The sequence below is a fragment of the Scyliorhinus canicula genome, chromosome 1 (assembly GCF_902713615.1).
Source record: "Scyliorhinus canicula chromosome 1, sScyCan1.1, whole genome shotgun sequence".
NCBI lineage: Eukaryota > Metazoa > Chordata > Chondrichthyes > Carcharhiniformes > Scyliorhinidae > Scyliorhinus > Scyliorhinus canicula.
In genome coordinates, this window is record NC_052146.1 from 187,424,000 (window position 1) to 187,496,088 (window position 72,089).

General features: G+C 45.7%; 2 protein-coding genes across 4 annotated transcripts in view; one reads left to right on the forward strand and one right to left on the reverse strand.

Moving 5' to 3' along the window:
* Positions 1-15,912, forward strand: part of LOC119970371 (adipocyte plasma membrane associated protein) — a 64,051-nt gene extending 48,139 nt beyond the window's left edge. The window contains exons 8-9 of the mRNA XM_038804884.1: positions 3,766-3,958; positions 14,054-15,912. Coding sequence (XP_038660812.1) covers positions 3,766-3,958; positions 14,054-14,263 — 403 coding nt within the window. The 3' untranslated portion in view covers positions 14,264-15,912. The remainder of the gene's footprint in view (positions 1-3,765; positions 3,959-14,053) is intronic.
* Positions 15,913-24,086: 8,174 nt separating this feature from the next.
* LOC119970376 (cystatin-F-like) lies at positions 24,087-53,000 on the reverse strand. Of its 3 annotated transcripts, none has more exons than XM_038804915.1 (4): positions 52,868-53,000; positions 40,988-41,157; positions 36,408-36,519; positions 24,087-24,486 (listed from the first exon to the last, which is right to left on the reverse strand). In XM_038804915.1, the coding sequence occupies exons 1-4, from the start codon at positions 52,929-52,931 to the stop codon at positions 24,467-24,469; spliced, it is 366 nt and encodes a 121-aa protein (XP_038660843.1). In that variant the 5' UTR covers positions 52,932-53,000; the 3' UTR covers positions 24,087-24,466. The 3 variants fall into 3 exon arrangements, with proteins under 3 accessions (XP_038660843.1, XP_038660825.1, XP_038660833.1); XM_038804897.1 differs by having other exon boundaries at positions 36,403-36,519; XM_038804905.1 differs by having other exon boundaries at positions 36,403-36,519; positions 52,928-52,972.
* Between the last annotated feature and the right edge of the window lie 19,089 nt (positions 53,001-72,089).

The following is a 72,089-nucleotide window of genomic DNA, read 5'->3' on the forward strand; positions in this document are numbered from 1 at the left end:
ACAGGTCTGTGATGTGTTTATGCTCCACACAACATTAACTTAATTTTTGAATGCGTTTTTCCATCTGCTCCAGAGTAATCCCAGGTCAAGTATAGCACAAAACCGTATCTTTGAAGCTTCCTTAATGATGTCTTCTCTTCTTTTTGAGAATTTTTATGCAGTGCTTTTTTTAAATATATGACTCCAGCAGTTCTTTCATACTTACAAAGGCTCACTATTAACAATCTTGTCAGGGCTCACTCCAGATACTTGAGCGCATTAATTTAGGCAAAATGCTGCAGTTCTTCCTGTGTCCCAGCCAATATTTATCCCACATAATCCAGCATTACTGAAGCAGCATATCTGGTCATTATCATGTTACTGTATGTGGGACCTTGCTTTCATGCAAATTTAGTTGTTACATTTTGCTATGTTACAGTAGTGGGTACAATTCAAAAAATATGTCATTGGCTATAAAGTGCTTTGGATTTGTTTAAAAAAGGTTGGAAGGACAGCCCAAGCAATTACAGGCCAGTCAGTTTAACGTCCATGGTGGGCAAGCTTTTAGAAACAAATTTTTGGGATAGAATTAGTAGTCATGTCTAAAAATGTGAGTTGATTAGAAAGAGCCAGCATGGATTTCTAAAGGGGAAGTAATGTTTAACTAACCTGCTGGAGTTTTTTTTAAAAAGATAACAGACGATCGATGACGGCAATGTTGTTACTGTGATGTACATGGACGTTCAGAAGGCATTCGATACAGTGCCACAAAGCAGACTTGTGAGAAATGTTATAGCCCGGGCAGCACGGTGGCGCAGTGGGTTAGCCCTGCTGCCTCACGGCGCCGAGGTCCCAGGTTCGATCCCGGCTCTGGGTCACTGTCTGTGTGGAGTTTGCACATTCTCCCCGTGTTTGCGTGGGTTTCGCCCCACACCCCAAATACGTGCAGGGTAGGTGGATTGGCCATGCTAAATTGCCCCTTAATTGGAAAAATGAATTGGGTACTCTAAATTATAAAAAAAAAGAAATCTTATAGCCCACGGAATAAAAGGACGTTACAAATATGATGGAAAATTGGCTGAATAATAGGAAGCACATGATAATAGTCAATGAATATTTTTCAGGCCGAGGAATGTTTGTACAGTAGTGGTGTTCCCTAGGGGTCAGTATTGAGACTCTTGCTTTTCCTGATCAATGCGAACGATTTAGATCTTGGCATGCAGGGGACAATTTCAAAGTTTGTGAGCGATCGAAATTGGAAGTATTGTAAACTGTGAAAAGAACCGTATAGGACTTCAACAGGACATCGATAAGTTGGAGTGGGCAGATATGTGGTAGATGAAGTTCAAAGCTGAAGTGTGAGGTGATACATTTTGATAGAAAAGAACATGGAAAGCCAATATAAAATGAGGAGTATAATTCCTAAAGGGATGCAGGAGCAGAGGGACCTGGATGTATATGTGCATTGATCATTGAAGGTGGCAGGACAATGAAGAGAGCAATTAATAAAACGTACAGTATTCTGGGATTTATTACTAGCCAAATCGATATAAGAGCAAGGAGGTTATGCTGAACTTATAGAAGACACTAATTAGGAATATTGTGTACAGTTCTGGGCAGTACACTGTAACACTGATGTAAACGCAATAGAGGGTACTGAAGAGGTTTACCACAATGGTTCTGGGATGAGAAACTTCGGTTCTGAGGATAGATTGGAGATGTTGGGACTATTCCCCTTGGAGAGAAGAAGGCTAAGAGGAGATTTGATATAGGTGATCAAAATTATGAGGGGGGTGTTCCCACTCGTAAAATGATTAAGAACGAGAGGGCACACATTTAAAATGATTTGCTACAGAAGCAAATGAGATGTGAGAAAAAACATTTTTACACAGTGAGTGGTTCAGGTCTGGAATGAATTGGTTGGATGTGAGGTGGAGGAAGGTTTAATTGAGTAATTAAAGAGGGTATTAGGTTATTACTTGAATAGAATGTGCAGGGTTACGGAGAGAAGGCGGGGGAAGGGCATTAAGTTATGATGCTCATTTGGAGAGCCAGTGCAGACAAGATGAGCCAAATGGCCTCCTTCTGCACCGCAATAATTCTGTGATTGTGAAAGATGGTTTAGAACTGCAAAAGCAAACTACTGTGGAGGTTGGAAATCTGAAATGAAAATTGCTTATTGTCACAAGTAGGCTTCAAATGAAGTTACTGTGAAAAGCTCCTCGTCGCCACATTCCGGCTCCTGTTTGGGGAGGCTGGTACAGGAAAATCTGACATGAAAACAAAAAGGATGGAAACAACAGATCAGGCAGCACATGTGGAGATAAGTTTACATGTCAGGTCAATGTAAACTTTGACCTGACAGAACAGGGAAAAATTAGAAATGCCACAAGTTTTATGCAAGTATAGAGGAGTAAAAAAGGGGGAGGGAGGAGTTGAGGAAAGAACAAAAGGCAAGGCTTGTGAGTGAAGGACAGAAGAGGTTAAATGGCAAAAAGGATGATGGTACCAGGCAAAAGGAGATGGTAAGGGACAAGTAAAGAAACAAAAGAGGTGCTTTGAGGAGATATAAATGGGAAAGCAGGACCAGAACTCCGTGCTTGTTTGCAGTAAAGTGTCTGACTGAAAGATGAGTTGCTGTTTCTCTGGCTTGTGTTGGATTTCATCGAAACAGTGTAGAAGGTTGAGGACAGAACGTTAAAGTAGGAGTGATGCGGAGAATTAGAATGGAATGCTTCTGGGAGATTTGCTAGTTGCAATCTTTGGCCCCTTTGAGTACAGACTCAGTCACCTTTCTCGAATGTATGATAGTTGTACATCGTGAGCTGTTACACCTCACTCTAGTCTAGAAGAAGTAAATGTCCACCTGACTCTCGTGGAGAGGTTAGGGTGACAGACAACAATGGGACAATGTAGATTGCAGGCCGTTATTGGGAATACTGAACTGGTCTCCGAACAGCCAGTGAATACTATTAATCTCCGAAAAGAAACTGGGATTTGTTTGTATAAAAGCAAATTATTGCGGATGCTGAAATCTGAGACAAAAGAGAAAATGCTGGAAAATCTCAGCAGGTCTGGCAGCATCTGAAGGGAGAGAAAAGAGCGAACGCTTCGAGTCCAGATGACCCTTTGTCAAAGCTGTTTGGGATTTGGAATTGGAATTTGTTTGTGTTGGGGCAAGAATTATTATTTTGATTTAATGGGCAATTAATATTAAATCGTAAATGGAGAATAAGAATGGCTGTAGGCAGAAGGCAACAGATTGATTTAATCAGATGAAAAGATCCTTTAGAAAGGATTGAGATACATTAAAGAGAGAATGGCATTTATATAACGCCTATTGCGACCTCCGTGTATCCCAAAGAAAGTTGCAGCAAATGAAGTGCATTTTAAATGCAGCCACTGTTCTAATATAAAAAATGCGGCAAACACGGTACACTGCAGCCATCTATTTTAGTAATGTTGGTTGAGAGTAGAGTATTGGTAGGAAAATAATCTTACTTTTCTTTGATATAATGCTACGGGTTCTTTTACACCCACCCGAGATAGCAGAGAACGCCTTGGTTTGACATCTCATTCGAAAGACACCACCGCCATCAGTGCAGAACGTCCTTCGCATTGCACTGGAGAGCCAGCCGAGATTGGGCTCTAGTTTCAGGATTGCCTTGATCCATGAACTTACTCTGTTGATATGATAATGCTACCAACTCAGTTGGAGCTGATACAAGGTGGGGTATACTGTGAGCTGGGGTACTGCTTTATCATTTCCATGCTGTATCCTTTCAGGTATCACATCTCTGGATTAAGAAAAGGAGGGCATGATATATTCTTTGACAATCTTCCTGGTTTACCTGACAATATCCGACCAAGTAGTTCAGGAGGCTATTGGGTAGGCATGGCAGTGCTCCGTCCAAATCCTGGCTTTTCTATGATGGATTTCCTCGCTCCAAGGCCTTGGCTTAAGAATTTGATTTTCAAGGTAGGAAATGCTTCAGCTTAACTTGTGTATTGCAAATTAACAATGGACCCCAGGGCTTCCAGATGTTACTAACTGGTTCAGATGTGTTTGTCAGATCAGTGCAGCGCAATGGGGCATTTTAGCTGCCTTGTTCAACATAACATCTATAAGTTTCTATAATGCTCTAGCATTAATTTTCAATGCTCAATTATCTGTATGTCATCAGATTTCTGTTCTATGCTACACTGCACATGTCTGTGAAATGTAGTTAATCCAAATTAATTTGATTTTATTGAGACTACAACAGTTTAATGCACACTTTGAAAGACTACACATGATTTTTTAAAATTCACTGGCTAGGCCAGCATTTATTGCCCATATGTTGTTACCCTTGAGAAGATGGTGGTGAGCTCCCTTCTTGAACCACTGCAGCCTATGTGGTGTAGGTACATCCACTATGCTATTAAGGAGGGAGTTCCAGGATTTTGGTGCAACATCTGAAGGAATGGCGATATATTTCCAAGTGAGGATGGTCTGTGGCTTGGAGGGAAACTTCGGATGGTGTTGTTCCCATGCCTCTGCTGCTCTTGTCCTTTGTCTTAGAGGTAGAGGCTTTAGAAGCTGTCTGAGGAGCCTTGGTGAGGTATTGGAATGCACCTTGTAGATGGTACCCACTGCTGCCTCTGTGTGTCGGAGGTTGAGGAAAATGGATGTCTGTGGATTGGGTGCTTATAAATTTTTTTTAAAAATGTTTTAAAGTTTATCTTGGTGTCATCGGAAAATTTAGTTGCCATACATTCCGACTCTTCATCCAAGTTATTGATATTGATTGTAAAACGTTGAGGACTGAACACTGATCCATGTGGCACTTGTAGTTAATCTGAAAAAGACCCATTTACTTCTATATTCCCTACTTCCTGTTATCTCTTTTATCCACCTTTAGCCACTTCTTTAAAACCCTGGGATGCAGGTTGTCTGGTCCTGTAGCCTTTAGGTTTAATAGTATTCCTAGTATCTTTTCCCAGACAATTGAGATAGTTTCCAGTTCATTCCACTCTACAAATTAGCAAGCTGCTGCTAGGATGAGGTAAATCATAGACAGCAGCTGAGAGGACACTTGAAAGGACCCCATGGTTAATACTTTTAAAGAATTAATATTCCAAGACCATCAAGTTCTAATAAGGTTTTATTTTGATTTTAAGTGTCGCAAATCCATTTTGATGAATTCTATACTTAATTGTCATTGATTTTTGTCTAAGCACTGCACAGGGACAGATTTGAATTTGACAGTTGTGTTCACAGATCCAAGTGTTTAATTTGCAGGTCACAATTATTGGGTTGTTGTAAAGGTTTAAACTTCTGCAGTTCACACGTATGGGTATTTTAGGGACAATTCACTTTAATTTTAGAACTATTTGAAATAGGTTCTCACCTTGACTCTCGATACGATGCCTTGATCATCCATTATGTCAATTATATAAGCAGAGTTCTACACGGGGATGGAGGCTGGCTCCCTGGCCTTCGCCTCACTGATCGTCAGGGAGTCTGGCAAGGTTGGAAATTGGCAGCGCCATCCAGGGCCTCGGAGTGGCTCTCAGACCTGGCTGAGTTCCTGAGACTAGAGAAGCTAAAAGTCTCGACCAGAGGGTCTGAGGAGAGGTTCCACGATACATGGAAGAAGTTCAGTTCGCGACCAGTAACTATTTGGGGGAGGGAAACTGGAGTAACGCTGGGTTGAAGGGGAACTCTCATACAGCAGATGAGAGACTGGGAGGATGGGCACTCACTGGAGGGGACACAGACCCCACCCCGCCATATGTGGAAAACCGAGGAGGCAGACCATCCGAACCTCCTTCAAACTCATTGGGGGAACAGGATGTTCTCTCTCTCCCCCCCCCCCCCCCCCCCCCCCTCTCTTCCACCCCCCATCCCCCAATCTAAACAAGTGTAAATATAAATAAAGTAAAGAGTTAAGGCATGGATTGTAAATATAAATGTAAATAAGAGAATTCGAGCATGGGTACCTGGGTCACCAGGAAAGTGACCTGTTGTACAGATGTTTATGAAGTTGCTTCTTTTGTGTTCTTACCAACGGCTTGGCTCTTGTGTTTAAATATCATTACAAAATGTGAAAAATCACAATAAAAATATTTTTCAAAAAAAATTATATAACACTGGCTTTGATAAAGCTGTCTGAAAAATTATCTTTATTCTGAAGCGTTGGCCATTTATGCTGAATTTATTGCAGAGTGATTGTTGCATGAAGCCTACTGATTGACATTGTTTATTGTGCCCCGTCCTCTCCACTTTTCCTCCACATTTCTGTGTTTCCTTTGTGCCTGAAATGATCCTGGATAAACCTTCCACTTCTGTCCTAATTCGAAAACCACGTTGCTGTTTGTAGTCTGCTTGAACACCAAATCTTTGGAGACTTTATTCAAAATATGTATTCCGTTAGAACACATATTTTAATCCTGTGTCTGGCTACCAAAGGACTAACTTTTGAAGCAAAATAATTGTGAAAAATAAATAGTTTGATATCATGCCACTTTAAAACAAATCTTTTGATGTAAGCTTTTTTTTGGGAAGTTTTCGTTTGTAAATGTAGCTTTTTTTCCCTTCAGTAAATGTATTCCTTCTCATTAATAAATGTTTAGCTATAATAGAAACAGAAAATGCTAAAAATAGAGAGCAGTTCTGGATGCATCTGTGGAGAGAAACTAGAGAACTAGTGATAAAAGCAAATTACTGTGGATGCTGGAATCTGAAACGAAAGGGAAAATGCTGGAAAATCTCAGCAAGTCTGGCAACATCTGTAGGGAGAGAAAAGAGCTAACGGTTCAAGTCCGATGACTCTTTGTCAAAGTGAACTAGTTTCAGGTTGGTGACAAATGTCAGAACTGGACAACTGTACATCCTCAAATGGTGCAGAGCCATAACAAAGAAAGCAAACTTGCATTTATATAATGCCCATTGCAGCTTCAATGGTTCAGATTTTCAATGAAATTTCTTTTTTTAAATAGTGTCTTGTAATAAGACATAGGAGCACAATTTGGCCATTCAGCCTGTCGAGCCTGCTCCGCCATTCAATCATGGCTGATATGTTTCTCATCCCATGCTCCTGCCTTCTCCCCCCCCATTGTCCTGCCTTCTCCCCATAACCCCATGTCCCTTTATTAATCAAGAACCTACCCATCTCTGTCTTAAAGACACTGTGATTTGGCCTCCACAGATTCACCACCCTCTGCCCTAATCATGTAGGAAGTAACACATTTGCACCAAGCAAGGCCTGACAAATAACAAATTGATGACCTGACAATCTTTCGGTGATATTGGTTCGTGCTAAATGTTGACCAAGGTCTCCCTTACTCATTACCCACCTGAGAGGCCATATGTTGGGGGGCAGGGGGGCTCAGTTTAACATTTTATCCAAGATGTAGCACTCACATCCTGTCAATACTGCAATGAGAATACCAGCCTGAATTATGGTTGAAGTCTCTGGAGTAGTGAATCCAAATCCTTCTTCAATTAGTACAGCTTGGGCTGATTCCAGCTCTGATCCATTCTATGTTCTGAGTTGGCTATCTGTTGGTGCTACATTGGGAATGTTAGATTTATCTTGATCTCGGGGTTTTTTTCAGGATTGCATCTTCCGATTGATGTCTGGGGCACTCGGTGGTACACGTGAGGCTCTCATGGGCCTCGAGGGCCCTGGAACTGTACCCCAGAATAAGCTCTAACCGTTGGCAGTAAAGTGGGAGGTGTTGTTCTTTTGAGGAAGGAGTTTTAGGTGTAGAAAGTGAATATAATTGGTCAATTTCAGATGGGTTTTAATTGGGTGGTTATGTCTGTTTTTTAACAAAATGTATGTTCCAAACGTGTATGAAAAGTTAAAATCCATAAACCGTTCGGGAAACAAATCTCCCAACACAACTGTAGTTTGTACAATTTTTTCCCCTCTTTTCTCCCCACCCTTTCGATGGCGAACATCTCAAACACGATCATGGAAGGTCTCCCACCTCGCCTTGAAACCCTCCGCTGAACCACTTAACTCGTATTTAATCTTTTTCAGTTGAAGAGAGTCTTAAAAGTCACCCAGCCAGGCCGCTATCTCGGTGGCATTGCTGACTGTCACTCCAATAAAATTAGTCGCCGGGCAATCAGAGAGGTGAAGGCCACAACATCGGCCTTCCTCCCTCCATCAGCTCCAGCTTCTCCGATAGCCCAAATATCGCCACCAAAGGGTCCAGCTCAACTTCTTTCCCCCACTATCCTTTCTAGTGCTGCGAACACTCCCGAACAGAACCTCTCCAACTTTCCGCAGCCCCAGAACATATGTGCGTGATTCGCTGGTCCCCACCCACACTTCTCATACTTGTCTGCCACCCACTGAAAGAACCTACTCATTCTTGCCCATGTCATATGTACCCTGTGTACCACCTTGAACTGTATCAGGCTCATCCTTGTGCATGAGGAGGTCACATTTACCCTTTGCAGCGTCTTACTCCATGCTTCCGTTTATCTCCCCTCCGATCTCGCCTTCCCACTTCTCCTTAATCTTCACCCGCTCACCTCCATTTTCTCTCAGCCACCTGTATATGTGTCCAATCCTGCCCTCCTCTTCCACATCCAGAAGCAACAGTTGCTCCAGCAGGGTGTACCTCAGCAACCTGGCGAACTCTTTCCAAACTTTCCCTTTGAAGTCCCTTACCTGCAGGTACCTAAACTCACTTCCTCTCGGCACCTTTACCGTCTCCTTCAATTCATCTATGCTGACAAACCCTTCTTCCAGGTACAAATCCCTCACCTTAACCAGCCCCACTTCTCTCCATTTCCTATACATGCCATCTATTCCCCCCACCCCCATCCCGGCACAAACACGTGGTTTTCACGCAAGGGTGTTAACACCGACATCCCCTCTATCTTTAAATGCCTCCTCAACTGGTTCCAGATCTTCACCGTGGACTGCAGCACTGGGCACCCTGAGTATTTGCTTGGCGCCATTGGCAACGCTGCCATCACCATAGCCCCCCACAGGATTCCTCCTCCATCCTAACCCATTCACGGGAGTATGGAGTGAGACACTACGAAGGGTAATTAGCCCGTGGCACCTACCCTGCCCATACAAGGTCCGAAATAATTGTATCCAATTTCTGAAAGAAGGCCTTCGGTATAAAGATCAGGAGAGTCTGGAATATGAACAGGAACCTCAGCAGAATGTTCAACTTCACCACTTGGACCCTCCCTGCCAAAGTCAAGTGCAGTGTGTCCCACCTCTTGAGATCCTCCTGAGCCTTCTCCTCCAGTTTTGTTAAATTCCATTTGTGGAGCATCGCCTATTCCCTCGCTACCTGAATCCCCAGGTATCTAAATCGATTTCTAGCCACCTTAAATAGCATCCTCCCTAAATTGGCTCGCCGACCCAACTCATTCACCGGGAACACTTCGCTTTTCCCTACATTTAACTTGTATCCCGAGAACGCCCCAAACTTCCCCAACAGGCCCATGATCCTCTCCATGCTGTCCAACGGGTCTGAAACATACAACAGTAGATCGACAGCATAGGGCGACACCCGTTTGTCCCCTCAGTCCCTTGCCACTCTGCCGACCCCTAAGAGCTATTGCCAGATGATCTATAGCCAACATAAACAGCAGTGGCGACAGCGGTCACCCCTGCCTTGTTCCCCTGTTCAAAGTTCCATGAACTCTCGTCATTGGTCTGCGCACACACCCTCAGTGCTACATATAACAGGTGCACCCATGTCACAAACTTCTACCCAATCCTTCCCAGGACCTCAAACGGGTACCGCCAATCCACCTGTGCGAAAGCCTTCTCCACTTCCATGGACACCAACTCCGGTACCTGAGCTCCCGATGGAGTCGTAATCGCATTTAACATCCTCCGTATATTACTAGAAACTTGCCTGCCCTTGATGAAGACTGTTTGGGCCTCTGCTACCATCCCCGGGACACAACCTTCCACCCTTCCCGTCACTAACTTAGCCAGCGCTTTCACATCTGTATTCAACAGCGATTTGGGCCTATGCGACCCACATTGCAACGGATCCTTCCCCATTTTTGGTACTATCGTAATTGTTGCCTGTGTCGTCATCTCTGGCACTTCCCCCTTCTCCACTGCCTAATTAAATGCCCCCAATAGATGTGGTGCCAGGTCCATCGCAAACTTCTTATAAAATTCCACCGGGTAGCCATCAGGCCTTTTCCAACTTCATACCCCTTATATTGTCCAATAGCTCTCTCAGCCCGAGGGGCTCCTCTACTAGCGCCTGCGTCTTTTCCTCCAACTGTGGGAACTCCAGTTCCTCTAAGAACCCTTCCATGTCCCCCTCTTCACAACCCGGGTCCGCCCCATACAGCTCCTTGTAATAATCTCTTCACACCTCGTTTATCTTCCCCGGCTCTGACACCACATCCCCTGCCCCAGTCCATATCTTCAATATTTCCTCGGACATGGCCTGCCTCCACAGTTGATGTGCTAACATCTGTCTTTCCTTCTCTCCATATTCATAATGCACCCCCCTTTCCCTACGCAGCTGTCCTACCACCCTCCCCATTGTCAGCTTATCAAATTGCCCCTGTAATTTTTTCCTCCTCGCCAATCCCTCTGTGGTAGGCATCTTTGAGTAATCCCTGTCTACCTCCACTATCTTGTTCTTTAACCGTTCATAGTCCTCCTCCTTTTCCTATCTGCATGTGCCTTGAACGAGATAATCTCCCCTCTGACCTTTTAGCGCTGCCCAAAATTTTGCCGCTGACACCTCCCCGTTTTGTTCAATTCTACATGATCTTTAATCACAGCCTGCACTTCAAAACAAAACCCTCTATCTGCCAACAACCCCGAATCGAGCCTCCACCCCAGCCTCTGTTCCATTCCTGATCTAAATTGAATCTCCAACCAATGAGGCACATGGTCCGAGATTGCTATCCCCGTGTACTCTGTCCTCTCCACCCCGACCAAAATCTCCAGGCTCACCACAAAAAAAGTCAATTCTGGAATATACCCTGTACACGTGCAAAAGAAAAGGAACACTTCCTTCCCCCTGGGTTCTTGAAGCGCCACAGATCCACTATACCCATCTTTTCCATAAACCCACGCAGCTCCTTTGCCATTTGTATCCTACCCGTTGACTGGCGCTCTCTTATCTACCCTCTACTCTAGGACACAATTAAAATCTCTCATAATCAACTGGTGCGTGGCCAAGTCGGGGGTTGCTGCCAACAATCCCCTCATAAAATCTACATCATCCCAATTTGGTGCATACACATTCATCAACACCACCGGCGTACTTTCTAATGCCCCACTCACAATCACATATCTCTCACCCGGGTCTCTCACTTCCTTTGTGCTCACAAACCCCATTTTCTTACTCATCAAAATTGCCATTCCCCGCAACTTTGAGTCAAACGCCGAGGGGAAAACCTGACCCACCCACCCCTTCCATAGCTTAACCTGGTCCTTCACGTGGAGCTGCGTCTCCTGCAGAAAGACCACCTCCGCTTTCAAGTTCCTAAAGTGTGCAAAAACCCAAGATCTTTTGACCGGTCCATTGAGCCCTCGCACATCACACGTTATTCGCCTTACCAGTGACTTCCACCTCCATTCCCCTCTAACGTCCGCCATCCTCCCTTTTGGCTCTACCCCCCACTAATTTTACCCTATACCTGGCCCATCCAAGATGGCCCTTTCTCCGCCCCTGACAGCGATTCTTCTCCAACCTCGCCTCATTGCGTCACCCTCCCTTTCCCCCTCACCCGGCCCTTCCTCCCTTACGGCCACCTCTCTCGGCATTCTCTCCCACCTCACTTCTGTTCACCAGCATTACCTGCCCTGCCCAAAGGCTTCTTCCTGACCCCCCACCCTTCCCCGCCCTCGCACCTGTCCTGTGAAGAAGGCTCCCACTGACCTCGCCCCATAAATCACCGACACCACCCCTTCTCCATTCCCCATGTCGTCAGCACCTCCTCCAACAGTGTGGAGGCCGGCGCCACCGGAAAGTTCTGTATCTCCTTCTTAGCGAAATCCCAGACCTGCATATACCTAAACAGTTCCCACTGGCCCAACCCATATTTCGCCTCCAACCCCTTCAGTCCCACAAACTGGCCCCACAGAAACAAATCCTTTAGTGCCCTAACTCCCTTCTCTGCCCATCTCCGAAAGCTCCCATCCCACCTTCCCTGGTTCAAACTGTGATTTCCCCCACATCGGCATTTCCCTTGACCCCACCCCAAGCTAAAGTGCTGGCGCAACGGACTCCAGATTTTCAACGTCGCCACTACTACCGGACTACCTGAGTATTCCCTTGGGGCCATTGGGAGCGGCGCTGTTGCCATCGCCCTCAGTCCTGACCGCCTGCACAGACTCTCCTCCATGCTGACCCACTGGGAGCCCCCCCCCCCCCCCCCCCCCCCCCCCAAACACAGCTCCTCACCACCTCTGCATTCACCGCCCAGTAATAATATAATAAATTCAGGAGACCCAACCCCCCCCCCCCCCCCCCCCCCCAACTGCCGTTCTCTTTGCAACAACACCTTCCTAATCCTAGCCATCTCTCTCTCTCTCTCTTCCCCCCCCCCCCCCCCCCCCCCCAATATAAACAACGCAATCAACTTTTCAACCTCCTTGAAAAATGCCTTTGGCAGGAAGATCGGCAGACACTGAAAAATAAACAAAAATCATGGCAACACGTTCATTTTAATTGCCTGTACCCGACTTGCCAGCGACCAGAGGGAGTCTATGTCACCTTGTCAGATCTGCTTTCACCATCCCCACCAAACTAGCAATGTTATACCCACGGTGCCCCCCCCCCCCCCCCAATCCCATGCCACCTGCACCCCCAGATATCTAAAGTGAGCCCCCGTCCTACGGAATCGTAGCCCCCTCCACCCCTAGCCAAGACACCACAAATTTTTCACTTTTCTCTAAATTAAGTTTATATCCCGAAAAAGACCCAAATACTCGAAGCAACTCCACTATGCCCCCATCGACCCACTCGGTTCCAATACATACAACAAGTCGTCCGCATACCAAGATACCCTATGCTCTACCCCCCCCTATACTATCCCTTTCCACACCTCTGAACTCCTCAACGCAATGGCCAATGGCTTAATCGCAAGCGCGAACAACAGCGGGGGACATAGGACATCCCTGCCTTGTCCCACGGTGCAGAGCAAAATATACCAAATTCATGTTATTCATGCGGGCACTCGCCCGTGGCTCCCTATACAGTAGCTTTACCCAATCTACAAATCGTGGCCCAATCCCAAACCGCTCCAGAACTGCCATCAAATACCCCTACTCTACACGCTCCGCCTCCAGTGCCACCACCCGATCGCTGTGGTCCGACATCACCCTCTATACTCTCGGATCTGCGACCCCTCTGCCTCCAAACATTTCTCCATCCTCTCCATTGTGCCCTTCAGGGTTGCCACTGCCCCTTCTATGGCATTCAAGCGATCCTCCCGCATCTCCTTCCTCTCCTGGCGAAACTCTTCCTTCTCGAAGGCCCATCAATTGTTCCATCTGGGGCTTTGCTACCTGCACTAGCCCTTCCCCCTCTGCCATCCTTCCACTGGCTGCTGCACCACAGATCTCCTCAAACTCCTTGGCCAGGTCTTTCACATTCTGCCGGGTTTGGTAACCAGCAGATATACCACTGCTGGGGGAACTTGCCCTCCGACCTTCTGCTACACTTTTCTGTCGAAGTTGCAACCAATTTTGGGTAAAAAGAGCTCTTTTCTATGCCTTCAAGCAGGAGCTGCCCTGTGTACGACCACTCACATCATGGCCGCCACCAGAAGTCGGGTGCTTATGTACTTAATCCTGAGGCTCACCGTAGAGCCTAATATGTTGGTATTCAACAAGGATGTAATTGTAGAAAAATGTTTGAATTATATTAAAACCATTTCCAAAGATATTTATTTTTGTTCTGCCCATGTTAATTAATCTAAATTATAGTCTCACCTACTACACAATTTTATTTACATGAAATCTATTTCTCCGAGGAAAGGCCATTCATTATCTTCTGTTTTATCTCTCTTGTATAATGCCTAACAGTGATTATAAAATGTCATCCTATGGTCTTTGTTCTTTTTTAGCTGTTCAGCCAGGAGATGACCATGAAGTTTGTGCCCAAGTATGGTCTTGTACTGGAGCTGAATGAGGATGGATCCATCAGGAGGAGCTTCCATGATCCCCATGGAGTGGTGGTGCCTTCAGTTAGTGAGGCAGATGAGCATGATGGGTACCTGTACCTTGGTTCCTACTACGCCCCTTTCCTCTGCCGGCTAAATCTCAACAAGGTTTAACATCCTGGTGTGGATTGAAGAGCTTTCTGCTGAAGGTCATTCTACAAAAGCTAATTTAGAATATTCCACCAACTGATATTTAAACAAAATGCATTTGGAAAGGTTGCCATGCTTTGAAGATCATAAACAATAATGTTCAAGATTTAATTTTTCTTGTGTTTGTCCTTCGAAGAAAAACAGGCTTCCTTGATGGATTGTTAAACCTGACAATGTGGAAGGATTTATTATTCTGTTAACAACCAGTTCATCGCTCTAAAGTTAGGTTAATAAAAATTGATAGAAGTAATACTTTGCACTAAGCTTATAATTGTATCTACATTTAAAAGTGTAGCAATCATAAAACCCAATTTGGTGAACTTACACAATGTGACGTAACAAACATTATGGACTTTGGAATTTACTGGTAATTTAAGCGCTGAATTGCACTGTTTGTGGTTTTAGTAATTCTTATGCTTAATAATGTGACAGGTTGAAGGCTCTTTTAAATTGAACATTTGATTTAATTCAGTTAAGGAGGTTACATGTGAGTCACACTTCATGTTTTAATTTTGGAAAGACACAGGAACTGGACTGTGGGAAAAGCTAGAATTAACAATTTACGTTCCAGATGGTGGCTACGGTGTTTGTGGGCAGATATTGATAGACAACATTCCTATTTGTTCACCGTCCAGTTCTTTTCTCCACCTTACAGTGTAGTTTCAGTGATTAGAGATTTGGAAATAAACTTTCCATCATTTTCCTACTTTTCCATTGCCACATGATTGTGAACGTGTGGAACAGATTCTCAATGAAGATAGATTATTCTTAGCCAGTTGGTGTCTTTAAACAGTTTTGAGATACAATCATACTAAATAGTTTTTTCCAGGGAGGTTTCATGTTTCCTAAAATGGGGATCAGCGGGTGATGGGTGAGACCGAATTTATATCATACTATGCCAATTTGATGGACTAAATGGGTTTTCTCACCAAAATTTGCCTCTATGTACTGCTGTTCTGATTGCAGCATTCAGGCTACCTCAGATTGATAAAGAAGTACAGGTTAACAGATGCTGTTATTTCAGGCTCCTACAAGTTTGATGTTCTAAGTTTTCAAGTGGTGGCAATTATCGCTGGTGAAGACCAGTGATTGGTCCGAACTGGCGGTCGCTTTCCATTCGGACACTGGGCTTGTCTTCTAGTTGCTTATTGTTTTGAAAAAGTTAAAAAAAAATTCTTGAAACTGTTGCAAACCTCTTGCCCCTCGGCGGTACTGCTGGTCAGGTGTGGACAAGAATGAATGAAAAGTGAACTTGCTGATAAAACTTTTCAATTGTATGACTGAGTATAAGCAAGTCACAGTAAGGTGTGTTGCTGCATTATAAATCTGATCTGAATGTCTTTTATTTGTCTACCAAAATATCTACTGAAGATGAATGGACTTGTAACTTTTAGCTGTCAATGTATAAATTACAGCCTGCGCTGTTTAGAAAATATCACTAACTGCATTCCCCAAATTATTTAAATTGAGTTCTCCAGCCAGTCTCTATAGGACTGTTGGAGGGGCATTGCAGGATTATATTTCTAGTCGTTAAGATGTTTCAGACATCTAGATTTATAAGACTGCAGCATGATTGTTTTACATTACTCATTAAAAGAATGACCATGCAGAAATGAGGAACTTTTTATCTTTCTTCAGTGTTTTAATTTTTTTGTTTAATGATGCAGCACCAGTTGCTGTTTGTGGAAATGCCAGGATGTAGAAACTAGTAATGTAATTACAGCCCCACAATTCTGGGTACCTGGGGATATAATTTCAGCAGAGAATCAGAACCAATTTTTGTTTGGTCTCTGTTCCTTTTGGCCTCACTCAAAATCTGACTATCAGAAGTGGTTGAGACATTTCTAAACCCTCCCACCTCCGGGCATGACATCAATGTTTCCTGCTGGGATACTGGGCTTCTTCACCAACCCCTGCATTCCTGTATGAAGCAAGTGTTTGCCTTAGCTCATTATGTTCTGAGTTAGAAGTTTGTGGGCTCGAGTCCCATTTCAGACAATTGAGTGCATAATCTCGGCTGACTCTCCAACACCATTACTGACTGAAGGATTGCAGTCCAAAACAGCTGGAAATACTTGCAACATCTGTGGCGATAAAAACAGAATGTGACCATTTGTCTGACGTTTCGGGTGTAAGTGGGCAGAGACTGAAAAGGGGAGAATAAGTAGTTGAGATAGGGAGAAATGAGTTCTCTGGGGCAGGAATAGGTGAAAAGAATGAGTTGGCCTGAGGTGTCCTGTTTGAGTATCTTGGGAATGAGCAAGAATGGAATATTCTACCTTGGAAGCTGTGTCGGGAAGACCTCCAGAGGAGATTAGTTCAGTGATAATCTAGGAAATGATGGATTCATATTTGATGGTAGAGTTGTGATTCATTGGGAAGGAGGTGGCAACCTTAGAGATGTCCTCAGCAACATCGGGGCTGGTTAACCAAACAACACTACCCTTGCCAGCAGGTTTATTGTTAATGTTGGACCTGAGAGAATGGAGTGCTGTAAATTTGAGGGGGATGAATGAGAGGTATCAGAAAAATGAAGACAGCAAATATCTCAGTGGAAAGATGTAGAAAAGAAATGAGGCCAGACAGACGTGGAAGGCAAATTTGGAAGACAAGAAAGACTTGCCAAAGAAGTAGTCATCAATGCAACAGAAGAAGAACTCACTTAAAGATTATATGCTCATTATCCCAGCCTTTGACCTGAGGAGATACGACAGCACTTTACAAATTAAGTGCTTTTGAACTATAGTTACCATTGTAGGAAATGCCACAATCAATTTTTGCACAATTGGTCAAAAAGCAATGAAATGATGTGTTTCTAGTCCCACATCATCGCGATTGACCCTTAATTGCTCTCACTTAGTTACTGTGCCAACTTTTTGGGGCAGTTAGGGCTGAGCAGTGATTCCCACATCCAATAATGAATAAAGTGGCAGATTACAAATGGGAAGTTAGAATGTTGGTAACATTGGCACAAGAATGATTCGGGGGTGGGGGTTTCTGCTCTGTGTTCGGGATCGCATGTAGGTCAGACCAGGTCAGGGCTACCCTGAAGGATGTGAATCAGCCAGAAGGGATTTTTGACTGTAATTATTGTTAATGAAACTAGCATTTTATTCCAGATTTATTAATTAATTGAATTTAAATTACCACAGCTACTGGAGGGGGATTTGAACAATTAAACAGGCTTGTGAATTATTATAACAGTAAAGCTAGCTGTACACAACCATCCCACTGTGTTACCTCCCTTTGAAGCTGAAGAGTAAGGAAGCCTATTGCAGGAAGAACGCCAAAGGGCCCTATTTGTGGGTGATATTAATTCTGTGGAGCCTTTCCTTAAAGCATGAGATGTAATCCAGTATTAGGGTACCCCAACCCTCCAGGAATTGAAGATCAATCTCCAGGGCATTACTGTGTGTAATCCTGGAGATAATTTATTGGGTCATTGAAAACATTTAAAAAAAAAAAATGTCTTTACCCACAGAACAGCAGGGGCTGTTTAGCTAGCAGGGGCTGTTTAGCTCACAGGGCTAATCGCTGGCTTTGAAAGCAGACCAAGGCAAGCCAGCAGCACGGTTCGATTCCCGTAACAGCCTCCCCGAACAGGCGCCGGAATGTGGCGACTAGGGGCTTTTCACAGTAACTTCATTTGAAGCCTACTCGTGACAATAAGCGATTTTCATTTTCATTTTTTTCATTTTCAGAATTATTGAAAACGGGGGAGGGGGGGGATACAATTTTGCTAACAGTCATGCATTAACCAATAGGGTAATGAGCCTTTTTGCTTTCCAATTGCTGCACGAAAGCAGTATGTCACAAGGATTGATGTGTTGGTTGACTAATGGCTAGAACATAGGGGCAGATTTTGTGGTGAAATCTCCAGGATTACATTTAATCACAGTTGGCAACCCTACCTGGGATTGTGGTTTTTTTTTGGCATAAGTCTCGATAGGGTTCCATAAAGTTCTGATGCAACCTCCTTTGAGGTTGTATATAGATTACTGCCCTGCACCTACATCTTAGGACACGTTCCGATTAGAGAAAAGCAACAAGAATGATCCTTGGTTCAATATGTTCAGTATTAACATAGACTTTATGCCTTAGGACTTGAATTCATTGACAAAGCGTAGACTTTGAGGAGATCTGAATCAAGTATTTGAAATTATGAAAGGTACGAGTGGCGTACCACAAGGATCTGTTCTGGGGCCGTTGCTGTTTGTCATTTTTATAAATGACCTAGAGGAGGGCACAGAAGGTTGGGTGAGTAAATTTGCAGACGACACTAAAGTCGGTGGAGTTGTAGACAGTGTGGAAGGATGTTGCAGGTTACAGAGGGACATAGATAAGCTGCAGAGCTGGGCTGAGAGGTGGCAAATGGAGTTTAATGTAGAGAAGTGTGAGGTGATTCACTTTGGAAAGAATAACAGGAATGCGGAATATTTGGCTAATGGTAAAATTCTTAGCAGTGTGGATGAGCAGAGGGATCTCGGTGTCCATGTACATAGATCCCTGAAAGTTGCCACCCAGGTTGATAGGGTTGTGAAGAAGGCCTATGGTGTGTTGGCCTTTATTGGTAGAGGGATTGAGTTCCGGAGCCATGAGGTCATGTTGCAGCTGTACAAAACTCTGGTACGGCCGCATTTGGAGTATTGCGTACAGTTCTGGTCGCCTCATTATAGGAAGGACGTGGAAGCTTTGGAACGGGTGCAGAGGAGATTTACCAGGATGTTGCCTGGTATGGAGGGAAAATCTAATGAGGAAAGGCTGATGGACTTGAGGTTGTTTTCGTTAGAGAGAAGAAGGTTAAGAGGTGACTTAATAGAGGCATACAAAATTATCAGAGGGTTAGATAGGGTGGACAGTGAGAGCCTTCTCCCGCGGATGGAGGTGGCTAGCACGAGGGGACATAGCCTTAAATTGAGGGGTAATAGATATAGGACAGACGTCAGAGGTAGGTTTTTTACGCAGAGTGGTGAGGCCGTGGAATGCTCTACCTGCAACAGTAGTGAACTCGCCAACATTGAGGGCATTTAAAAGTTTATTGGATAAGCATATGGATGATAATGGCATAGTGTAGGTTAGATGGCCTTTAGTTTTTGACTTCCCATGTCGGTGCAACATCGTGGGCCGAAGGGCCTGTACTGCGCTGTATCGTTCTATGTTCTATGTACTGGGAACTTGCAAGTAAATAGATTTCTAAAACATTTTTACATTGGCATTTTAGCAAAGTGGGTATTCATTACCCATCCCTAGTTGCTCTGAGAAGGTGGTAATGCAACTAAATGAGTAGTTAAAAGTCAATAACATTGATGTGGAATTGCAGTCACACATTGAGCACAAGTTAAGGATTCTGGGATGAAAAACAGAAAAATGCTGGAAAAGCTCAGCAGGTCAGGCAGCATTTGTGCAGACTCGAGTCACGTGGACTCAAAATGTTAACTGTTTCTCTCTCCACAAATGCTGTTTTTATTTCCGATTTCCAGCATCTGCAGTATTTTGGTTTTATTGTAAGGATTCTGGGTTTCCTTGCTGAAGGACATTAATGATAATCCTTAATCGGAAGATTTTGGCTATTATTTCACAAAGTAACAGGCGGGGCCTCACCGATTCATCATTGAAGACTCATATAAATTCCATATCATCCCAGTTCGGCACATACACTTTTACCAGGACTACCGGTGCCCCGTCTAGGAAACTGCTGACCATGACGTGCCCCCCCCCCCCGTAACCGCCTTTGTTGCCATAAACACTGTCCTCTTACTTATCGATATGGTTACCCCTCTAGCCCTTGTCACATTACAAGAATGGTAAGTCTGTCCCACCCAGCCCTTCCTTACCCGCCGTCTGTCTTTCTCCCTAAGGTGCATCTTTTGGAGGACGACTCGGCTTTCAAACTTCTCAGATGGGCAAAGATTCTGGATCTTTTCACGGGTTGTTAAGTTCCTAACTTTTCAGGTGACTAGCCTGGTGAGGGGTTTCTGCCCTCACCCCTCCTGTAGGATTAGCCACACTTATCTTCTGGATGCGTCCCTGCACTTCAGGATTTTCCTTTGATAGGGGGCCATCCATAATGGCTACAGTCACCGTTCTCACCATGAGGCTGGGCTCCTGCGCTGCGGGGTTTCCCTTTGTCCAGGGCACCCAACATGGCCACCAACCGCGTGTACACCATGTGGGTGAACCCTGCACTCCTGGGTTTCCCTTTGTTTAGGGACCTTCCAAAGTGGCTGCTAACGGTGCCATCTTGTTTCATCAATCTGAACCTGACCTGTTGAAGTCAGTCTAAAACCCTTCCCTTCCTTATCATTATGCTACCCCCATGTTTCCCAATTTGCTCCTCTACCCCCTTTTCTGCCCTTCCCTGCCGCCCCGTGCAACCCCCCATGTCCCCCCCCCTCCACCCCACCATCCCCCCCAAATGTCCTTGTGATGCACCCCCCTGCCAGACGCTCCCTCCCTGCTGGGAGATGCACCGCGGCCCCCCTCGCTTTCATACCTCCCTAGTGTTAGCATTTCCCGCTAATGTGGTGGCCCCCCCTCCAGGGGCTGATCAGTTGCGGTCCTCTCTGTCTCCTCTTCACCCTTTCCTGCGCTCCGCTGCCTTTGCCCCTCCCTCCCTCTGAGCTGGTCCTCCTGCTCAAAGTGAGACAGTACCATCCTCTGCAAAAATTGGTCTGTGATGATGTTCGTGGTGTTTATTTTTCTTTTCACTCCCTGCAGTTTCCTCACTGCGCCGGGGTGGTGAAGTAGTGTTCTTTATTCAGCAATGTCACCCAGAGCCTGGCTGGGAATAACATCCCAAATTTTAGATCATTCTTGTACAGAGCCGACTTTGCGTGGATAAACCCGGCCCTGCGCTTTGCTAGGTCTGCCCAAATGTCTTGGTATACCCGTATTCTGTGTCCTTCCCAACTGCTTGGTTTGGTCTGCAGAACCCAACGCAGGATCCCCTCCCAATCCTGGTACCTGTGTAACTTGGGTCACCACCAACCTTTTTAGCTCTGCTTCCAGAGCGTCAATCCGTCGCTCTTGTCGGTCAATGCCCTTTCAAGCTCCTGGATTGTCTTTCCCTGCACCTCCAACTTCTTCCTCATGCTGTCTGCATGGCGACCAGTGCCTCCTCCACTGCCACCTGGATCGCTTCCTTCATCACGGTCAACTCCTTGGTTAGGAATGTCTTCCATTCTTCTCCAGGTTGGGGGGTAGAGATGCCCGTTGTCCAGGTCAGCGATCTCCCTCTTTTTGAGGGTGGCTAGGGACCCCTCGCCTTGTGGGTCTGCCGACTCGCTCGCTAATCCTGCCATTTTCCACTGCTTCTGGCTTCTCTGCGGCCTCTTGAGCTACTGCTTGATGGCGTATTGCTCTTGTTCTCTGCCTTTTCTGTTGAATAAGTCTGACTTTTCGGGCTAAATTCAGCCAAAAGTGCCTATTTTACTGGAGTCTGGAGGAGAGCCATCTTAAGTGCGACTGCTCATCAAATTCCCATTACCGGAAGTTGACAAATGTATAACCAAGATAAGCAGCAGTATTGACCTGTGAATAACCCCACTGTATACCTACCAGCAGACTGTAAAACAGCCATTCACCATTACTGTTTTATGTCACTCAGCCAACACTATATCCATACTGTGGAGATGCCGGCGTTGGACTGGGGTGAGCACAGTAAGAAGTCTTACAACACCAGGTTAAAGTCCAACAGGTTTGTTTCAAACACGAGCTTTCGGAGCACGGCTCCTTCTTCAGGTGAATGTCATTCACCTGAAGAAGGAGCCGTGCTCCGAAAGCTCGTGTTTGAAACAAACCTGTTGGACTTTAACCTGGTGTTGTAAGACTTCTTACTATATCCATACTGGCACAGCTCTTTTTATTCCATAGACTTCAACTTCATCAAAGGCCTTTGGAAGTGCATATAGACCTCATCAACAACATTTACCCTCCCTGCTACTGATCAAAAACTCAATAAAGTTAGTTAAACACAATTTGCTTTTAATAATGAAAGTGTTTGCTAATTTTGTCCTGGATTATAATTTCTAAAAATGTTCTTGTTCATTGTGATTAAATTGACTGGTATGTAATTGCTGGGCACCTGGAATTCTCTAAACCACCGGCACCAACCCTGTATCCACCCGTACTTTCCTCAGTATCCTTAAATGGCATCCCATCTGATCCTGGTGACATATCAATTTTAACTATAGCCAAATTTTCCAATACCTCCATTTGATCAATTTTTAGCCCATCCAATGCCTCAACTACCTTGTCTTTCACCATGACTTTGGCAGCATAATCTTCTTTGGTAAAGAACGCATTTCTAACTTGAGCCATGCCTTCTGCCTCCTGGTGTTGGATTCAATGCAAATTGCTCATGGTAGGAAGAGGCTCCCCTCTTTCCTTTAAGAGCCTTTACCCATGTAGCCCACTGGACTAAAAAGAGTGATTAGTGCTTGCAGGGAATGGCTGTTCAAATGACACTGCAGTCAATCAGCCTTTAATTAAATTTATTCAATTATAGTGGTAAACATGTAATCAACTCATTGGATATTTGTGCACTTGTTCAGAAGAAACAACATTTCAGTTCTTGGAGGAAAATGAGAAAAGCTCTTGAAAGCCCTAAGCTGGCAGTTTTACAGGAGAAAAATGCTCAACTTGAAAAGCCAGTTCCAACTTTCATCATAAAGTAACAGTTTGAATTTATAGTGCGTGTTCCACATGCTCTGTGTCCCAAAGTGCTTTCCAGCTTTTGAAGTGGAGTTACTGTTACAATATATGAAACCCAATTTGGGCACAGCAAGGTTCTACAAACGGCAACATGAATAGATTATCTGTTTTTGTGATGTTGAATGAGGGATAAACACTTGCAGGATGGCAGGAAGAGCTCTGCTCCTCTTCCAGATGGTGTGACCAGATTTTTTCAATCCATCCAAATGGACTGACGCGCCTCAGTTAAATGTTTCACCCGAACCCTGGTCCCTCTGGCAATGCAACCCTCAACCCGCAACCAGAGGCAAGAGTTGAGTGCTACCACTGAGTCATGACTGACACTTTATGGATAACCTCATGAACCTTTATACCTTTAACCAGCTTTGAAAACTTGTGTACAAGTAAAAGACAGCATACCCGGCTTAGCTCTGTCAGCTGGTAAATGATGCAGAGCGAGGCCAACAGTGCGGGTTCAATTCCCGTACTGGCTAAGCTATTCATGATGGCCCTGCCTTCTCAACCTTGCCCCTCACCTGAGGTGTGGTGATCCTCGGGTTAAAACACTGAAAAGGGAAAGCAGCCAATGGTCATCTGGGACTATCAGCCAAGTTAGAGTATGGGGAAGGCAACTCAATGACCTGGGTGTTTCTGTCCCTTTAAAGATTTTGATTGAATTGTACATCTCTAACATTTTCTGGTGTAGAATTTCCTCTTGGTAGTAGCACAAAGCGTGCTACATTGATGTTCCTGCTGGATCATATAAATAGCCGCATTTACCTGCATTTTGTTGGCCGTTACTTGCGGTTTGATGGGGGGAGGCGAGCACCTGTCTCAGAGATAGATGGCTATGAGAACAATTCCCACTTCAGGGATTTGCAAACATAATCCAGGTTGACGCTCCCAGTGCAGTACTGAATGCTGCACTGTTGGAGGTGCTGTCTTATGGATGCAATGTTAAACTGTGGCCTTGTCTGCCTCTTAGCTTGATGTAGAACTTTGTCTATCATTATTTTGAAGAAAAAAAAACATTATTCAATTATTTTCATACTGCGGTCTTGGAGACCTTGCAAAAATTGATATTACAACAGTGGCCACATTGAAAAAAAGTATTTTGTTTCATGTAAAGCCCATTGGGATATTCTAAGCTTGTGAAATACATGCAATTACATTTTTATTTAGCACTGCGATTTAAAATAAGGTCTTGAAAGAAAGGAACTCTATTTGAAAAACAGCTGAGTGCACTGCTTGCAATACCAGCAGACATATTCTCCAGAGTCTGTGTTAGGAGGAGTTCTTCATGAATTGTGGAGGAAACCAGACCTTCTCTTCCAACACGTCAGATAAAAAGTGTGAAATAGGAGCAAAACTCTGCCACTCAATGGAAAGCTTTCAAGTAGTCGGGAAGGGAAGAGGCTTCACTGGCAATTCAGAGCAATCATTTTCCAACTCTGTTTCCAAGAAGCAACCCAGACTTTAAAATGACAAGTCAATCTCTAAAAAAAGGAAAAAAAGATTAGTGGGAGAGATGACAAGAACCATAATAACTGCCATGGATTGAAATTATAAAGCATCTATTTTATTGAATCTTGCAATGCATAGAATTGTACAACATGGAGGATTACAATTTGACCTATCATTTTGTTTTCAACATTTTGGAAGAGCTTTCCAATTAGTCCCACTCGCAGGTCCTCAGTATCAATTAAAATGGTGAAAGCTACCATAGTGGTGGTAGCTCCTACTGCCATATGGCACTGTGCAGGAGGGGCGACTTTGCACAGTGGACACCAGACATGGATAAATGTTCATACAGCCATATCAACAACAAAAAACGTCCACAGAGCAAGATGCAGCATGTCCTTCATCTATCGTGTTCAACCATAAGGGGTGGAAAAAAATCTGAGGAACTGGAGATATGAGGAAAGGAGTTCAAAATTAACAAAACAGAAAATACAAAGCTATCTATTTGAATTTCGGTTTTGTCTGTACCTGAAGTGGAGATATACCTTGATTGCAGTGTATAATTTCTGTGCAAGTACTGTGCAATAAACCTTTGAAACCCTCCAAATTACCGAGCAGATGACAAACCATGCTTGTTTATTTGTGCAGAATGCTAAGGAGGTAGTCTGTACTAATAGGGAAATGAAATCTACAATTACCGCTAATATAAAGCTTGTTGTCCCATCCTATTTAGTGGATTGAAAAAGAAGCATATGATTGCTGAGCTGATAATGCCATGTGCCCTCCAAATTGTAAGGCAAATGTTTGGAGAGCAGAAGGCAGACCAGGCAACTGGAAAATATAACTACCAATTGACCCTGTCAAATGACAGTTTTGTAGTGCATTGACTGCGTGACAATGACTTTGTTACACAACTTGTTAAATCCACATGCGGCATTTCTTTTTTTTTCTTTTTTTTAAACTTAGCATACCCAATTCATTTTTTACAATTATGGGGCAATTTATCGTGGCCAATCCACCTAACCTGCACACCTTTTTGGATTGTGGGGGCGAAACCCACGCAGACACGGGGAGAATGTGCAAATTCCACACGGGCAGTGACCTAGAGCCAGAACCTGGGACCTTGGCACCATGAGGCAGAAGTGCTACTTACTGTGCCACCGTGCTGCCCCCACATGAGGCATTTCTAAAATGTCTCACCTACATTTAATACTTGTGGATAAATAAATCAAACCAGGCTTTTTGTTTTGCAAAGAGCTCAATGAAGTCAAATGACATTTTAAAGTTGTTAGATGATTTCAAAACTTCAGTGACGCTCAACCACCCATGAATGCATAAAAACCCCTGCATAAATTGCTACCTCAGGGCAGAATGCTTATCTATATTTTTCACTTCAGTGAAGGGGATGTACTCTTTCTGAGCTGATAAGAAAACTGAACTTGCCCAAGTGATGAAAGAATGACCTGAGGTTGTCTAAACTGAGTTACCTCACAGATATGTTCAGTTAAATGACACTGCTGAATAAAACTACAAAATGGGAGGGCACCTTTTTTGCTCAGTGTGGAAAACAATGATGCATCCAAAAGGAAACTAAGCCTAGAAACTACTTTTTTAGGGGGAGGTGGGTGGTGGGGAATGAAATGAAATGAAAATCGCTTATTGTCACGAGTAGGCTTCAAATGAAGTTACTGTGAAAAGCCCCTAGTCGCCACATTCCGGCGCCTGTTCGGGGAGGCTGTTACGGGAATGGGGATAATGGATATGTTTGAGCCCTCATACTCTTCACTTAAAGAAAAAGCATTGACTTTGACAGCATCAAACCATAGTTGGCAGCACATCTTCCTAGTCCACTCCACAAATTTGAAGCTTATTTTCCAAAACTCATGACAGAACAACCTTGCCCACGTAGTGGGTTACTACGAAGAGCCAGGAGGCCGCTCTTAAGTATACAAACGCAAGTTTAGTTTATTCATAGAGAACTGCCTCTACTCTGGCGTACCAGCATGCCAGTCCCTGTCTGGACCGGCTTTTACATAGTACAGTAACGAACCCCAGTTGTGCAGGCCTCTGCCCACTAGTGGGGAAGCTTGTATTTCACCAGTCCCACCAGGAGATGATTGGGGTATCCCGGTGGGCCTTGTGAGGGTTATTGAAGATAGTGAAGGTAAATTGTCAACCTCTGTCTCATCAAAGATTTCACTGGTAGTTCATCAGTCAGCTCTCTCAGGAATTCAGTGAAATAATGCTGGTGACATTTTTATGAGGAGGCAGTGGTGTGGTTGAATTCTCACTGGACTAGTAGTTCCTATCATGTCTGGCCCACAAGACTGTTAAATCTCTCTGAAATGGTCTAGCAAGCCAATCAGTTTTTTCAAACTAGTTATATCACACCGCTACAAATCTATAAAATTGGATGCGCCCCCCCCCCCCCCCCCCCCCCCCCCCAACATCAACCCCAGGCACTGGAAACTGCAATGACAAACTGAGCTCTGTTGACCCTGCAAAGTCCTCCTTACGAAATAAAAGTAACCATAATCCCAGATGACCATAGGCTGCTTTTCCCTTTGAGGGGGAGAGGTGACTGGTGGTGATTAACCTGACGATCACCACACCATAGGTGAGGGGCAAGGTTGAGAAGGCTGGGCCTTCATGAATAACCTCAGCTGGTATGGGAATTGAACAGTTGGGGGTTTGTGCCAAAATTAGGAGAGCTATCTCACAGACGATCAAGCAACAGCCTGGCGCAGTTATACTTACAGAATCATACCATACAGATAATGTTCCAGACACCACCATCATCATCCCTGCGTATGCCCTGTCCCACTGGCAGGTACAGTGTTAGACAGTCAAGAGGGAGTTGCCCTGGGGAGTCCTTAACATCGACTCTGGACCCTGTGAAATCTCCAGCTGATTCAACGTTCCACATACGACTCAACATTGACCCCCCCATCTTAGCTGATGAATCAGTACTCCTCCATGTTGGACAAGGGCTGGCAAGAGCACAAGGTGACTTAAATGTCCATCACAAAGAGTGGCTGAGTAACACAATTACAGATCGAACTGGTTTAGTCCTAAAGTACTAAGCTCGTATGCTGGGTCTGCTGCAGCTAGTGAGGAAACCAACCAACAGGAGGGAAAAGATACTTGACTTCATCCTCACCAACCTGCTTGCCGCAGATGTATCTGTCCAAGGCAGTATCGGTAGGAATGTTTAAGTTCCACTTTCATATTGAGGATACCTTCCATCGTGTTGGTGGCACTACCACAGTGCCAAATGGGATAGATTTAGAAGAGATCCAGCAACTCAAGACTGGGCATCCATGAGGCGCTGTGGGCCATCAGTAGCAGCAGAATTGTACCAAACCAAAAGCTCATGGCCTGGCATATCCCCCACTTTATCATTCCACCAAGCCAGCGGATCAACCTTGATTCAATGAGGAGTGCAGGACAGCATGCCAGGAGCAGCACCAGGCATACTTAAAAGCGAGGTGTCAACCTGGTGAAGCTACAACACAGGACTACCTTTGTGCCAAACAGCATAAGCAGCAAGCAGTAGACAGAGCTAAACGATCCTAAAACCGACGGATCAGATCGAAGCTCATCGAGTCATGAATGGTGGTGACCAATTAAAGAATTCACTGGAGGCTCCACAAATATCTCCATCCTCAATTATGGAGGAGCCCAGCACATCAGTGCAAAGGATAAGGCTGAAGCGTTCACAACAATCTTCAGCCAGATGTGATGAGTGGATGATCCATCTTGGCTTCCTCCAGAGGTCCCCACCATCACAGGTGACAGCTTTCAGCCAATTTGATTTACTCCACGTGATATCAAGAAATAGCTGAAGGCATTGGATACTGCAACGGCTTTGGGCCCTGACAATATTCTGGCAATAGTACTGATGGCCTGTGCTCCAGAACTAGCCTTTCCCCAAGCCAAGCTGTTACAATGCAGTAACAACACTGGCAAAAATGGCCCAGGTATATCCTGTGCACAAAAATTGGGAGAAATCCAACCCGGCCAATTACTGCCCCATCGGTCTACTCTTGATCATTAATAAAGTAATGGAAGAGGTCATCAACAGAGCAATCAAGCAGCACTTGCTTAGCAATAACCTGTTCACTGAGGCTCAATTTGTGTTCCCCCAGAGCCACTCATCTCCTGACTTCCTTACAGACTTGGTCCAAAAATGGACAAAAGACCTTAACTCCAGAAATTAGATGAGGTGAGGGTGACTGCCCTCGACATCAAGGCAGCATTTGACCGACTGTGACATCAAGCAGCACCGGCAAAACGAGTCAATGGCAATCAGGGGGAAAGCTCACTACTGGTTGGAGTCATACCAAGTACAAAGGAAGTTGTGGTTACTGGAGATCAATCCTCTCAACTCCAGGGCATCATTGCAGGAATTCCTCAAGGGAGTTTCCTAGGCCCAACTGACTTCAACTGCTTCAGCAATGACATTCCTTCCATCAAAAGGTCAGAAATGGGGATGTTTGCTGATGATTCAGCACCATTTGTGACAATGTCCAGGCCTGGGCTGACAATGAGCAAATAACACAAGTGCCAAGCAATGACCATCTACAACAAGAGTGAATCTAACTATCGCCCCTTGACATTCAATGGCATTACCATTACTGAATGCCCCACTAAAGGGTGGCACAGTGGTTGCCTCACAGTGCCGAGGACCCAGGTTTGATCCCGGCTCTGGGTCACTGTCCATGTGGAGTTTGCACATTCTCCCCGTGTCTATGTGGGCCTCACCCCCACAACTCAAAAGATGTGCAGAGTAGGTGGATCGGCCATGATAAATTGCCCCTGAAAAGAAAAAAAACCTGAATGGCCCACTATCAACGAAAATGAAAATGAAAATCGCTTATTGTCACGAGTAGGCTTCAATGAAGTTACTGTGAAAAGCCCCTAGTCGCCACATTCCGGCGCCTGTCCGGGGAGGCTGGTACGGGAATCGAACCGTGCTGCTGGCCTGCCTGGTCTGCTTTAAAAGCCAACGATTTAGCGGAGTGAGCTAAACCAGCCCCAATATCCTGGGGGTTACCATTGATGAGAAACTGAATTGGACTAGCCATATTAATACTATGGCTATAAGAGCAAGTCAGGGTGAGGAATACTGCGGTGAGTAGCTCAAAACCTGCCTCAATCTACAAGGCACAAGTCAGAATAATCTCCACTTGCCTGGATGAGTGCAGCTCAAACACTCAAGAGGCCTGACGCCACCCAGGGAAAAGCATCCGCTTGATTGGCACCCATTCCACAAACGTTCACTCCCTCCACCACCGACACACAGTAGCAGCCGTGTGTATCATCCGCAAGATGCACTTCAGTAACTCACCAAGGTTCCTTAGGCAGCACCTTCCAGACCCACGACCACTACCATCTAGAAGGACAAGAACAGCAGATACCTGGGAACCCCACCACCTGGAAGTTCCCCTCCAAATCACTCACCACCCTGACTTGGAAATGTATGGCTGTTTCTTCACTATCGCTGGATCAAAATCCTGGAACTCCCTCCATAACAGCACTGTGTGTGTTCCTACACCTCAGGGAGTGCAGGGTTCAAGAAGGCAGCTCACCACCACCTTCTCAAGGGCAATTAGGGATGGACAATGAATGCTGGCCTAGCCAGTGAAGCTCACATCGTTTGAATGAATAAAACAAATTGTGAATGCTCTGAAAAGGACTATTTCTTCTGCAAGACTGAATGTGTTAGTCCCATTTGGTGCATCCTACTTTTGTAAAGCTGGATTTTCAGCAATGACAAAGAAAATAAAGTATCAAGCTGGACTGAACATTGAGCAGGACGTGAATGTGCAAATGTTTGTCGGAGATACTTCCACATCTTGACAGAATTATTGTTCTGCACCATTGTTCAGCACCAGAAGCAAGTTTCATATGTGAGTCAAACTAAAATATGTTTAATTGTAAACTAATTTTTAATTCAAATGGATGTATATTTAATGCATGAAGCGGGGTGGGGGGGGGGGGGGGGGGGGGCTCAAAAGCAAAAAGGTTCAGAACTCCTACTCTAGCTCCCCTACTGTTAATTTTGAGCTTTACTGTAAAAAAAATAAAAGCTGATTTCTGGACTTCAATAAAAAGTCCAGTGAAATTCCGGATCCTGGCTTTTAGTACCTGTGATTAAATATATTTGTAAGTAGAAGTGTGTACTTCTCACCCTTGAGTGATTACGTTAATTTAAAACTACACAGCAGCAAGTTTTTTGGATTTGAAAATGAAAAGACTGGATTATTTTTCCACATGGAGGTTAACAAAATAATGACACATTCTCACACTTATACAAATTTCAAGATGAAAATAAAAACAGGAATTATAAAAATGGAATTTAACCCATTCTCTGTTTCAGTACGGGCGTGTTGTCTCATGCTGGCACTTTACACTGTCTGAAGTGAAGGCTTTGAAATTGCAGAGATATTTCAGCAGCTGTGATGGCTTCTAAAGTTGACCTGCCAGCCGCTGGCTTCTCAGGTAGATTCGGAGTCCAGGGAAGGGGGGGGGGGGGGGGGGGGGGAGGGAGAAGTTCTTTGTTTTTCTTTCTAAGTATTGTAGTTTGGCACATCAGATGCCCAACTGACTGCACCAGTCCAATGGATTTTTAGCTGGGAATCAAGATGGCCACTGTTATCATGTGACCTCAGCAGTGCTCACTCGTTGTCCCAACTAAGCTGGTGTGATCATCTGAATCCTTCTCTCACCTGCAATTGTTTTTAAGAGGCCAAGTCCTTTCTTCCTACGAAAGCCAAATTTGCATTTTCTCATGTGCTGGCAAGCATTGAGTCAACATTAAAGTAATGGTTGTCTTTGACCTTTTGAAAGTTAACAGCTGGATCCACAAAACTCTTGTAGCAGAGAGCCATTTTGATTTGCAGTCTTTTAAAGTGTAGCTTTTAAAAATATATTGTTTTTTCTAAAGAGTCGCAATAACGCCATGGTAGTGACAATGTGTTGACTATCTCTAGTTTCTCATTGCTGCCTCAAAAGATTTCAAATATAATTTCAAGTGCAGGGCAGCACGGTAGCGCAGTGGATAGCACTGCTGCCTCACGGCGTTGAGGTCCCAGGTTCAGTCCCGGCTCTGGGTCACTGTCCGTTATCCGTGTGGAATTTGCACATTCTCCCCATGTGTGGGTGGGTTTCGCTCCCACAACCCAAAAATATTTGCAGGCTAGGTGGATTGGCCACGCTAAATTGCCCCTTAATTGGAAAAAATGAATTGGGCACTTTAAATTTAAAAAAAATAATAATTTCAAGTGCAACTTGGTTACTTCTTATGCTTTGTTGCTCCTGCTGCAGATGAAATGTCGAGGACCCATCCCAACAGTGATCCAGCATTAAATTATATTAACTACTACAATGCACTGGAGCTAAGGCTATGCATCACGCTGTTTGTTTAGTTCTCTTGTTTATCTCATTGATTCTGCAGTCCAGGACATTTTGTAGTGTTCAATTGTTCTGTGTTTGATTCTATGAGTCTGGTTATTGATCTATGCTCATTGTGTTTGATTGGTTAAACCTGGGTGTGGATTCAGAGCATAGAAAACAAACACCACAGAAGCCATTAGAAACTGAGCTGTAGCCATGAGTGCAGACAGTTTGTGATTTCAGATATATTTTAAAACTCTTGTAAATAAACCTCTTGATCACTTAGAAAATAGTATCATCTCTGCTTTATTCTGGGATATACAAAATATATAAGGTAAAGCCACCATAGTCTCAGATGACCATAGGTTGCTTTCACCTTTAGGGGAGAGAGTTGACTGGTTATGATTTAACCTCAGGATCAGCACATCTCAGGAGAGGGGCAAGGTTGAGAAGGCAGAGCCTTCATGAATAACCTCAGCTGGTACAGGAATTGAACCCATGCTGCTGGCATCGCTCTACATCACGAACCAGCTGTCCTGCCAACTGAGCACAACCGGCTGTGTATAAAATATATAACACATTTAACCAGCCCTTGCCTTTGTCTGTGACATAATCATGGAAAGGTAGGAAAATCATTGGCCTCCTAATGTTAATAACCTCAAACCGATTTGAATTTGTTTGAAATACCAATATTTAGCCAAAGTTATTAATTAAAATTACTGAACTTTAATTCCTGTATAAAATGTACTGCAGTGACTCGCAACACTGACACTTTTGGGTATCCCTTGGATTCCTTCTACAAGATAGGAGTTGCTTATATTTTACAAACCTATCTGAACAGAACAAACTCTCAACTTCTAGGCCCAGAATGTGACCACAGCTCATGGTGATGGAATGATAGCCTTTTAATGTGAATCTGAAACTTGAGCAGTTTCATCACAGTACTGAACAGGCTAAGGATCTGCAGCATTAAGAAAGCCCTCTCTAATTTGGCACCAGTTGCGAATCTCACTCTGAATCCACTGGTTGGAAATGGAAAGTGACATATAATTCCTACAGTGTAGAAGGATGCCATTTGGCCCATCGAGTCTGCACTGACCCTCAAAAGGAGCACCCGAACTCGACGCACTCCTCCACCCTATCCATGTAACCTGATAACCCCACCTAACCTGCACATCTTTGGACACTGAGGGGTAATTTATCATGGCCAATCCACCTAACCTGTGATGATGTGCATAAGCAATCATGTAAATAGTACAGTATACGAATCCAACCAGCAGGTGGCAGTAGAGAATAACCATGTGACACTGTTACCTCTGGAAGTCTGGAGATAGCCATCGTAGTGGGTAGTCATAGTTGTAGTCACAGCAAAAACGCCATGCTTGAGAGAAGCCATCAAGAAAGACACTATTTTCCAGTGGTCTAACAGACATGAGCATGAGTGGCAAATGTTACAGGAAGTATTGACAACCGCTCCAGTGCTGACATTTTTTGACCCTACAAAGAAGTCAAAAATATCGACAGATGCGTCGAAAGATGGGTTGGGAGCAGTGTTATTGCAGCAGGACAATGATAAATTGGCTTCCAATTGCCTATGCTTCAAGATCAATGACTGACACAGAGCGATGAGATTCTCAAATAGAAAAAGAATGCTTGTGCTTGATAAATGGGTTAAACAAATTCCATGACTACGTATATGGCCTACCGACATTCTTAGTGGAAACTGACCATAGACCATTTGTGGCGATAGTAAAAATGAATCGAAATGAGATGCCACCCAGGATACAACGCATGATAATGAAGATACAAAGGCACAATTTTGATTTCACCTACAAGCCAGGTAAACATCTCGTTGTAGCGGATGCACTATCGCGTGCTATGGACATGAAAGAACACCGTATGGATGAGGATGTGCAAGTCCACATGAATCTTGTAACAGAATCCCTTGCAGTATCTGTTGGGAAGTCAAAACTAATCAGAAACGAAACCATCAAAGCTGAAATCTTACAGAAGATTCTGAAATATCTCACTGAGGGATGGCCAAAGGGACACTATTCCAAATATTCTAACATTAGAGCGGAGCTAAGTGCACCCCTTTTGTTTTTGCTTCGGCAAAATAGGATTGTCATTCCACAATCTTTACGATCAATGATTCTAAAGAAGATTCATGAAGGGCACTGAGGCATAGAAAAGTGTAAGCATAGAGCCAGGGAAACGGTAAACTGGCCAGGCATCAATCAAGACATTCAACGCATGATCGAAAACTCCAATTTGTCAGAAATTTCATACAAACAATGTAAAGAACAAATGCAAATGGGAGAAATCATTGCGACTCTGTGGCAGAAAGTGGGAATGGATCTGTTCTATCTGGCAGGAAAAGAATGCCTCTTAGTAATCGACTATTTCTCCAACGGTCCAGAAATGATACAACTAGCAAACTCATCGGCTAGGTGTATAATCAAGTATACCAAAGACATTTTTGCTCACCATGGAATGTCTCAAAGTGTCAATGAGCGACAATGATCCATGTTTTAGTCGTCATGAATGGACAGAGTTCACACACAGCTGTGATTTCAACATATTACTTCTAGTCCTCTATAGCAATCCAACAGGAAGGCTGAAAATGGTGTTCACATTGTGAAACAGCTACTCAAAAAAAGCTATGGAAAGCCGGGAAGATCCATTTCTCGCATTACTTAACTCTAGAGCAACACCATTGGACTTAATGGATTTTCACTGTCACGATTTTTGGTGAATCGACAGCTCAGAACAACCTTGTCATACATGCCAAAGGAACGAAAGAATCAAAAATTTGTGAAAAAAGGAGGCAGAAGAGGTATTATGACAAATGCGCAAGAAGTTTGCAACGATTAGTAAAGGATAACACAGCCAGGGTAGAGGATCCTGATGGAAATGGATGGTTGAAGTGTGCTGAGCTAATACAACAGTCAGGTCCTCAGTCATATATTATCATCACCGATGATGGGACAGTTTGAAGAGGAAACAGGAGAGCTTTGCTGAAGGTTCAGCAACCTGTTGTTTTAGATGCGCAGGGTGATACTGAAAGCAATATAAGGACAACTGGACAAATATTACCTCGGCATACAGAAACAGAACAAGCTGAAAGTGTACAGAACACAGAAACACAACAGGAACCATCTTCAACGACAGCTGAAAATTAAGCAAACTCATAGGTTAGCCAATGCTTAGAAGGTCGACAAGACACAGAAGACAGCCAGACAGATTGAATTTGTGATGGACTGTAAACATGTGAATCATCAAAAACATTATGCATATCATGTGTATTGTATAGCAAACTGAAATAATGTATGTAAATATTTTACATTTCCAAAGGAAAGGGGATGTGATGATATGCATAAGCAATTGTGTAAATAGTAATGTTTACGACCTGCAACCAGCAGGTGGCAGTAGAGAACAACCATGTGACACTGTTACCTTGGGTAAACTGGAGATAGTTGTCGTAGTGGATAGTCATATTTAGAATAGCTCTTGGATAATTTAATATAGTTAGTAGTTTTTGATATTTTTCTCATGTTTATCTAATCCACGTAATTGTTTTACAATAAGCATTTAACTCGTCAAGAACCAGAACGTAACATAACCTGCCCATCTTTGGACTGTGGGAGGAAACCGGAGCACCCGGAGGAAACCCAGCACACACAGGGAGAACGGGCAAACTCCACAGTCACCCAAGCCCGGAATTGAACCCGGGTCCCTGGTGCTGTGAAGCAGCAGTGCTAACCACTGTGCCACCGTGCCGCCCACCAAACAGTAGAAATTGGGGAAAAGGGTAATTGTTGGGGCAGCATCGAGAGCGTTAATACATCCAATTGTACCACATCTGATTTGGAGAGCGAAATGCCAACACTAAAAATGGGAAAAATGCTTCACTTTTCAGTAGTAGTGATCCATCAATTGACAAGGATGAGATTTTGTGGGAATATATACTTGCATTCAGAGTATCATCTTGCATCACTGACTTTGTCCATATATGTGGTTGTGGAACCCATCTACCTCTTCACTCACCTGATGAAAGAGCTGTGTTCCGAAAGCTAGTGACTCCAAACAAACCTGTTGGACTTTAACCTGGTGTTGTAAGACTTACTGGGAATATCAGAGACAGGCTTTTGGGGCTTATTGGCTTTTATCTGAAACTAAAAGGCTTGTGCTTGTTTTAACGTGTGCAGACTTTGATGTTTCATCAGGAGAAGGGCTACTGCGAAAGAATCAAAACAAAATATATGCACAGGCAGCATTCCAAATTCAGGAATAAAACCAAAATACAGCGGATGCTGGAGATTTGAAATAAAAACAAAGTGCGAGAAAACTCAGCAGGACTGGCAGCATCTGGGGAGAGAGAAAGAGAGTTAATGTTTTGAGTCCGATATGAGTTCTAAAGAAGTCATAGTGGACACGAGACATTAACTCTGTTTCTCTCTCCACATATGCTGCCAGACCTGCTGAGTTTTTCCAGCACTTTCAGTTTTCGTTCCAGATTCAGGTTGGGATAAAAAAGGAGGGAATTGTTTTACCTTACTTAGCGGTGGGTATGTTTGAAATGAGCAGTACTTGAAGTTATATGGTTTTCCTTTACGACATACTGTTCTTCCAATATCAGCATATAGAAAATATTTCAGTCCAGCAACAACCTTTAAAAGAAAACAAAAGTAGTCATAGAGCTTTACAGCATGAGAAGAGGCCCGTTGGCCCATCGTGTCCGCACCAGCCATTGAGCACCTCTCAATTCTAATCCTATTTTTATATCAACATGGAACCTGCTGCTCAAGCTGCATGGATCAGATTTCCTTTTGAATCGCTGATCGAGTGCAAAATTAATGTGTAGAATAAAATCCTTATAGTGCAGAAGGAGGCGATTCGGCCCATCAAGTGTGCATCAACCCTCCAAAAGAGCATCCCACTCAGTCCCACTACCCTACCCTCTCCTGAAACCCTCACCTTTGGACTCTAAGGGACAGTTTAGTATGGCCAATCCACCTAACCGGCACATCTTTGGCCTGTTTTGGAGCAGCAGATCCCCATTTTACATTCAAAGTATTAAAATAGTTTTTGGGTGGCACAATGGTTAGCACTGCTGCCTCACAATGCCGAGGACCTGGGTTCAATCCCAGCCCCGGGTCACTGTTCCTGAGTCCGCATGGGTCTCACCCCCATAACTTATGAGGGTAGGGGAATTGGCCACGCTAAATTGTCCCTTAATTGGAAAAAAGAATTGGGTACTCTAAATTTATTTTTAAAGAATTTAACATTTTTCGATTCTTCTAATTTGTGTGCACAAATCAGCTTGCAGCTGATCGTGTGTCCAACAAAGAGGGATTAAATCACATTTAATTCTAAGGTAAAGACAGAAAGTCATCTTCAAGACATTACCATTTTGATTCTGAACATTCCGAGGCAGTCTAAGCCCAGATGCAGAAAAGTCTGGACAACTTTTAGGTTTGGGCTGTTAAGTGTTAAGTGGTAAATAACATCTGCGCACAGAATTGTCAAGTAATGGCCATTTCCAACAAGAGAGAAGTTTAACCATTTACCCTTTGACATTCAGTGGCACTATCAATACTGAATCGCTCACAATCAACATCCATTAATCAGAAACTGAACTGGACCACCCATATAAATATTGTGGCTACAAGAGCAGGTCAGGGGCTGGGAATTCTGCAGCGAGTAACTCACCTCCTGACTCCTCAAAGCTTGTCCAGTATTAACGGACACAAGTTGGGAGTGCGAAGGAATACTCCCCACTTGTCTGGATGAGTGCAGCTCCAACAACACTCGAAATTCAACGTCATCCAGTACAAAGCAGCCGGCTTGATTGGCACCCACCAACTAAACATTCACTCCCTCTGCTACTGGCGCACAGTGGCAGCTGTGTGTATCATCTACAAGATACATCGCAGCAACTCACCAAGGCTCCTACAACAGCACCTTCCAAACCTCTGACCTCTATAATCTACGACAGGGGCCGCATGAGCCTGAGAACACCACCAACTGCAAATTGCCCTCCAAGTCACTTGGAATAATAATTGCCATTCTTTTACTGTCACTGGGCCAAAATCGTGGAACTCCCTCCCTAACAACATCTAAACCACATGGACTGCAGCGGTTCAAAAAGGTGGCTCATCCCCGCATTTCCAAGGACAAATGGGGATGGTCAATAAAATGCTGGCCTTGCCAGCAATGTCTACATCATGTGAAAAGAATAAAATAAATAAATTAAAGATCCGGGAGCTCATAACCAACTGCTTGGTGGGTGCATCTTATTATCTTTAGAACAGAGAAGGTTAAGGGAAGATTTATAATAATAAGAATAATCTTTATTGTCACAAGTAGGCTTACATTAACACTGCAATTAAGTTACTGTGAAAAGCCCCTAGTCGCCACATGCCGGCGCCTGTTTGGGTACACTGAGGGAGAATTCAGAATGTCCAATTCACCTAACAAGCGCGTCTTTCGGGACTTGAGAGAGGGAAGCGGAGCATCCGGAGGAAACCCACGGCAACACAGGGAGAACACGCATACTCCGCACAGACAGTGACCCAAGCCGGGAATCGAACCTGGGACCCTGGAGCTGTGAAGCAGCAGTGCCTGGTAACCACTGTGCTACCGGGCCTGCCCCATAATAGCAGTTGCTCAAAGTTCTGAAGGAGTTTTGATAGAATAAATGAAGAAAAGAAAACTCTTTGCACAAGTGGGATGGTCTGCAAGTAGAGGACATAAAATTAAGATAATTGGCAAAAGAACCAGAGAGGAATATGGAAAGTTTTTTTCTGCAGAGTGAATTATGATGAGCTGGAAACAATGCTGGAATGGGTGGGGGAAGCAGATTCAGTCATTATTTTCAAAAATGGAATCAGATATATACAGTACTTGGAAAGGAAAGATTTACAGAGCTAAGGAGAAAGAGCAGGGAAGTGGGATTAATTGGTAACTCTTTCAGAGCATAAGAACAATGGGCCAAATTGTCTTCACCTGTTTTGTACGTTCTATATCTGAGTCCATGTCCTTGTAGGTAATACTCGATTTCTGTTCCATAATACAAAATAGATAACCCTCATCTTTTGGAATGCTCACATATACCTACTGGAACCAATACAAGTGCAGATAAAACGCAAGGTGACCAATGATCTTGTTTGTCCTCCAAGGCAAGGGTGACCATGTTCATCATCTGTGTTGTTTGATAAGTAAAGTAATATAAGTAAAGTCTCCATAGTCCCAGACGACCATAGGCTGCTTTCCCCTTCGACAGGAAGAGCTGTCTGGTGGTGATTTAACCACCACACCTCAGGTGAGGGCAAGGTTGAGAAGGCGGGGTCTTCATGAATAACCTCAGCTGGTACAACCTGTTTGACAGGGTGTCAGTTGTTATGTAGGAGGCCATTATAGCTGATCTGCACCTGGAAGATTCTGTTACAAATAGGACAGGATATCACATGGAGTTGATTTCTAGAAGAGTTACTGGTTTGGGATTTCATCTTCTTCTGCTTGCTGTCTGCCCCTGGTGCAAGCACATAGTCCTGTAAACTCCAATAGTGACTGGGAATGGGTCAAAAGTTTCACCATCACCCAGAGCACACACGAGAATACCTTAATGGAACTGTTGAACCATTGTGATGAATTTCTCAGGGCAGTTGAATTTCTCCATTACCCTTCAAAGACACTAATTTCTGACTGTGTTAATGACCATAAATGTGGTGTAGAGGTCCATGTTCTGTTCTCGGCATTTGGTCTGTAGCTGTTTAGTTGCAAACGTCACACTAATAGTTCCTCCGCCTTTTCTGAAATCTCACTGACTTTTTAGCAGTAGATCCTGGTTGAGAAGTTGAACGAAGTAGTTCAGAAGGCTCCTGGTGAAGATTATGGCAGCAATGGAGAAGATTGACGACTTCCTTTCTGCTTGTACAGATAGACAACAGAAGCATCTTTGTATTCTTGTGGGACAGTTCCTTGCTCCCACATAGACTGAAAGAGTTCAGTGTGTTTCTTGACCCTGCATTGACCTCCAGCCTTGTCGACCATCAGTTGGGATAAGTTCCTGGAGCATTGCCGGTAGACAGGGGTTTGACTGCATTTGAAATTGTAACAGCATGGGAGGAGCAAAGGAGAGTAGTTGGCGGAAGCCTTCATTAATGGATGAAGGCCAATTGAGTATGTGGTTAAACTGCTCTGTGTATCATTCTAGAATTTCACTGTGAGCTCTGTTGAGCTGAGCATTGGCGTTAAGGCAGTTTTCTGGGGCCCATGGACAGATTTCAGAGCATGATAGAATCCCTTCTAGGCTTTTGTGGTCTTCGGTACCACACTGGGTAGCACTGTTGCTTCACAGCGACAGGGACCCGGGTTCGATTCCCAGATTGGGTCACTATCTGTGCAGAGTCTGTATGTTCTCCCCATGTCGGTGTGGGTTTCCTCCAATTTCCTCCCACAAGTGTTGAATTTTGTGCTTGTTAGATGAATTGGACATTCTGAATTCTCCCTCAGTGTACTCAAACAGGCGCAGTAGTGGTGGTGACAAGGGGATTTTTACAGCAACTTTATTGCAGTGTTAATGTAAGCCTACTTGTGACATTAATAAAGATTATTATTTTCGTATGACTGAAGCTTGTCTTTCTTGTGATTCAGCCTAGTGTCTTGCATCTTTCTGAGTTTGCATTGGACAGTATTGTGGATGTTTTGGTCGACATTGTGCTTGGATAGTGATAACTTGTCATTGAGGAGTGATGTTCCTCCTCTAGTAGTTTCTGGATTACTTAATTGTTTTCAACAAACCAATCTTGATGCTCACGAGAGGTAGAGCCACGGTGGAGCACCTATTTCTTTGAATGTCACTCAGTGCTACTCCTCCCTTACACCCCTACTGAAGATGATGGAAACCAAACTAAAGGAAATATACCACAAGTACAAAATATTGCCCATAAATAAATGTCTTTGAATTCTTTGGTTCCCCAATAAGTTCACCACAAACCTTCATTAAGTTGTGACAATGTAGTTGTGAATTTCTAAATTGTGTGTCCTCATACAGGGATGTGGACTTGGTCAGTTTAGGGATGGAAGAATTGAAGGTCGCTCTTTCTTGTGACACGCGAGCATGGTCCTTCTTACCTGTACCTGGGCTTTATGTATTCTATGAACTTTAAACAGGAAGATGTCATTCGATTGGTTGTTATAGCCATAGATTGCAATTAGGGTGGCATTTTGAACGCCCAAATCAGTCGTGTTAATATCTCTGGGAACTCCTGGACCAACAGGAGTCTTTCCTGTTCTGCCAAAACCTAAAACATTACAAGAAACAAGAGCCATGAGTGAAATGGCAAATAGTCTACATACTGAGGCAATGCAACAAAATTACTTGTGCTGGATTATCGCTGCATCAGATCGCTGAACCTGGATACTTCACAAAATCATTGGTTCAGTTTCAGTTTTGTGGAGTTTGTATGTTCTCCTTGTGTCTGCATGGTTTTCCTCGGGTGCTCCGGTTCCCTCCCACAGTCCAAAAGAGGGCGGGTTAGGTGGATTGGCGACAATAAATTGTCCCTTGGTGTCCAAGGATTTTTAAAATGAATCTTTATTGTCAGAAGTAGGCTTACATTAACACTGCAATGAAGTTACTGTGAAATCTCCTGGTCCTATATTCCGGTGCCTGTTCGGGTACTTAGAGGAAGAATTCAGAATGTCCAAATGACCTAACATTGCCTTTTGGGATTTGTGGGAGGAAACCGGAGCACCCGGAGGAAACCCACGCAGACACAGGGAGAACGTGCAGACTCCACACAGACAGTGACCCAAGACGGGAATCGAACCTGGAACCCTGGCGCCGTGAAGCAACAATGCTACCCACTGGGGTTACAAGGATAGGGCAGGTGAAAGGAGGAGTGGACATGGGTAGAGTGCTTATTCGAAGAGTCGGTGCAGACTCGATGGGCTGAATGGCCTCCTGCACTGTAGGGATTTTATGGTTCTATTATTTGACATTCCTCTGAGCAATATTATTTGAGAGAATGAGGAGTAAATTTAGCTTAGTGACACCAGAGATGTATATATAGAACAGTACAGCACAGAACAGGCCCTTCGGCCCTCGATGTTGTGCCGAGCAATGATCACCCCACTTAAACTCACGTTACCCGTAACCCAACAAATCCCCCCATTAACCTTACACTACGGGCAATTTAACATGGCCAATCCACCTAACCCGCACATCTTTGGACTGTGGGAGGAAACCGGAGCACCCGGAGGAAACCCACGCACACACGGGGAGGACATGCAGACTCCACACAGACAGTGACCCAGCCGGGAATCGAACCTGGGACCCTGGAGCTGTGAAGCATTGATGCTAACCACCATGCTACCGTGTAATGACAGCTGGGATTCTTCTCTTAAAGGCAGAGAAGGTTTTGGGGAGTTTTAAAAACAATAAAGATGCTAAAAATTATGAGGGATTTTGAGAAGAGTTGGTCATGAGAAACTGTTCTCACTGGCAGGACGGTCACTGCCCAGTTTTAAATGATTGGCCACAGGACATGGGGTGAGGAGGCCACATATTACAGGTGCCGGTGACTAAACCCTCCCACCCCTCCCCAGTATACACACTCATTTTTCAAAGCTGTGTGCCGGACACACTAACATGTAACTATAACCCAGCGGCATGTGCGGTGGACTCTAAACCTATGAGGAACAGAGGAGCTGAAGTTCCACTCCTGTGCAGCAGGGGGTGCAACACACGAGCAGCTTGCAGTGCCCCAGATGGCATGCTTCCCAACAGCCCCAGGGATTCTGTACACCTTTTAAAAACAGAAGTCAAATACATTCCTGTAGTCGCACATCAACCAGCGATTTTAAAACAGAACCGACTGAACTTTGACGAGTTCAGTCTGAGACCCGAGGGGAACTAACATTTGCAGATCAGGCTTGGCAATTTGTGCTGAGGTGCATTTCTGGAGGCTTCAGCCTCAAGCGTTCCCCCCGCTCCCTACACTCCCACTGTTGGTCCACTCTTCAGTTGCACTGCTCCCCCACGTTCAATTAGAAAGGGAATAGGACAGGTTATTGTTACCCAACTGAGTTAATCTTCAAGTTTCATCGAAGCCTCCTCACCCCCAACCCAGTCTCCAAGTACGTTTATAACAGGTAAGACTAACAGCAGCAGCAACCCGGAGATCAATCTTCAATCTTCAATCCCTGAAGACATCAGGACAACCCTGGAGGATTGGCAACCCTACGTCCGGCAAAGAAGCCGCCCGTAACTGGTACCAAATCCCATTCACTCATCACAACTGTGTCCAGTGACCTACAGCAGCTCTGCCAGCATTGACCAGATTGGCTGCATTATTTGCAATTACACTGTAAATGCTACCTAACATGTGGGCGTGATCTTGGCCGAATAGCAAGAATACACATAGGGTGGGGTGGAGGGAGAAAAGAAAGTTTGAAAACAAGCGGTGAGTAAACAAGGTTCTGGGTAAACAAATTGAAACCATTAATTTACTTTGCAAACTGTGCACAGCAGCCAAAACAATTTCTAAATAGCGCGTGGCACTCAATCGAATTATCCACATCTCTTGGTTGTAAATGATGTACTTACAGCCATAGACCACAGGGTTCATATTACAGCTGCAAGTTTACATACAAGGTCAGGATGTTATATTGAGTCTCTGTGGGCTGGGAATAGATTAGTATGTAAGCTGCCAACTCTTGGAGCAGATGGTTAAACACCACTGGAAAAAAGGGTAACATCCTACTTTTCATGTCATAGAATTCACAGTGCAGAAGGAGGCCATTCGGCCCATCGAGTCTGCACCGGCTCTTGGAAAGAGCACCCTATCCAAGGTCAACACCTCCACCCTATCCCCATAACCCAGTAACCCCACCCAACACTAAGGGCAATTTTGGACACTAAGGGCAATTTATCATGGCCAATCCACCTAACCTGCACATCTTTGGACTGTGGGAGGAAACCGGTGCACCCGGAGGAAACCCACACACACACGGGGAGAATGTGCAGACTCCGCACCGTCAGTGACCCAAGCCGGAATCGAACCTGGGACCCTGGAGCTGTGAAGCAATTGTGCTATCCACAATGCTACCGTGCTGCTGTTGGATTTTAAAAAATACTTTGATTACACAATGTTACTCATTAAAAATCAACTACTCAGCTACACGACGCATTGGCAGTGAACTTTTACAATTAAAGAAGGGATAGTATTGTCACAGTGTCAAAATGATTGAGGTGACAATAGAAGAGAAGTTTGGTAAAAGGAAAGCATTGCATATGGTAGAAGGTTGCTGAGTATGTTGAAGGTAAGACTATGTAACGTACAATTAAGCTTGCAAATTCACTGTTGATGGAGGCTGGATCTACAGCACGGAAACAAAGAGATCGGTCAGCCCTTTGCCAATGTTTAATACACCACATCAGCCTCCTCCCACTATACTTCCCTGCCTCTGCATCATCATCATGTTTCACCCTCCAAGGATATAAATGCTGTCAGCTTCCACTATTCCACCTGCCAGCAAGTTCTATGTTCTCTCCACTCGTCATGTAAAGAAGTTCCTCTTAAATTCCTTGCCTGGTTATTTTGTGACTGTTACACTATTTATGCCCCCTTATTTTGGATTCACCGACAAATGGAAAGAGATTCTTCACATTCACCCAATTTGAACTCCTTTCACCTTTGAATGAAAATCATTCTTTGACTGTAAAGTCAAGAATATAATTTTTTTTAACGTACATGAGGCTTCTGGGTTTGACTTTGCAAAGAACAATCAGATACCAATAGAAAATCATGACAGCTGGAGTGGCTCGAGGAAATATTAGGGAGGTTTCCGGCATAACTGAACAAGGGTTTATTGGTAAATGGTAAAGGTAAACAATACATAGGCACAGAGTCACTAAACAGATCTTCACTCTCTGGCTTCAGGGTCTACTCTGCCCAGGAGCCTGCTCCCAGGGCCCTGCACATTTCCCCATCAGTCAGGGTTCACTCCTGCACAATTGGCCCTGAGTCAGTCTTGTGGACCGTGAGATTTCACCCCTTAAAAGGGGCCACGTTACCACATCCCTCCCCCATGAGTCCCTTAATAACATATTTACAGAACAGGTTATGTACAGTTACTATACACAATAGAACGCTTGTGAAACAAAAGGGGAGAGATTCTATAACAGTTCATCACAATGTCAATCTATCAGGGGATTTTCTGGGCCTCATAAACCATCTTAGTCTCCCAACCGGCTCCTCCATTTCTGAGGTAGCAACACTGTCATCCGTGGAAGATTGACTCTGAGATTGGAGGGGCATTCCCTTCTCCAGCTCCCTCCTGGGTTGTTGACGGGACCTCCTCTGAACTCCTAATTTCCTCTGTTCTGGCTCCATCACGGGAGCACTGGTGCTGCCTGCTGGCTCCAACTGCACCGAGATTGGAGTTGTGGTTCCCCGGCTTCTTATGTGGTCACTGTGCTTCTGCCCTGTCCTGCTGTTCAAATCCACCACGTACGAGACTGGACCTGACTTTGATACAATTCTGCCAAGTAGCCAAAGTGGGCCTGAGGCAAAGTTCCTGATGAGGACCAGGTCGGCCACTTGAAATGACCTGTGACCTTTGTGTGAAACATATGCTTCCTCTGGGAGGCCTGCTGTGCCTCTCCCTTCCCGCCAAATTTGGGAAGAGTCACTAAACACGTCTTCACCACTCTGCCCAGGACCCCGCTCCCAGGACCCTGTGCTCTTTTCCCCATTGGTCGGGGTTCACACGCTTCTGCACGATAGGCCCCCTAGCCATTCAAGTTGACCGTGAGGTCTCGCCCCTTAAAGGGGCCGTGCTACAGCAACATCCAATTCCAATTTCTCCATCATCATGAAGCAATGGATGTTGGTTCTCCACCTTTGTTCAAGGCTTCACTATCAGTAGTTGTGAACAGACGGAACCTCCAGTGGCAGCCATGGAGTCACAAAGGCCAGCTCCGGCTCAAAGGCATTGGTTTGAACTCTTTTTACCTGAAAGTGGGGTAATTCCGACAGGATAGTGTAGCTGAAAATGTCCAGGAGAAGTTCCCCCCGAGAGTGGCATGTCTGCTGGTTACCAGATCCAGCAGGAAAATGTTAATGGCCTGGCCAAGGAACAGGAGGAGACAATTGGAAAGCAGGCGGAGGGGGAAGGGTTGTCGCAAGTTGGCAAACCCCAGATGGAGCGGTTGATGGTGTTTATTAGCGAGGAGTTCTGCCAGCAATGAAAGGAGAAGCAGGAAGATTGGTCGAAGGCCATTGAGGGAGTAGTAGCTCCCCTAAAGGATCGATGGAGAGAGTGGAGAAGTGCCTGGAGGTACAGGGGTCGCAGATCTGAGAGATGGAGAAGGTGATGTGCGATCACAGTGATCGGGTGGTGGCGTTGGAGGTGGAGGTGGGGCTCCTGGGGGACTTTTGCAAGTCACTAAGGGCAAAGGTAGAATAGATCCAGAAGGCGAAACCTGTGTATCGTTGTCCGGCCTGAGGGTGTGGAAGGCACAAGTGCCACCAGATACGTCTCAAGGTTTGCTGGCGGGGCTGGTGGTGGAGAAGGTGCTGGACAAGGCCCCAGAGGTGGATAGGGCGTTCAGGTCCCTGAGGCAGAAGCCGAGAGCGGGGGAGCCACCGCGGGCTGTGATTGTGAGGCTTCATAAGTTTGTGGAGAGGAAAAGATCCTGCGGTGGGCCAGGGAGAAGCGGAACTGCAAATGGGAGGGGAACAGGGTCTGAATCTATCAGGATATTGGAGCAGAGCTGGAAAAGAGGCGTGTCGCTTCTTTACAGAAGACAGATCCAGTTTGGGGTGCTGTACGCGGCAAAACTGTGGCTGACTTTCTAGGCCGGGAGTACTATTTTGAAACTTCAGAGGAGGCCAATGACTTGATTAGAGACCACAAACTGGAGGAGAACTGAACGTTGATGGGAGACGGAGGAGCTGGACCCGCAGAAATCAGAAGATGCCGGTAGTGTGGGGACGGAGGGTGGGGGTTTTTTTTTTCAGGTGGGGTGATTTTGTTTGCTAAGGGGCAATGATTGGATTGTGCCCCCCCCCCCCCCCCCCCCCGGCATGACTGTGGTATTTTTCTTTTTGGAGGGGGTGACCTGTGGTTTTGGAACTGTCTTTGTGCGGACAGACCAAGGAGGGAAAGGTGGGGGGAGGGTTGGAAGGGTACATAGGAGGAGCTTCAGCCAGAAGCTGCCACGCTGGCAGGGTGAGGGGTGGGGGAATGCGACATGGCAGTGTTGGAGAATGAGCAAGTTCATGGGCGGAGAAGGGGGCCAGGTTCAGGGCAAAATTAAAGGAGGTAGAATTGGAACAAGGGGGTGGCAGACAGTAGAGGGGAGTGGAGGCGCAAACCTCTGGTAAGGTTCGTAACATGGAATGTACGGGAATGAATGGGCCAGTGAAGAGGTCTTGGGTCTTCGCGCAGTTGAGGAGCTTGAAGGCGAGGGTGGTCTTTCTGCAGGAGGCACACCTCCCGGTGAAGAACATGGAACACACAGTGGAGAAGGAGGCCGTTCGACCCATCGAGTCTGCACCGACCCACTTAAGCCCTCACTTCCACCCAATCCCCGTAACCCAATAACCCCTCCTAACCTTTTTGGTCACTAAGGGCAATTTATCATGGCCAATCCACCTAACCTGCACATCTTTGGACTGTGGGAGGAATCCGGAGCACCCGGAGGAAACCCATGCAGACACAGGGAGAACGTGCAGACTTCACACAGACAGTGACCCAGCGGGGAATTGAACCTCGAACTGGCGCTGTGAAGACATAGTGCTATCCACTTGTGCTACTGTGCTGCCCCCTCAGGTTAAGATCAGGTTAGGCTGAGAAAGGGATGGATGGGTGAGGTATTTCACTCTCGGTTTGATTCAAAGCCGCGGGGGGTGGCCATCCTGCTGAGCAAAAGGACGGGGTTGTAGGGGGTCAAGAAAGTGCGGGTCCTGGGTGGGAGGTACGTGATAGTAAGCGCGGACTGGAGGAGACACCGGTGGTGTTACCGTGCCGAATCGGGATGACGTGGGATTTGTGAAGGGATTGCTGGGAACGATTCCGGACCTGGACATGCATCAGTTGATTATGGGGATGATTTCTACTCTTTGCTGGAATTGAGGGCGGATAGATCGATTCCCAGGTCAATGGGAAGGTTGAGGATGGTGAAGGAGGGAGGTTTTATGAAAAGGATGGGATTAATGGACCCATGGAGGTTTAGGAACCCATGGGAGAGGGAGTGTTCCTTCTTCTCACACATGTACAAGGCATACTCTAGAATTAACTTTTTCATCATGAGCCGAGCGGTGGTTGTAGGTGTGGTAGGGGCGAAGTATGTGGGCATCGTGATCTCAGACTATGCGCCGCACTGGCTGGAGGTCAAACTTAGTTCAAGGCAGCAGCTGAGGCTGGAATGGAGGTTAGATTCAGAGCTTTCTGTGAGAAGGTGTGGTCAGTGATCAGGGACTATGTGGAGTTGAATCAGAATGGGGCGGTATCGGCGGCCACATTTTGGGAGGCGTTGAAGCGGTGGTTTGGGTGAAGGCTATCTGGTTCAAGGCGCACAGAGAGAAGAAGAAGGAGGAGTATGGACGGTTGTTGGACAAGATAGTCAAGATGGACAGGAAATATTCGAGTGCCCCCACCAAGGATGGGTTGGCGGAGAGAAATAGGTTACAGGAGCAGTTCGATAGGTTGACGATGGGGAAGGCAGTGGGGCAGCTCCAACGGTCGAGGGGGGTACAGTATGAATATGGAGAGAAGGCAACATGCATGCTAGTCAACGTCCAGGCGATCTTTGAGGGCACAGACAGGAAAGGGTTAGGTAGTGTTGGAGCCTGGCAAGATTTAAGAGGTATTTAGGGATGTTATGAGAAGTTATATAGCGCCAAGCTGGGTGGTGAGGAAGAGGATATGTTTTTTTTCAATGAGCTGGAATTCCCAAAGCTGGATGAGGAGAGGAGGCAGGCATCGCTGGTGGAATCGCTAGGGTTGAGAGAGGTGATAGAAAGAATAAAGGGGATGAAGTCGGGGAAAGCCCCGGGGGCCAGGTGGTTACCTGGCGGAGATTCTATAAGGAGTTTGCGACAGAGTTGGCACCACATTTGCTGGGGATGTTTAGTGAGGTGCTAGGGAAGGGGCAACATTAGAGACACTGACCCAGGCATCTATCACGCTAATCCCAAATCCCAAAGAAGGAGAAGGATCTGTTGGAGTGTGGGTCATACAGGCCCATTTCACTGCTAAACATGGATGTGAAAGCGTTGGCCAAGTTAGTGGCGAGGAGAATGGAAGGATGGTACTGGATTATGACCCTGTCAAAGGGGCGGGTACTGGAGGTAGTGGTCTCTATGGGTGCGGAGAAGGCTTTCGACCCGGTGAAGTGGAAGTACCTGTTTGAGATCCTGGGAAGGTTTGGGTTTCGCCAGAAGTTTGTGGTGTGGGTGCTTCTGTTGTATGTGGCCCCGGTGGCGATTGTGTGGACAAATGAGATGAGTTGATGGAGCTTCATATGGCACAAGAGAACGAGGCAGGGGTGTCTGCTGTCGCCACTGTTGTTCCAGCTGGCGATAGAGCCCTTGGCGATGGCCCTTAGGGAGTCAGTAATATTATATTCCTTGTCTTGTTCACCAAGATAGCCAGATATGTAGGGTGGGATTCTCTGATCCCCCGCCGGGCCGGAGAATTGCCGGGGGGGCGGCGTGAATCGCGCCCCGACGCGGGCTGACGGATTTTCCTGTGTGGGCGGGAATTGCATCGCACCGGTCGGGGGCCATTGGCAGTGCCCCCCCCCAAGCGATCCTCCGCTCCGTGATGGGCCGAGTGGCTGCCTGTTTGCGGCAAGTCCCGCCGGCGTAAATCAAATAAGATCCTTACCGGCGGGACCTGGCTCTATGGGCGGCCTCGGGGGGACGCGGGGGGGGGGGGAATCTGGCCCCGGGAAGGCCCACATGATGGCCTGGCCTGTGATCGGGGCCCACCAATCCGCGGGCAGGCCTGTGTCGTGGGGGCATTCTTTACCTCTGCGTCGGCCGCTGTAAACGCCCGCCATGGCCGTCGTGGAGAAGAACCCCCCTGCGCATGCGCTAGGATCACGCTGGCGCTCCTGCGCATGCAGCAACTCGCGCCGGCCGGCGGAGGTGCTTTGGCACCGGTTGGCGTGGCGCCAAGCCCTTCGGCGCCGGTTGGTGCGGCAAAAACCCTGCCGGCGCTGGCCTAGCCCCTGAAGGTGCGGAAGATTCCACACCTTCCGGGCGGCCAGACACCGGAGTGGTTCACGCCAATACGGCCCACTCCGCCGGTTAGGGGAGAATCCCACCCATAGTGTTGACAAAGAATATAAAAACAAGAAGTTTAAATCGAAACAAATTTATTTCACACTACTAATCTTGATTAGGTTCGCACACTTTACTGAGTAACAGATGCTAAACTAATAATAATTAATCTGTAGTACAGTAATCAATATTCCCTCCAGCTATAAAAACTACACTTTAACTTACAATGAAATCTCCCTCTGCTTTCTCATCAGCTTCTCATCATCTTCTCCCAGAATCCCTAGAGATGCTGCCTTATATACAATAACTTAGTAATGCCATCTAGTGTTGAGTTACACATAGTTTCTGTTTTTAACCCTTTACTACACTTGTACTATACATATCATTACAAGTAGAGTAGCAGAGGATTACGAGGGAGAGTAGGGAACACCGGGTGTCGCTGTAGGCAGACGACCTGCTGCTGTTTGTGCCGTACCCATTGGAGAGTATGGGGAGAATTATGGACATTTTAGAGAGGTTCGGGGTCTTTTCGGGTTTTAAGTTGAAGGTCAAAAAGAGTGAAGTGTTTCCGGTGAATGTGTCGGGTCAGGGAGCCAATTTGGGGGTGTTGCCATTTAGGGTTGCCAAGGACGTTCAGGTATCTGGGAGCCCAGTTGACGGGGAGATTAGGCGACGGTACACAGGTGGAACCTGACAACATTGGTGGAGGAGGTTAGGGAGGACTTTAGTAGATGGGGTACGTTACACCTGACACTGGCGGGGTTAAATTGAACGTTTTGCCAAGGTTCCTGTTTGTATTCCAAACCCTCCCAATCTTCATTCCGAAGGCCTTTTTCCAGAAACTGGATGCAGTGATTTTGGAGTTTATATGGGCGGGAAGGTAACGAGGGTGAAGAGGGCCCAGCTACAGAGACAGAGGCAGAAAGGGGGGTTGGTTATCAAATCTGCTGCATTTCTACTGGGAAGCGAACGTGGAAGGAGGTGAGATGGTGGTGGGAAGAGAGGAGTTAGAGTGCGCTAGGATAGAGGAGGGGTCCTGTAGGGAGTCCAGCCTGAGGGCCATGGTGACGGCCTCGCTCCCGCTGGCACTGGGGAAGTATACAGTGAGCCCGGTGGTACAGTCCATGATTAGGGTGTGGAACCACTTGAGGAGAAACTTTAGTCTGGAGGGGATGTCGATGCTGACACCGCTGTGTGGGAACTATGGGTTAAAACCAGGGGACACGGATGGCATGTATTGGAAGTGGGGCTGGTGAGGGCAAGGGATTTATATCTGGAGGAGAAGTTTTCAAGTCTGGAAGAGCTGCTGGAGAGGGTGGAGATGCCGAAGCGAAACGAGTTCAGGTATATGCAAGTGAGGGACTTTGCACAGAAGGAATGGAGAGGGTTTCCCAAACTGCCAGAGTATATCCCATTGGAGCGGTTCCCAGATGTGGAAGGGGAGGGCAGGATTGGTGATATATACAGGTGGTTGGGGGACCAGGGGGGAACGCAGGTGGTAAGGATTAAGGAGAAATGGGAGGAGGAGCTGGGGGGTGAAATAGGATGGGGAGTGTGGAGTGAGGGTGAACTCAACCTCCTCGTGTGCGAGGATGAGTTTGATTCAATTTAAGGTGGTGCATAGTGTGCATGTGACTCGGGTGAGGATGAGTGGGTTCTTCCAGGGGGTGACAGACGAGTGTGAGAAGTGTGCGAGAGGACCAGCAAATCACACACATATGTCCTGGGGCTGCGAGATGTTGGAGAGAAACTGGGAGGAGGTATTTGGGACACTATCGAGGATTGTGGGGGTAGAGGCCGGACTGGAGCCGATGGTGACGATTTTTGGGATATCGGAAAATCCGGAGCTGATGGAGGGGAGGAGGCTTGATGTTTTGGCCTTCCCCTCTCTGATTGCCCGGCGATGGATTTGACATGGCAATTGGCGACACCTCTGCGAATGGCGGTCTGCTTGGGGGACCTGTACCATTTCCTCCGGCTGGAAAAAAATCAAGTTTGAGTTGAGGGGATCAGCGGTGGGCTTTGAGACACGCTGGGGACTGTTCATGACAATGTTTGAGGAATTGTTCGTCGTGGGGTGGGGGCGGGGGGAGGAGTGAAAAGGGGAAAAACTTGCACAAACTGTGAACTGTGGGGTGTTGACAATGTTTTTTGATTTATGCCTTTGTACTTTTGAATATGTTTGGAATAAAATAGATTTTAAAAAAAATTGTTGTGAACAGTCCAAGTTTCGAAGGTTAGTATTTGTAAATAACACTTTAATTGCCCAGAGGACACGTATATTGGTAAGATAATGAAGTGCAGAACAGTGGCACATGCCAATATCTAGGTTAGGCACACTGCTGGTTGAGGCCGGAGCTAAGAAAGAGCAGGATAATGGAGTGGATTTTGAATGCTTTCAAATGCTTCAAATAAGCCGGACATGAAGTTGCTGCTTAGCTACCTGATAGTGATTAGTGGGACTGACAAAAACAAGTGGACTAGGACTGTTGGAGCTGAGAGCCGTCTCGCTGATCAAACCTTTCGTTATCAGCTTCCTGAAAACTGCAACACAAGTTTCAATGAGTTGCAGCAGAAGCCACATCCTCTCAGATTCTGTGAGAACAACCCAGTTAGTCACTGCTCTGACACCTCTGTCTTGCTGCTGCTGCAGCTTCTATTGCACAAAGTAGCATCCAATATTTAATGATAAATACAAGAGATATCAGTTACTTGCCATCAGAAGGGATCAAACCAAAAGCGAATAATAAAGGGAGCAGCACTCCCAACAGTGTACCCATCTTGTGACCAGTCTTGTCTCTGCGCAACCTCCTCTTTCCTCTGCCTTTTTGACCTTCTCATTCCAATTCAGGAGGTGTTACCCGCTACTTTGCCCTCATTTGTGTTTCCTGATACAAGCATATGCTTTATCCAATGAGAGCTTTACTTTGAGAGGCTGGCTTCCTTATTGGTGGGTTCTGGCTCTGGATGAGAACTTTAATTTCCCCAAAACCAATTAATTTGCATTGAATCCATATTTGGTCCTCTGGGAGGATCACAAGATTGGATCAGGAGGATCTTGGTGAGGGTCACGTGACAGGAATGGAGCACAACGTGGTTAAGGCAGCTACCACAATTTATCCCTATAAATATGACTGATATTGGGTTAAAAGGTTCAAGCTTTTTGATTGTCAGAGTTTTGGGGTCTATTCTGACGCTCAAACATACATTCAAAATGTCTAAACCCAGAGGCAATCAGAATGAAACAAAAACAGAAATTGGTGGACAACCTCAGCACCCCTGCCAGCATCTGTGGAGAGAGAATGGAGCTAACGTTTCGAGTCTGGATGATTCTTTGCCAAAGCTATCTTTTATAAGGCCACAAAGGAGTTTGCAGTTCTGACGGGGAAGGAGGATATTGGACTCTCTTTGTGCCTGGTCGGATGTCACACACCCGAGGCGCTGCATTAGGCAGTGTGAATCTGGAACGCGAAGGCTGCTTCTGCTTTGAACATCGTGGTGGTTGCTCCTCTGGTAGCTGCTGAACTAATAACTTCCCATTGGAGATATCTGATGCTTGAGGTTCCATCTCTGAATCGTGTCCACGACCTCAGTCATCTTGGCGTCTTGACCCCTTGGGGTCCCGTTGTGGGCTGCTTCAGTATCAGATGCAGCAGGATCAGGATGTTGCATTCACAAGGAAACTGTCGAAGAAGGGCAGCACGGTAGCACAGTGGTTAGCACTGTTGCTTCACAGCTCTAGGGTCCCAGGTTCAATTCCCGGCTTGGGTCACTGTCTGTGCAGAGTTTGCACCTTCTCCCTGTTTCTGCGTGGGCATCCTCCGAGTGCTCCAGTTTCCTCCCACAGTCCAAACATGTGTGGGTTAGGTCGATTAGTCATGCTAAATTGCCCCTTAATGTCCAAACGTTAGGTGGGGTTGCAGGGATGAGGCGGAGGTGTGGGCTTAGGTAGGGAGCTCTTTTAGGGGTCGGCATGCAATCGTGCCCATGGCCGTCCTGGCCATTCGCAATGGTGAAAAGTGCAGCCAGTGGGAGCTTCTGGTGTTCCTGACAGATGTAGCATTGCTGGGCCAATGTTTTCAACGTCTCATCCGGGCCCGTCTACCAGACGTAACTACGCACCAACATCTTCATTTTGGACACCCCTGGATGTCCATTGTGGCGGTCCTTCAATATCAACTCCTGCCCTCTGTAAGGAATGTCGATGCGCGTACCTCACAGTGTACCCCATTGCAGTATAATGTTCTCCACACTGAATTTAGACAATTTACGTGAAAACGCTCGTAACTCACCTGGTAGCTGTCGATGAAGAGTTCCATAATAACACAACTCTTGCGAGAACCCGGTCTGCCTGAGTTCATTCATGGATCCGTGATGCTGTGACAGGCAAAGAGTCCATGAAGTTTACAGTGGCGACTCACTTCGCCCGCCCGAGGGGACAATGTGACACTAGTCAGTAAAGACAAACCGGCTCAGTACGCCGGCGTTCGCTATCTGGGTCCCCAGCTGATGCTCAAAAGAATATATGTAGGTGGCCAATAGCAGGGCACAGCTCTGGATCCTCGCGGAGGCAATGGGTGGGGTCACCTTGTCTTCCTTAAATAGACTGAGTAAAGGTTTATGGTCCGTAATAATAGTGAAATGATGACCATAAAGGTACTGGTGGAGTTTTTTCACTGCATAGACCGCCACCAGACCCTTCTTTCTGATCTGCACATATTTCTGTTCCGCCACAGACAGCTTCCGAGAGACAAAAGCAATCGGCTTCACCCCATCATTCACCATTCAGTGTGACAGGACAGCCCCAATACCAGAAGGTGATGTGTCACACCTGATGAGTAAGGGTTTGGAGGGATCGTAGTGGGTCATTAACCCGGAGGACAATGACTACCTCTTCACCTGCAAAAGAGCTGTTTCCTGCTGCTTCCTCTATGCCCATACCACTGGCACTGCCCAGTTCGCGAAGCATACTGGCTTGATAATACAGATTCTCCAACCGACTGAGTTCCTATTTTTCCAACAAAGCATAGTGGAATTGGGCATGCCCGGAACTAAGGTTGGGCTCCTGAGTCAACATGAATGTGAACTATGGCCTCCCCAGTCTGGGTTAAATCACTTCAGGATACTTGCTCAACGCTTGGCTTAAGCCCCCTGACCCCATCTGGAGGATGGGCTGCCAATTTAGTTGCAAATGATGCAATCAATCATGGCCCAACAGGCTGGGGCCTTGCCCTCTGACCACAATAAGAGGGAGGAGTGCCGATTGGTGACCATAAACCACTGGAGTCATGGTGATACCTGCAATGTCCAAAGGCTCACCAGTGTAACCGAGCCTTGGTATTCGCTAGGTCCAAATCCTATATTCCTTGTTCAGTGCGGTTGAATGTCTTCCATCGCACAACGGAGACCACTGCGCCAGGGTCCAGTTCCATGTCCAGCGAATGACTGTTTACCTGCACCGTGATCCTTATGGGGGCCAACCAGGGCGCTGCCATGCAATTTAACAGCATGCAGATCTTTGTCAGGTTCACTATATACATCGGTTACAATTCATATTTCTCTGCCAGTGCCTAGTTTTGACTTGTCCTCCTGATCCCACCTCCCCCCTTTCTTCTCAATCCCCCTCTCCTTCTTGCTATTTGACATGTCCTCTTTGTTTGTTGAATCTTCCAACCCGGACCTGTTTGGGTAAAGTGGTGCAATGTATGCTGTTTTGTGTTAGGTATGGTTGGGTTCTGTGCCTCTTTGTTCCCTTCCTCCCTCCTTCTCCCCCTCCTACCCTACCCCCCTCCCCCCCCCCTCCTCCTCCCCCTCTCGTTTTGTTTGTGCCTGTGGTTCTTCTGTGGACCTCCCCCCCTCCCTCTGGCTTATTGGCTGCTGGCTACAAACAGGTCTTGGAACATATTAGTGAATGGCTCCACATTTTGTGGAAGCCCTCTTCTGACTCTGGATTTGATTTTCTCCATTTGGAGAAATTCCGATAGGTCGGACATGTGGTGATTGTATATCTGTGTAGATGCAATACAACTGAGGGAGCACGGAAGAGGTATAAATACACACAAACAGGGAGTCAGGACACTTCACAAGAACGGGAGGTGGTAGCAAGACACAGACGGGCAGCATAGATGACCTCCACCGCAGCTGGAAACAACGGGTAATTTAAGTAATAACTGGAAAACCTTTAAACAACTGTTCGAGATATGTATCGTAGCAAATGATATGATTTCTGATGCAACAAAAATAGCGCTGCTACTCGCAAAAGCGGGACAGAAAGCTTGAATAATCTATGAAAAGAACAAAAACAGAAATAACAAGCACAAGAAAAACAACAAGAACAACCGCGAAAACAACAAAGACAGAAACGACAAACACAACAACAAGAACGACAACAAAGACAGAAACGACAGAAACAACAACAATGATACAACGACCTGTACAAAATGGTACAACTCTGAACATGAAGGACAATGCCACAGCACACTGCAAAACAATGACAAGACTACAGACATGCCATGGCATGACAAACAATCTCACAAATTCACATCTGCTCCAGAACAAGCAAGCACACCAGCTTTCAAGGCAGATGGAAACAACCGGTAATTTAAGTAATAACTGGAAAAGCTTTAAACAACTGTTCGAGATATGTATCGTAGCAAATTATATGGTTTCTGATGCAACAAAAATAGCGCTGCTACTCGCAAAAGCGGGACAGAAAGCTCGAAAAATCTATAATTGCTTTAAATACTTGAAAGGTGACGACAGCACCAAATTAGAAGTAATACTGAAAAATTTGAAGATTACTGTAACATCAGTAACAATGCTGCTTTAAAACATACACATGAATGAGTGTTGCAAAACTCAAACAATCAAAACCAGAACAGAAAGGGTTAACTCTGAAAATGACGATTGAAAAGTCCAGATCGAAAGAAAAAAGTAACTTTAATGTCTTACAAAGCGAAAACGCTGAAAAACACTGTAATATGGCGTCAGAGCACATTTCACAGTCTCCGGGGAACAAAAGTTGAAAATCTGCGTCTGCGCATGCACAGGAAACCGAAGCCGCACATGCACAGTGGACAAAAAAGCGCACAGTAAAGGAAGATCCCTGCACAGGTGCCGGAATGTGGCGACTAGGGGCCTTTCACAGTAACTTCATTGAAGCCTACTCGTGACAATAAGCGATTTTCATTTCATTTCATTTCATTTCAAGATCAATGTGCGCATGTCCAGTTCAAAGAAAAGATCGCATCATTCGAAGATTGCCATTCGCAAGCCGCGCATCCGCAGTGTACAAAAAAACCGTAGAGTAAAGGAAGATCAATTTGCGTATGTGCAATCGATTCCTATGCATGACTTCACAAACGTCATGATGTCAGAGGACCCGGACGACGCCCACTTAAAAGGGAAATGCCCGAAAATTGAAAACAAGAAACTTAAAGCTGTAAAACCTTATTTTCTTACCTCAAAAGACAGAACAATGCCTCAACTTATACCAGCAGTGGAAGATAACTTTCACAACACCCTGGAACAAGCAATCTGCACCACCCAAAGTGAAGAGAACAATAACAAATCCGAAACAAAAAAAGATGAAGAGAACGAAATCAAATCCGAAACAAAAAAAGATGATTTGTTTTTCGAAGAATACTACTCAGACATGGCTGAGTTGGCTGAGTTATTCGGATATGCTGATCACAGCATCAGCAACATGGTTGCAAAGGTCAACATGACTCTACTCATGGTAGATGAATCCAATACCATGGTGCCATGGCAGATCGTCGAGACATTGGATGACAGCAATACCCAAGAAGAAGACGACGCCACACAAAGAGCACAGAACAACTCCGTTGAAAGAGCACAGATTGACTCCACAGAAAGAACACTGCACGACTCCACAGACAGCTCGTTGAAAGACTCCAAAATGGAAGCAAGCAAACATTCCATAGCGAACACCATGCATGAACGAGACCATGAAGGTAAACCCACCGTATCTGAACAGCCACAAGCAGGCTATGAAAGTATACCAAGCTCACATAATCAAGAAGAAGACAATGTAAGTCTACCCACTGCATGCATAAACAGTGACAATGTGATCACACTCGACATACAGGAGGTGCAGGATCACAGCAAGACTGACAAATCTCAGCGTGTCTGTATAGAAGCATAGAGTAGGGCTACCCAAGAGTCCAGAGAGACCACGTCAATTGAAATCTTGAAGATTTTGACTCCAGAAGAGGAGCACCAGGACCCACAACAAAATGAAATTGTGAAGATTTTGACTCCAGAAGAGGAGCACCAAGAAAGCAAAGAAGATGAATCAAATCCACCACAAATAACCCCAGAAGAGGAGTACAAAGGAAGCAAAGAAAAGGAATCAAATCCACCACAAATGACTGATGTCACCAACATCAATGCAACATCAGACCATTCTCTAGACAAAACGCTCAATGTAACAGACACCACAAATGACACTCGCACCAATAACTGTGACAATCACGCAAATTATCCACACGGAACACTCATTGAGCGCAACAAGAAAACAAAAACCGCATGAAGCACTGCAGAAACAAAAACTACAAGAACAACAACAAAAACAACAAGAAGCATAATAAAGACAACAAGCACGACAAGAACAATGGTGAAAACAATAAAAACAGAAATAACAAGCACAAGAAAAACAACAAGAACAACCACGAAAACAACAAAGACAGAAACGACAAACACAACAACAAGAACAACACAAAGACAGAAACGACAGAAACAACAACAATGATACAACGACCTGTACAAAATGGTACAACTCTGAACATGATTGACAATGCCACAGCATACTGCAAAACAATGACAAGACTACAGACATGCCATGGCATGACAAACAATCTCACAAATTCACATCTGCTCCAGAACAAGCAAGCAAACCAGCTTTCAAGGCAGATGACACACTAAACCGATACCACAAGCACAGAAAAAAGTCCATATCAGTCAACATCAGGGGTTCGACCATTCAAACACCTCGGGATGACTTGTTGGTTACTTAAAAGCAAGAACACCTACAACATTCACAATGGAATTGCAATATCAATATCACCACTTCAACAACGAAAAAGAAAAAACTCAACGAACAAATTCATCAAGTTTGGACTCATGAATGTTTTTATTAAGATTGGACTCATAAATAATAATTGGCTTTGTTAAATATCCAATATCATCATCACTTGTACAGATACATATATCATAAGTAATCTAACTGTTTTGTACAATTTTTCTTTAACACTGTACAGTAAATATATAAAGACAAAAGGGGGGATGTGGTGATTGTATATCTGTGTAGATGCAATACAACTGAGCAAGCACTCGAGAGAGCATGGGAGAGATATAAATACACATGAACAGGAAGTCAGGACACTTCACAGGAACGGGAGGTGGTAGCAAGACACAGACGGGCAGCATAGATGTAACATGGTTTAAGCACTGAAGAGAGAATGAACTCACAATAAAGCATCTACTTCAGCTTTAAGTCTACAAGCATTATTAAGACACAAGGAACAACACATGGTACCAGGACTGGCTGCATTAGGCTTAGCCTTGCGCAAGAGGAGGTGGAGTTTACCCTGTTCAGTGCATCGCTCCAGAGTCCCCACTCAGTTTTGAACACTAGGTCTTCCTCCTATTTTTCCCTTGTGTTGTCCAGTGGAGACCATGCCTTTCCCAGTAGTCACCTATACAGATCCCCAGTTTACCCTCCCTCAAATGTCCGCGCCCAATAGGTCCTTGAATAGCGATTGTTGTGGTGGCCGTGGGTATGACCTTGTTTCCCTATGCAGGAAGTTTTTGACCTGCATATATCTTAATTCTCTTCCCCCGGTCAGTTGGAATTTCTTTGCCAGTTGCTCCAGTGTTGTCAGTTTGTTGTCCGTGTAGAAGTCCCTAACTGTCAATGTCCCCCCCCGTCCTGTCTCCCCATTTCGAAGGTGGCGTCCAGTTTGGTTGGTGCGAATCTGTGGTTGTTGCAGATGTGGCCCTTAATGGACATCTCGGTTAGACTGGAGTGCTGCTGTAGCTGGTTCCATGACCGGAGTGTGGCTATCACCACTGGGCTCGTTGACTGTCTAGTCTGGGGGGGGGGGGGGGGGGGGTGGTAGCGCCGCCGTGGCCAGGGGCCGGAGCGATGTTCCCAATCAGGAACTCTCCTCCATTCTCACACATTCGGCTTCCGGCTCCTTTTCCCATCCCTTTACTCTTTCTGCTGTTGCTGCCCAGTGGTAATATTACAGGCCACCCGTGCTTCTCGTTCTTTGCAGGAAGTTTTTAGGAATCCTTGGGTTCTTCCCCCCCCCAAACAAACGCCATGATCAATTTGTCCACTGCGTTGAAAAAGGCCGTGGCGATTGTTATGGGCCAGGATTTAGAGAACACCAAAGTGTATCATGGAGTTCCCCTGACCCACAACATTTAATAGATTTTGGTTGTGGGGAGCACAAGGGCCCACTCTACAGGTGTGATGTAACAGAGATCTGAAGTACTTTTAAAACAAAACAATGTTTATTCTATGAATCTAGTTAACATTTTATAAACACACAGTAAACATCTTATCAGCTACAAACACAGATAGTTTCCCCAATGCAATATTCTATAGGTAACCCTTAATGACTTCCCAAACAACATCCATAAGTTAAATCCTTTTTAAAATAAAGACAGCAGGTTTAAATGCTCCACAGAAACAGGTACTACTTTGAAATCCCTTAGCTTGCAGAGAGAGAGATCATTATACAGCTGCTTGCTTTTAATGCAGCTATCCACCTCTGAAAACAAAACCAAACACACAAAACAACTGCCAGCTCAAAACGAAAGTGAAAGACAGACAGCCCAGCTCCACCCACACACTAACATCACTACAGCTATTTGATAAACACCCATTTCTTAAAGCTACATCCACCTGACAGCGATATAGATTGGTATGGGTCTGGACAGGAAAAGGAACTTGGGCAGTACGTTCATTTTGATCATCTCCACCCTCCGCACCAGGGAGAGTGGGAGTGTGTCCCACCTCTGCAGGTCCATTTAACTTCCTCCACAAGGCTGGTCAGGTTCCATTTGTGGATCCGTGTCCAGTCATGGGCAATTTGGATCCCCTGGTAGCGGAATTTGTTTTGGGCCTGTTCAAAGGGCAGCCCCTTCAGCTCTGCCCCTCATCCTTGTGGGTTTACCGGGAAGATCTCACTTTTTCTCAGGTTGAGTTTGGACCAAACTCTTTCAAGAGAGTTATGTTTCCCTCCATGTTGCTTTGCGAGTCTGCGACGTGGAGGAGCAGGTCAACTGCATAGAGGGGAACTCTGTGCTCTCTGACTCCTCTCTGAATCCCCTTCCAATTCTTTAACGCTCTGAGAGTGATTGATAGTGGTTCAATTGCTAGGGCGAACAGCAGTGAGGGCAGAGGGCATCCCTGCCTTGTGCCTCTGTGCAGCTGGAAGTACATAGAGCTGGTGGCGTTGGTCCGTATGCTCACCATGGGAGCATTGTACAAGAGTTTCACCCAGCAGGTGAACCCTGTTCGAAGCCTGAACCGCTCTAGTACCTGAGGTACTTACATTTGACTCATTGAAAGCCTTTTCTGTGTCCAGGGAGATGATCACCTCTAGTATTCTCTCCCTAGATGGTGTCATTATCACATTCAGCAGGCAGCTGATGTTTGTTGTTAGCTGTCCAACCTTAACAAAGCCCATCTGGTCTTCTGCCACCACCTCTGGTACATAGTTCTCCAGTCGCCTGGCTAGGATTTTGGCCAGTATTTTCACATCTACATTGAGCAGCAAAATGGGTCTGTATGACCCACATTCTGTTGGATCTTTCTGGGTATCAACAAGATTCAGGCTTTTGCTAGCATAGGCAGCAGGATGCCCCTCACCAGTGAGGTTTTGAATATCTCCCGCAAGTGCGGGGCCAATGCTGTTGCAAATTGTTTGTAGAAGTCCGCCGGGAATGCGTCTGGTCCCGGCGCCTTCCCCGCCTGCATGGAGTTTAAAAAAAAAATTTAGAGTACCCAATTATTTTTTCCAATTAAGGGACAATTTAGCATGGCCAATCTACCTACCCTGCACATCTTTGGGTTGTGGGGGTGAAACCCACGCAGACATGGGGAGAATGTGCAAACTCCACATGGACAGTGACCCCCCGGAGTCCACACTCTGACTCGCACCGAACATCCTTCCACAGCCATCCGAAACGGCTGCAACACCAGTGCTTCATCGGTCTCAACGCACGATTCGGGCGCCGGACCTACTGATCTTGTAGACCCCCCCCCGGACTTATTTTTTTTAACAGGGGGTGAATGTTGTGAATGTGTAATGACTATAATTTACACTGTACATTACTGTGTCCCGGTGGGCTCCATCTGTGAGCCGCTGTGTGGCTCTGTCCACAGAGGGAGATGAGGAGCATGTACAGGGCTCCGCCCTTGCCTCCACCCCCACCAGGAAGTATAAGTCTGCGGTCCTGCGAGTCCACCCTCAGTTCAGCACAGTCGCAGGCAGGCTCAGTTGTAAGCCGATTAAAGCCACAGTTTACTCCAACTCGTGTCTCCTTGCTCCCCTACCCCCGTTTCCCCCCTTAGCTGTCCCACCATTGGTTTTGAGTATCCCTCCCATTGATGCCAGGCAATCTTTCCCTTGCAGGTGACCCACCACAGACCGCTCTTGTTCCTACCTCCTGATGCTCGCTTTCCCGCGATTGTGGTGGCCCCCTCCTGGGGTTGGCTATGTGTCTACCCTTCGCTCGCTATCTGGTTTCCCCACCTGCCCTCCTCCTCACCCGCTCCTGTACTCTGCCGCCCCTGCCCCTTCCTTGCTACGTTTTAGTTCCTGTATTCAGAGCCTGGCAGTGCGGTCCTGCGCAAAGCGTCTCTCAGGTTGATCAGAGAGTCCTTTTGGGTGATCTTCCCATCGCTGTCTTTGCTGCTGTTTTCCCAGCCCGTTTTCCTGGACCAATTTGTCCGCATCTGCAGGGGTCGTGAAGAAATGCTCCCTGCCCTGGAATGTGACCCAGAGTTCAGCCGGGTACAGCATCCCAAATTTAACTTTGCTTTTGCCGCCTTCGCCCTGTTGAACTCAGCCCGGTGCTTGGCCAGGTCTGCCCCAATGTCCTGGTAAATCCTGATCTGCTGCCCTTCCCACTTGGAGGGCTTTATCTGACTGGCCCAGTGTGGAATTCTTTCCCAGTTTTGGTACGGGTGCATCTTGGCAATTATTGCCCTCGGCTGCTCTCCGGCCTTGGGTTTCGGCCGGAGCGACCGGTGAGCTCTGTTTATTTCTGGAGGTTTTTGGCAAGGAGAAATTTTATTCACTGCCAGTATTGCATAAAGCTCATTGCTCTTTGGCTTTGCGGCTGCAGTATGGCAAGCCCCCAAGGCCGATAATACTAAGACTGTATCACTATAGAATGAAGGAGCAAATTATGCATCTGTCTGGAGAAAAGGCTCAAGCATACGTTGGTCGAAACAAGCTATTCATCTACCCTGAACTCAACGTGGATCTAGCTCAGCGTCATAGAGAACACAAATCTATTAAAGCCCAACTTCGGGAAGCCGGATGTAAATATGGCCTTCTGCACCCTACTTGCCTGTGTGTAACTTTCAACTGGTCCTGCCATAAATTAGCTTTGTTTTGGACACAGACTTTTATGTCACTGTCACATATTTTTAGTAGTAACATTGAACCTTCTCCTATTACATCACTCTTTGGAGTGGGACCAAATGGCATCCCTCTTACAAAAATTCAGACTAATGCATCGCCTTTTCAACATTATTGGCTAGACACATTACTCTATAAAGTCTGAAGCAGTCTGCCCTGCCTTCTTTTACTGAATAGATAAGTGGTCTTATGCAGAACCTCAAAATTGAAGGAAATAAAGTCCAGTATAAAAGGCTCCAGTGATGGATTTTATGTAACTTGGTAACTTTCCTCGATTATTTTGAGGAACTACAGCTCTCTGCTTTCATTGAACTGACCCTAATTATGTTGTATATATTACATCAGGTTAAAAAAACATCTGTCTTACGATTGTTGTTGGTTTTCTTTTTTTAGTGGAGTGGCTGAGGAAGGGGGTTTCTCTTATCTTTTATTTCTTTTTTTTCTTTCCCGTTTCTTCTTCCTCTCCCCCCTCCCCCACTACTCTTTTCCTTTCGTCCCCTTTCTTTTCCAAATGTATGCTTATTAAATTATTGCTGTACTGTAAGATGTCTTCTAAATTGTTAATCTTAACAAACAGAAATAAGAAAAAAAAAACCAATCTGCTCCTATGTTTTGCCTGGACCAGGTTTGCATTTCCTTGAGTATAGAAGAGTGAGTAGTGATCTAATTGAGGAGCTTGTAGGGTGGATAGAACAAAACGTTTTCTTTGGGCATGATCTACCGACCATGTCCCTCCGGAATTGGAGTGGGACATGGCCAGTAGATCCCAGGCAAGGCCTCCCTGGGATTCATGATGGCTATTACGCCTCATGAGATCTAACCAGATCTTGCGAGATGTCACGATCTGGCAGTGCCCCCTGGGTGCCAGACCGGCACTGCCAGGATGTCCAGTTGGTACTGTCAAGTTGACAGGGACACTGTCAGGGTGCCAGGCTGAAAGTCCCAAGGTGCCAAGCTGGCATTTTGCCCATGTCAGGATCGGGCCCAGGGGTGTGCTGCCTCGGTGAGGTGAGGTGCGGGGTGGGGATGGGGGGGACGGGGAGAGGGCTCGGGGATCCCCCAACAGGTGTGTTGGGTTGTTGAGGGGATCCAGGGGTCGCAGTGGGGGGAAGTGAGACCGGGATGCCATTTAAAAACAGCATCCCGATCTCTTCCTGTGCGGAGGAGCTCAGCTCGTTGGAGGAAATGATACTGAGTGTTGCCGGCCGGAGGACAAAAATAAATGACCCGCTCATTCTGCCCAGAACGGATTCTTTTTTTAATAGTTAGATCGCGCCCTTTGAGTTGGAAATATATTCCAAGGCCAAATAGTGGGATTGGAATGCAGCTTGGGATAGGCCCGCGACTCTCCCTTCTCGATTCGCCTCGCTACTGCTGCCAGCGAGAGAGAATATTCACTGCAGCGGGAACGGAGAATCCCGCCCTGAATATATATCCCAAATGACCAAACCAGTCAAAGCTGATTGACAGCTTCAAAAACCTGACATTACTCCCAACAATCTTAATATTTGAAACCGGCGTTGAATAAAAGCTTGTGACATCCGAGTGCTGAAAGTCAGGGCGATGCGACAATGGAGATGTTCAAGAGCAGTATTTACACTTCTGTATTTATCTTAGTCCTTCAGCGGGTGTCGCTGGCTAGGCCAGCATTTATTGTCCATCTTTAATTGCCCTTGAACTGAGTGGCTTTGCTTAGCCATTTAAGAGGGCATTTAAGAATCAGCCACACTGCTGTGGATCTGGAGACGCGTGAAGGCCAAGTAAGGATGGCAGATTTTAGTGAACCAGATGGGTTTTTATGACACTCGTTTCATGATCATCATCAGACTTTTGATTCCACATTTTTATTCAATTCCAATTTCACCATCTGCCGTGATGGGATTTGAACCCATATCGCCAGAGCATTACCCTGGGTCTCTAGATTACAGGTCCAGTGACAGTACCACTATACCGCCGCAACCACGGCCTCGCCCATATGCTTGTAATGGTAGTATTATCAATATAACCAGTGTGCATTCAGCCAAGCCAGTACAAAAGATCAGCAAATAGTAAAATGTCAATGGGTTTTGCTCACAATCACTTACGTTTGTGTTTACTGTGATAGTAGGGACATCCTGAGAGAGTGAGCCTTGATATGTTCTGAGTATCATTGGTTTACTGACTCCTAAGTGTACGAGTGTGTGGGCTGGGCCAGGCCCTGTGATTGGTATCCTGTTTCACCCCCCTCATCTTTGGGACGTTCCTTCTTGGCTGGGTTGCTATGAGAGGTTGAGTGATGCTTGAATGAGTAGTATTTTCTCTTCTTACTTTTATGGTGAGGGGTGTGTGCCAGAGGATCATGGGCTTGTGGTTCGTCCTGCTCCTTTTTATCCTGAGACCTTCTGCTCCTGGTAGTTCTGTGTTTACCCTGTCTTAGTTTGTTGGGAGGCGCTAACCTCACTGACTGTAACCTAGTGTATGAATGTTTGCGGGTCCTCTCTGTATAAATGCATGGAATGATGATTGTTCTGTGCTGTGCCGGAGTTTGAAGTTTTGTTGCGTCTTTGGGTATATGTAAAATATCCTTTTAGAACTGGGGCTCACACAAATTTTCTCTGTAATTTTTTTAACTTATTTTTGTTGCTGTCTGTGAGGTTAAAGAATCTGTGATTGGCTCCTGCAAGGGTACGGACTGGTCTGATATCTGAGAGGAGGACATTACAGCGTGTCATTGGTGCCTCTGGTGTTGCTGGAGGTGAGGGGGATATATTCTGGTGTGCGCCCGAATATGCTGCGAAAATCTTATCCTGAAATCTCGTGTTTACTGCGAGCAATCGCCGTGTTGTACTTCTTCTGTCCTCCTCCGTTTCTAGAGACAGTTTTGCTGTGTTGTCCCATTCCTGAGCTTTTCATAGAATCACAGAATCCCTACAGTGCAGAGGGAGGCCATTCGGCCCATCGGTCTGCACCGACCCTCCGAAAGAGCACCCCACATAGGCCCAATTCCCTGCCCTAACCTCGTAACTCCACCTAATCTTTGGACACTAAGGGCAATTTAGCATGGCCAATCCACCAAAGCTGCACATCTTTGGACTGTGGGAGGAAACCCACGCAGACACGGGCAGAAAAGTAAGAAGAGAAAATACTGCTCATTCAAGCATCACTCCACACAGACTAAGGTTGGATCGATATCGGGTCCCTGGCGCTGTGAGGCAGCAGTGCACTGCACCACCATGCTGCCCTTTTGCTGCGTTGTTTGTTAAAATAGAAAAACTTCAATAAAAATACTTTTCAGTAAAAAAGTTCACTCATGGTGGTGATTTGGACATAGGAATGAGGGGCTGCCTCCCAAGGTGGGCCAGCATGAATTATTCCATCAGCAAAAGGATGAGGGGTGGGGGGAAAGAAAATTATTTAAAAAAAATGAATATTAGGCTTCCATATGTGCATAAAATAGCTTTCTGAATGCAAAAATTGCTCATCGCACAGATGAACTGTTATGTGCCCATAGGCTGCCTCCTAGCCCCTCTGGAAGCTTTGCAGAAGGCATTATCTGGAGGTATTGCTTCGTAAGGTTTTGCAATTGTTTGTTAGATAAGAGAACGATCAATATGATCAGAGATCTGGAAATACCAACCTCGAACCTGCAGTTGGTGATAACAGTGGACAAACACACAATAGCTTTTCCTGCTATTTTAACACTGGTATTAATTCATTTATTTTGATTCCGCATTGGGAGTAGCCAATTCAGGAAAATCATGTAAGCATTTGTTGAAATCGCAAGGGAATGGCTGAACTCCTACAAACTGCATAAACTTTATTGGCCTTGATGCTGTAACCTCTAACTCCAGCAGGTGGCAAAATGCTTTTCACTTGAAATGCAGCTATCAATGTGGTGTTACTCACAATGATAAGAATTGATCCTCCGCAACCTCATGGGCCAGAATAGAGCTTCCTGACTCTCCTTTGAAATAATACAAAGGGGTCTTTCATGCCTAGCTGAGGGTGAAAATAGGACTTTGGTTTAACATTTTATTATTTGAAAGGCAGCACCTCTAACAGTGCATCGTGGATTACACGCTTAAATCTCTGGAGCGTGGGCATTGAACCTGCGAACTTCTGACTCAGAAATGAGAGGGCAGCCACGGAGCCACGGTTGAATTGCAAAGTCCAAGTCACCTAATCCAAACTTGGGGAGGAGATCTGAATGGCATTCACCACAAAGAGAAGCATCTTTCCCAGCTCTGTGCTTACAATCTTACATCCTGTGCTGTACTTTTCTTTTTTCTTTGTTCTTTGTAATCTGTCAAAAATGGGTGTGAAGCGTAAATTCTGGTTGACTTCACATGTTTAAGGTATATCTCTGATTCTCAGGGGGCCTTGTGAGGAGATTTACACATTTTTGATGTTTCACAATATAGCCGAACAACTTCCAAAAATGGTATCAGCCAAGTGGCTTGAACAGAATCCTCCCCGTTAGCCCTCCTTTCCAAAATAGATTTCGATCTCAGTGTCAGCAGGAGAATTGTGATTGATGAATGAAACAGACGGTGGGCATATTACTGAATATTTGTTGCAGCGGCTTTTAGAGACCATTAGTATTCTCTGGTTTTGTCAGTGGAAAATATAAAAATGATTTCCGTTCGCTCTGTTATTTCTGTAGACAAATGTGACCCATTGGATCAGTGGAACCTGTTGGTGAATACCAAACAAAGCATTAGCATTCAGGGCATTTTAAACAAGCAAAACCTTTCCTTGTTAGCTCCTGTCCTGACCAATTTATTCCCTCTGTCTTTGTGTGCCTTCAATAGCGTCAGCGATGGCTTAGTGAAAACACTCTCACTGTTGAGTCAGAAAATTATGGGATCCCATAATGGATGAGGCCTTAATTGACATTGACAGGGGTTCCTTGTCCAATTTAGAGTGATGGGTGGGCTTTTCAACCTGGAGGGCCAATCTGAGGCCTTCCAGCTTTAGAGGAGGACCCGACTGCAGTCAAAGTGGGAGCTGGTGATGTTGTAGTGGTATTGTCACTGAACGAGTAATCCAGAGGCCCAGGGTAATGTTCCGGGGGCCACGGCAGATGGTGGAATTTGAATTTTAAAAATCTGGAATTTAAAGTCTAATGACGGTCATGAAACATTGTCAATTGTTGTAAACACCCAACTGGTTCATTAATGCCCTTTATGGGAATGAAATCTGCCATCCTTACATGTAGCCCACATGTGACTCCAGACCCTCGGCAATGTGGTTGACTCTTAAATGGCCCAGCAAACCATTCAGTTGTATCACATTGCCCAGAAGGCCGAGGAGGAACAAAACGAGAGGCAGTGGAAAGGACAATGGCAAACTCAGCCCTGTGGGCCTTGCAAAGTGCTCTGTACCAATGTCTGGGGGCTGTTGGGAGAGCTGTCCTATAGACTAGTCAAGTAACAGCCTGACATAATCATGCACACTGAATCATATCCTTACAGCCACCTGTCCCAGGCATCACCAACATCATCCCTGGGTATGTCCTATCCCACCGGCAGCACAGTGATGTACAGTCAGGAGGGAGTTGCTCTGGGAGTTCTCCATATTGACACTGATCCCAATGAAGTCTCCTGGCGTCAGGTCAAACATGGACAAGATAACCTCCTGCTGATTGCCATGCACCAACATCCCCTCAGTTGATGAATCTGTACTCCTCCATGTTGTGCACCACTTGGATGAAGCATTGAAGTGGAAATGGTGCAGAATGTATTCTTGGTGAGGGTTTTCAATGCCCATCATCAAGAATAGCTTGGTAGCAACACTATTGACCGAGCTGGCTGGATCTTAAAGGACATAGCTGCTAGACTGGGTCTGTGACAGGTGGTGAGGCAACCAACAAGAGGGAAAAACATACTTGACCTCATCCTCACCAATCTGCTTGCTGCAGATGCATCTATCTATAACAGTAGAGGTAGAAGTGACGACCGCACAGTCTTTGTAGAGACAAAGCCCTACTTTCACATTGAGGATACCCTCAATTGTGTTGTGTGGCACTACCACTGTGCTAAGTAGAATAGATTTCAAACAGATCTAGCAACTCAAATCAGGACATCGGTGAGGCGCAGTGGGCCATCAGCAGTAGCAGAATTGTATGGAACCACAATATGTAACCTCATGGCCTGGCATATCCCCCACTCTACCATTACCACCAAGACAGGGGATCAACCTGGTTCAATGAAGTATGCAGGAGAGCATGCTAGGAGCAGGGCCAGGCATACCTAAAAATGAGGTGTCAACCTGGTGAAGCTACAACACAGGACTGCATGCATGCCAAACAGCATAAGCAGCAAGTGATAGAGCTAAGCAATCCCACAACCAAAGTTCAGGCCTAAGCTCTGCAGTCCTACCAGACAATTAAACAGCTCACTGGGGGTGGAGGTTCCACAAATATCCCCATCCTCAATGATGGAGCAGCCCAGCACATATGCGCAAAAGACAAGGCTGAGGCATTCGTAACAATCTTCAGCCAGAAGTGCCGAGTGGATGATCCATTACAGCATCCTCCAGAGGTCCCCATCATCACAGATGTCAGTCTTCAGCCAATTTGATTTGCTCCTCGTGATATTAAGAAACATCTGAAGGCACTGGATACTGCGAAGGCTTTGGGCCCTGACAATATTCCGGCAATAGTATTGAAGACTTGTGCTCCAGAACTTGCTGCACTCCTAGCCAAGCTGTTCCAGTACAGCTACAACACTGGCATCTACCCGACAATGTGGAAAATTGCCCAGCTGTGTCTTGTACACAAAGCAGGACAAATCCGGCCCAGCCAATTACCGCCCTATCAGTCTACTCTCAAACCTCAGTAAAGTGCTGGAAGAAGTCATCAACAGTGCTATCAAGCGGCACTTACTCAGCAACAGCCTGGTCACTGAAGCTCAGTTTGGGTTCTGCCAGGGTCACTCAGCTCCTGACCTCATTGCAGTCTTGGTCCAAACATGGAGAAAAGAGATGAGGTGAAAGTGACTGCCCTTGCATCGAACCATTTGACCGAGTGTAGCACCAAGAATCAAAACAAAACTGGGATCCATGGGAATTAGGGGGAAAATTCCCCTCAGGTTGGAATCATACCTGGCACCAAGGAAGATGGTTGTGGTGGTTGGAGGTCAATCATCTCAGTTCCAGGACATCACTGCAGGAGTTCCTCAGGGTAGTGTCTGAGGCTAAAACATCTTCAGTGGCAAGTAGCATTCACGCTACACAAGTACCCATTATAATTGCACTTGAGAAGCTGGTGGAGTCATTTGAGGAGTCACAAATTATTCTGAACAACATCCTACCTTGGTACACATGACAATAAACAAGTCCAATCCAATCCAGCGTACACCCCCACTTCTGACCTTATGATGGAGGGAAGATCATTGATGAAACAGCTGAAGGTGGTTGGGGCCTAGGACATTATGCTGAGGTACTCCTGCAGAGTGCTGTCCTGGAACTGAGATGATTGACCTCCACCGACCACAACCATCAGTAAGTAACTGGGTAGTGCTTCACCTTCTTGCAGTACAAAGTGAGTAACTGGGAGGGTGCTTCAACAAAAAGGTGCTCTCATAGCCACTTTTTAAAACATGAATTAAAAAACACAGAAACAACCACTTTGACAAGGCAGGGATGCTTGTGGTGGGAGCCCCTTGACAGGGTGGTCTCCACTGGCACCCTGACCTGCTGCTGGGTGCCTACCTCCAGGTAATCAATCTGGCCCCCATCAGGTCAGGAGACTGGAGGCCAACTGGAGAATCCCTCCTAAATTTGAAAGGCTCTTTAATTGCTTGCCTGTGTTGTGGCATCCCAAATGGCACTGGTATCTTTGGCCCCCGCCTGCATTTATGAGGCAGGTTAGATTCTATCTTGTTGGAGATGGTCATTTCCAGGCACTGTGAGGCACAAACTTTACTTGCCCTTTATCAGCTGATAGTCCCCCATTGTTAGAGGTTCCATATTATGGATGAGACATTAAACGGAGACCCTTTTTGCCTTCTCAATAGACATCAGTAATTGACTTATTATTAATGACACTATGGGGGGGGGGGGTGGTGGGGGGGGGGGGGGGGGAACCTGGCCTATATGTGTCAACATTACAGAATCATTTGATCATAGAACTGTTGCAGCACAGAGGGTGGCAATTTGTCCCGATGTGCCTCTGTATGAGCTTAGTGCCATTCTCCCGCCTTCTCCCTGTAGCCCAGCACATCCTTATTTTCAGAAAACAACCCACTTCCCTATTGAATTCCGCAACTGAACCTG

Bases quoted from the DNA above. Each gene is read 5' to 3' on its own strand.
- LOC119970376 (XM_038804897.1), bottom strand. From the start codon at position 52,931: ATGGGTACACTGTTGGGAGTGCTGCTCCCTTTATTATTCGCTTTTGGT. The intron at 41,158-52,867 runs GCAAGTAACTGA...GTAATGTTTTAG, and splicing joins TGGTTTGATCCCTTCTGATG to GTTTTGGCAGAACAGGAAAG. The intron at 24,487-36,402 runs GTAAAACAATTC...TCCTTTTTTTAG, and splicing joins CATACCCACCGCTAAGTAAG to AGATTGACTTGTCATTTTAA.